The following is a 72,089-nucleotide window of genomic DNA, read 5'->3' on the forward strand; positions in this document are numbered from 1 at the left end:
ATGGGGGTGCTACAGAGTTCAATTCTCGGGCCGACTCTTTTCTCTGTATATATCAATGATGTCGCTCTTGCTTCAGGTGATTATTTGATCCACCTCTACGCAGACGACACTATTCTGTATACATCTGGCGCTTCTTTGGACACTGTGTTAACAAACCTCCAAACAAGCTTCAACGCCATACAACACTCCTTCCTTGGCCTCCAACTGCTCTTAAATGCTAGTAAAACAAAATGCATTTCCTTCAACCGATCGCTGACCGCACCCGCCTCCCCAACTGGCATTACTACTGTGGACGGTTCTGACTTAGAATATGTGGACAACTATAAATACCTAGGTGTCTGGCTAGTGTCACGCCCTGACCTTAGAGAGCCTTTGTATGTCTCTATTTGGTTTGGTCAGGGTGTGATTTGGGTGGACATTCTATGTTCTGTTTTCTATGTTTTTGTATTTCTATTGTTTTGGCTGGGTATGGTTCTCAATCAGGGACAGCTGTCTATCGTTGTCTCTGATTGGGAATCATACTTAGGCAGCCTTTTCCCTTCTGACATTTGGGGAAGTTGTTCGGGGCACTATAGTCTTTGTAAGCGTCAAGGTCGTTTTGGTTTTTCTTGGCGACATTTTAACAAATAAAGAAAATGTACGCTCAGCACGTTGCACCTTGGTCTCATTCTGATGGCCGTGACAGCTAGACTGTAAACTCTCCTTCCAGACTCACATTAAGCATCTCCAATCCAAAGTTAAATCTAGAATTGGCTTCCTATTTCGCAACACCACTGTGACCTGTATGCTCTCGTTGGCTGGTCCTCGCTACATATTCATCGCCAAACCCACTGGCTTCAGGTCATCTATAAGTCTTTGCTAGGTAAAGCTCTGCCTTATCTCAGCTCACTGGTCAACATAGCAACATCCACCCCGTAGCACATGCTCCAGCAGGTATATTTCACTGGTCATCCCCAATGCCAACACCTTCTTTGGCCGCCTTTCCTTCCAGTTCTCTGCTGCCAATGACTGGAACAAATTGCAAAAATCACTGAAGTTAGAAACATATTTCCCTCACTTACTTTAAGGGTCAGCTGTCAGCGCAGCTTACCGATCGCTGCAACTGTACACAGCCCATCTGTAAATAGCCCATTCAACCATTCAACCAACTACCTACCTCATCCACAAATTTGTTTTTGTTTTTCTGCTCTTTTGCGCACCAGTATATCTACTTGCACATCCTCATCTGCACATCTCACTCCAGTGTAAATTGCTAAATTGTAATTAATTCGCCACTATTGGCCTATTTATTGCCTTACCTCCTTACTTCATTTGCACACACTGTATACAGATTTTTCTATTGTGTTATTGACTGTACATTTGTTTATCCCATGTGTAACTCTGTGTTGTTTTTGTCGTACTGCTTTGCTTTATCTTGGCCAGGTCGCAGTTGTAAATGAGAACTTGTTCTCAACTGGCCTACCTGGTTAAATAAAGATGTATATATTTTTTTAAAGACTAGAGCTCACACAACGCCTCAAGAAAGTCCCATGCAGGGTGAGTGGCATGAACAAAAAAAATCCAGTGCCTTAGAGAGAAACTCATTGGAAGGTTAGGGGGAGAGTAGGTTACAGAGTTGGGGGTGATTTGTGAGTGCAGTGTCTGCTTTAGTCAGGGAGCTGTTGTGAGAGCTGCCACAGCCTATTAAGACATGGGCTGGCATTAATGAAGAGAGTCTGTGAGCGCTTTCACAAACCAGTTTTGACAGGATTTACTGTGAGAATCCATCCTGTTGCTTCTGGACCTCCCTCAACCTGTTTAGCACACATACATGCTCTAACACAGGTATGAACAAACACACACACTCACTCACTCAGTAAGTGTGTATGGTGTACGTGTGCCTATGGGGAGTTCAATTGTGTTGATATCTGCCTGGATGACTGTCCATAAACATATTTTCCCTAAGGTGGATGTGCAGAGGGAGGAATTATCTCTACTGCTTTCTGTTTGGGATGTAACCAGTCTAATGCATTAAAATGCAATGAGTTGATGCATTTTTTATGTGTATCTTATATGCTTTGCGCAACTGCCTTTCTCTGTGGGACTGAAAGTAAGCCTTTTGAAATAGCATTTTCTCTGTAACACTGTGGCTTTGACCATTCAGAGCATTTTCCATTAGTGGATGTACATTTTTCATAACCGAGACCAGACCATTGATTGTGTGTCAGCTTTGGTATGGATAAGTGAGGTTAGTTTTCTCTTTACTGAGCAATGTGCATGATGTTGATGTTGAGGCTAATGTATAGCATCTTTAGAGTCTGACTAGGAAAGCTACAGTAAATGTTTTAAAAAATGCTATGAAAAGAAATGGAGTTATATGCATATTCTTAATTTTTTTGGGGAGGGTTAGGGCTAACCTTAGCTCGCTCTTCTCCTTGGTGATGCATCCTCTTATGCCAACATGCCCAACAAGCATTACATGATGAGCAATGGCGACAGGTAGCCTTAGTGGTTAGAGTGTTGGGCCAGTAACTGAAAGGTTGCTGGATTGAATCCCGAGCTGACAAGCTAAAAATATGTCCTTCTGCCCCTGAGCAAGGCAGTTAACCCACTGTTCCCTGGGTGCCGTGGATGTTGATTATGGCAGCCACCTGCACCTCTCTGATTCAGAGGAGTTGGGTTAAATGCTGAAGACACATTTCAGTTGATTACATTCAGGTGTACAACTGACTAGGAATTATTTCCCCAATGAGCAATAAAGAAATTATGTGTCTTATTTAAAGTAAGAGAGTTGATTACTTGGTCACAATGTGATACCACTTTTACTGTGCAAGAGCTGTGGATTCTGTTGCTCAAGGCAGAATCGAGCCAAGCCTCCCAAGATTTTTCCTTTGAAGGGAAAATTTGCGGTTGAAACAATAACAAAGAATTTTCGCTGCCACTGTTTCTGTAAAAACCTGAGGGATGGGGCTGGAGAAATGTAACACTCAAATTCATAGATAGATCTATGGATGCAAATACTGACCATCCATATAGTTTGAAGCATGTTTTGAGGCTATACAGTGTTTGTTTACATTTACGTTGTTTACAAACATTGGAGTAAAACAAGTTTTGCCTATATTTTAGGTTCTGATAGGGTAAGACAGTTGAACTAAGTTTGAGGCATTTATAAGATATATTGTTCAAGAATCAATAATGGGTACTTAAATAATAAGGCACGAGGGGGTGTGGTATATGGCCAATATACCACGGCTAAGGGGTGTTCTTATGCATGACTCAACACAGAGTAGATGGATACAGCCCTTGTCCGTGGTATATTCGCCATATACCACAAACCTCAGAGGTGCCTTAATGCTATAATAAACTGGTTATCAAAGTAATTAGAGCAGTAAAAATACATGTTTTGTCATACCCATGGTATATGGTCTTATATACCACGGCTGTCAGCCAATCAGCATTCAGGGCTCGAACCACCCAGTTTATGAATATCATGAATTTATAAGTAAAAAAAATGGTAGTAGCAAATGCAGATCGATCCTTTAAACTCGAGGGAGGAGTGCCCCCTACTGGCTTATCAAGAACTCTGCATTGCAATTTTCCCAATGAGGTATTGAGCCTTCTTTAGAATAACATTCTGAAAGGTAAATCCATTACCTTCATTTGAAAGAACATCGTTATCTGTGTTTTTCTACAAGTGCTTGCCTAATATACCATAGGTAAAATAATAACCTCACCAATTTTGTTCATACTAATTTTTAATTTCCAGCATTGCACCCCCTTATAACTAAGTGTGCAGCCCCAGTACGCTAGGTGGAGCTAAACATTTTACGTACAAATCAATGTAGAAGAAGACAAACATCATATTCGAAAGATGTCGGCGACCAGGGAAAAAAATGGTCGACCTGGGAAACCGCCAGGAAAGGAATCTCAACCTTTGATTATAGCCAAAACTCCGGCGGAGGAGCAGCGCCTTAAATTGGAGAGATTGATGAGAAACCCTGTAAGTGTCGGGGGGGTTATTTGAGGATATAATCAAATAGATCATGTTTATCTCCACAGCCAGCAAGGCTAGCTAACGTTAGCGCCAAACGCAGTGATTCTGTTTACGCAGATAGTTAGCTACAACATTCCCTGATTCACAGTCTGAGATTGATGGCATTCATTTGTTTGGAAAAATTCATCTCACAAGCCACAATGCTGAATACCATTGTATTTCAATGTAACGTTACTGTGCCATTTGTGTGTGCGGTTTGTCCTTTTTTTGGTAGGAATTTGAGAAAAATATCCGCAAGAAAGTACAGTATCAATAAACCAACTTTTCCAAACGCTGGTAATGGTTTATATCACATGTCACAAAACTTCCAAAATAATGCAAACACGTGTATGTATTTACATGCGCAACCGTTTCAGGTGATAAGGCACTTGAATGCACTACCAGCGCTTTGAAAAGGTTTCGTTAGTAGGGGGCGACAGGGAACTAGTTAGGTGACGAAGATGGCGGAAGTGGATGCTGAGTTCGAATTAAGCAGGAAGTCAGTAGTGACAACAGTAGTATCGAAAACTAAGTAAAATGAATTTGTCTAAGATTGGAGTGCAGTAAATGATAATGAATTGCTTCTTGTTCGGATGCATATGTGGAAACCCCGTTTGTGGTTTCGAAAATGGTGACGTCAGAGTGACATGAGCTGTGTTCGAATATCCATACTAACTTACTGTGTAGTACATACTTAATGAGTATATATTATTTGTTCATTTTATTATACTGTAAACGAACGGTATCCTTTCAGTTGAGCATAGGAGCGCTTCGCCTGTCTACAGGAAGTTGATTATGTTGCTATGCAACCTCTTGCTCTCTTATTAGCATAACAAAGTACTAGCTAAACTTCGAGTGTGTTTGTAAATTCAATCTGGAGTGCCAGAGTGTGCTTTGGGCGTTTGTAAAATCAGGGCGTTGATTGTCCGTTCATAAATTCTGAGAGTTTCGCTCCTGGAGTGTGCTTTGGAGGAGTAGGGTTGATCTGAGCATTCTGACCTCAACTGCACCCAAGCTAACTGGCTAATGTTGGCAAGCTACTTCCAGACACAAATGAGAGAACACCTCACTCTGACCATTTTACTCGCCCAAGCAGAGTTGGTTAGGCAGTTTTCATGTTATCCAGAGCGTTGGTGATTAACTGTGCTGCTGGCAACAATTTAATTACGCTTTTTTGCCGATGTTTACTGACACCGGCCACATTCAACGATCGTTTGTAAATTCATCAGCTATTCTGCGTTCTGCCTCTGGCAGTCAGGCGAGAGTGCTCTGAAATCGGAGTAGATATTCAGAGTGAATTTATGAACAGACCCGAACAGACTATACCACTTAGCTAAGCTATGAATGACGTGAATAATCAAGTCAATAAACGTTGGGTTGTTAGCATAAAGTAGATATACTGGCAAGTTCGATGTACTCGGAGCCAACAAATCTGAAAACGTTGTGAAGCCATGCCCATTTCTGAAGAATTGCATTATGGGCCCTAAAAGCATGGAAATGTTGTCCATTGCTTTTATACTTCGTATTTTGGCGAATGTAGGACCACATCTGGGACATTTTGGCATACTAACTCTTTCCATACTATGACCCATAAGCATACGACATACTCAATTTAAGTCACAAATAGTATGGTTAGTATGAGTTTTCCAACACAGCTCAGGAGTGGTAATATTTTGATTAATTACATTTTTGAAGAGCAGAGGAAGATTGCAGTGGGCCTCAAAAGAATCAGGACAACAAAGGAGTCATCTCAGGGGTGACGATGTATGTTCATGTTGAATACCTGAAGAGAATTCCTGATGTGGTTGGTGCCCGTAGTCTGACCCGCTGGGTGAATGGAGTAAAAGAAAGTCTGTCGGTCCTGTTGTATTCAATAAAGAGCAAATACCCACGCAGGTGAACCTTGGTTATGTAAGATATGCCGTAATGGCTTTCATCCCTAAACCACTGCAGTGTAAGAATTGAAAAGGATTTGGCCATGTTTCAAGTGTGTGCAGATGAACAGAGTATACTGAAGAATGGTGTGTAAAAGGATGACGTTGTTGCAATTGTGGTGGGGATTATGATCCTGAGTTCCTGGAATGCCCTGTAAGAGTGAAGGAAATTGAGGTGGCAAAAGTCAGTGGTCAATTGAATCTCCTATGCAGAGGCGATTTTAAAAGAATTGAGAAAACAAGTGATGCTAGTGAATATATGGTAGTGGATACACCACAGCCTGTAGTAAATGTTTGCTGCCAGACAAGAGACCCTGTGTGTTAAATTGATTTTGTGTTCATTGCCACAGTTAAACTGTACAGCACAAGTCTCAAAGAAGTCGAGGAAACTGGACATTATTGTGGCTGTGGCAGAAATGTTTTTGGGACTCAAGGATTTTACATCTGAAGACTTGCAAGTGGTACTGGTGCTGGAAGACCCACACTCCCAGGTTCCCCATGAGCCTGTATAGAGATGTATTTTTTTATTTTTTTACAAAAGTTGTTTAATTTAAAAATATATATATTTTGTTCCTGGTAGTTCAGTTTTTTGGGGGAATCCTGTTTCCATCCCGCATAGTAGGTGGCAGGATGCACATTAGATTGTGTGATTGCCAATATACTATAAAAGAAGAAGCACTTTGAAAAGTTGATTTAATTAGGCTTTCCTGTGGACATTTTATCACCACTTCCTTCCATCAAAAGGACCAACAGAATGGGCAACCATTAAAGTAAGCTTAAATATAATTTATTCAACATTCTGGCTTGTAGAGACTTTTAGGGTAACTTAATTCATGCTGAATGTCCATGGGGTAACCATGGTAAGTCTGTATTAGGCAAGCTAGAACACTGAGTGACAATACTAGCTAGCTAATTGTCGTAAAAAATGAATACTCATGTATGTTTGTAGGATAAACCTGCTCCTATCCCAGACCGACCAAAAGAATGGAACCCTCGGGCTCCTCCGGAGTTTGTGCGGGATGTTATGGGTAAGTCTGCAAATTTAGCTAAATACCTGTGGCGGATTCATTTGTGAATTGGCAAGGGCAAGTTATTTTTTTGCAGCCAACGAGTGGAGCGAGCTCTGCAAGAATTATGGTTATTTATCTTGCTAGACTCGTTATCTACGCACATACACACTATCACATTATTAGGTAGGCAATGGCATGTTGGCACAGTTCCGGCACTGGAAATCTTACCCCCTACTACCGAGTTGATTTTAATAAAATCACTTTAAGCCCGCTGATGAGATGTGTAATGAATCTCCCCAGGCTCCAGTGCAGGGGCTGGCAGTGGAGAGTTCCATGTGTACAGACACCTTCGCAGGCGAGAGTATCAGAGACAGGACTTCCTGGACAAGATGACTGAGAAGGTGGGCAGCTGACCTTATCGTTTCTCTTGGGAACCAATTTCTTTTAAACGCTGGGGTTCAGCAATAAACTCTTTCCTTGTTCTTGAAGCAAAAGATGGATTTGGACTATCTTGACAAGGTGTCAGATAACCAACAGGCAGCTGATGAAAGAACAGCCAAACGCAGGGAGAAAAGGTTGGTACATTAATCAAGGACCCACTAAAAATAAAATCTATAGAGTTTTTATTCTCTGCTGTAAACTTTATACTTGCTGGTTTGTTACATTACACATTTGTGTATTTCAGGGAAAAGCTGAAGCAGAAGAAGCTTATGGAAAAGAAAGCCAAGCAGGAAGCCAACAACGTTGAAGGTAAATTAAACAAATAATATTTAAGTGATGGATTTCATTGAAACATGTTCCCTTCAGACTTTAAGTGCAAGAGCAAGTCCACTACTTGTGTTGCTATGGCCAGTGCAGGAGCCAAATTGTACTCGCATATTATGCTTCAGCAGGGTTTTTCTGGATCAGAAAGGGGCTTAGGTGGAGGGCATGGCAATGGGCATGGTCGGCCTGTCGGTGTTGCTGAATTTTAGAGATCCCCATCTTGGCTGTGTAGAGACATTTTTGTAATTTTAAACCAAATTTCCTGCAATTCAACAAATGTAAACATGGAGCTGAGAGAAAATGTTTCAGTTTTAAATATGATTTCCTGTGACTACATATTCTGCCATGAAGCTGAGAGAAGATTTAGCTGTTTTTAAAGCTAATTTCCTTAAGTTCTATACCTTTTGCCATGGCTAATGCTTTATTTTGCACAAACATGATAACAAAATCAATATTGCTAAATTCATTGTTTTGGAATTTTAAATTTTCCCATCTAGCTTTTATTTAGGTGATTGTTGTCAAATATGATAAAAAAAATAGGTAAATTGTCTTTTTAAGGAACTTTACAGTGCATTCGGTTAGTATTCAGAACCCTTGACTTTTTCCACATTTTGCTTTGTTATGTCTTAATTCTAAAATTGACCAAATTGTTTTCCCCTCATCAATCTACCTTATAATGACAAAGCAAAAACTGATTTATAACATTTACATAAGTATTCAGACCCTTTATTCAGTACTTTGTTGAAGCACCTTTGGCAGCGACTATAGCCTGTATTTGGGGAGTTTCTCCCATTCTTCTCTGCAGATCTTCTCAAGCTCTGTCAGGTTGGATAGGGAGTGTTGTTGCACAGCTATTTTCAGGTCTCTCCATAGATGTTCGATCGGGTTCAAGTCCGGTCTCTGGGTGGGTCACTCAAGGACATTGAGACTTGTCCTGAAGTCACACCTGCATTGTCTTGGCTGTATGCTTTGGGTCGTTGTCTTGTTGGAATTTGAACCTTCACCCCAGTCTGAGATACTGAGCGCTCTGGAGCAGGTTTACATCAAGGAGCTCTTTGTACTTCGTTCCATTCATCTTTCCCTCGATCCTGACTAGTCTCCCAGTTCCTGCCGCTGAAAACATCCCCACAGCATGATGCTGCCACCACCGTGCTTCACCGCAGGGATGGTGCCAGGTTTCCTCCAGATGTGGCATTCAGGCCAAATAGTTCAATCTTGGTTTTATCAGAACAGAGAACCTTGTTTTTCATGGCCAGTCCTTTAGGGGCTATTTGGCAAGCTCCAAGCGGGCTGTCGTGTGCCTTTTACTGTGGAGTGGCTTCCGTCTGGCCACTCTACCATAAAGGCCTTATTGGTGGAGTGCTTCAGAGATGGGAGAACCTTCCAGAAGGACAACCATTTCCACAGAGGATCTCTGGAGCTCTGTCAGTGACCTTCGGGTTCTCGGTCACCTTCCCGACCAAGGCTCTTCTCACCCTATTGCTCAATTTGGCCGGGCGGCCAGCTCTAGGAAGAGCCTTGGTGGTTCCAAGCTTCCTCCATTTAATAATGTTGGAGGCCACTGTGTTCTTATGGAACTTCAATGCGGCAGACATTTTTTGTTACCCTTCCCCAGATCTGTGCCTCGACACAATCCTGTCTCGGAGCTCTACGGACAATTCCTTTGACCTCATGGCTTGGTTTTGCTCTGAGACACACTGTGAACTGTGAGACCTTGTATAGACAGGTGTTTCTCTTTTCAAATCATGTCAAATCAATTGAATTTACCACAGGTGGACTCCAAGTTGTAGAAACATCTTCAAGGATGATCAATGGAAACAAGATGCACCTGAGCTCAATTTTGATTCTCCTTGCAAAGGGTTTCTGTTCAGCCCCTGAACTGTTCTTGGGCAGTTATTGTAATTAAGAATAAGAACATACTTGCCTAGTTAAATAAAGGTTTAAAAAAAAAATGTATTTCTGTTTTCTATTTGCAAACATTTCTAAAAATCTGTTTTTGTTTTGTCATTATGGGATATTGTGTTTAGATTAATTGAGGACATTTTTGACCGACTTGCTCAAATCAGTTTTGTAGCAAAACTTGAAATAGTTTATTTTTTACATTGGATAAAAGCAGAGACTCAGAGCTACAAAATGTTATATCATACACTGCAGTTGAGGAACAAGGGGAAAGTAATTTTGCTTTTGAGAAAATGGAATTTGAATGTTTTGGTACTACTATTGGAGAGCCCTTTGTGTACCCCGATTCTGCACCGTTCATACCCTCTTTGTTGGCACTCCTATATGTCCCATAAACATCACAATTGGTTCTTTTTTTCGTTTAAATCCGTCCATGTATACACAAAATGTCCATTTATAAAGCCCGTCTGATCCAGAAAAAAAACTGCTTTCCAAAACGCAACGTCGTTACAAAAATTTAAAAAGTTGCCTATAAACTTTGACAAAATACTGCAAACTACTTTTGTAATCCAACCTTAGGTTTTTGTAAACGTTAATAATCGATCAAATTGATCACGGGGCGATCTGTATTCAATAGCAGCAAGTCAATAAAACATGGACGATTTTCTCTCTTTCACAACTTCCCACAGTGGCACCTCTGACAGGAAGTGCCTATTCTTCATTTCACCAAAGATAAACTCCAGCCCAATCCCCAAGACTGGCGACATCGCGTGGAAGCTGTAGGAACTGTAAACAGGGCGCTATCTATTTTCCCTTGGCATAGACAATACATGGAACTGGCGGAGCGATATTTTTGTTCTTTTTTTCTGAGCAGTTTTTCCTCAGGGTTTTGCCTGCGAAACAAGTTCTGTTATAGTCACAGACATTCAGAGTGTTTTCTACACACACATACTAATCATATGCATATACTATATTCCTGGCATGAGTAGCAGGACGCTGAAATTTTGCACGTTTTTTTTCAAAAAGTTGCAAAAATGCACCCTCACCACTAAGAGGTTTAAGCTTTAGCCCCACCCTTCTCTTTAAGGGTTGATCCTAATGTACTAACAGCAGTCAAGCACCCAAGCTATCTTGCTAAGCTGTTTCCAGACATTTGAAGTGCGAGAGAACAGCTCACTGAACATTACTCGACCTAGCAGAGCTGGCTCGGCTGTTACGTTATTCAGTGCGTTGGTGACTGCAACTGTGTTGTCAGATCGCAAATTCAGAGCGTTTCACGTTGAGTGTACACTGGACGAGCTAACTGACTAGCTATAGCTAGCCAAGCAAATAGCTGAGATACAAATAATAATGTCATACACATTTAGCTACATTTAACTAGTTAAACAATGAACAATCGTAACTCATGACTTTATTATTCTGCCTGAATCTGCAGGTGATTAACCAACCAGGTTCAATGTTAGCTAGCCAACATTAAGCTAGCCACGCAAATGGCTCTTTCTGTCAATTTTAAACTTGTAATATCTGAAAAAGTCTAGCTAGCTACCATCTTACCCATATACATCATTCATGGTTGGACGCGTCTCCTGTCGGATGCCATGGTTGCCCTTAGTTTGAAGATGTAATCTGGAGACAGGAGTTTTCTCAATCTCCTTAGCTATCATATTTGAATTACACTGATTTTCAAAAACTCAGTCCTCCAGAAAGTGGAGAGCAACACTTATGTAGTTTTAGTACACAATAATTTAAAAAGCCGCATTAGTCAGGATTTCCTAGACATACTGACCAGCTCAAATAGACAGAAGCATGCTATATGGCAGACCAATCCAAACTCATCTCTCGGCATGTCCAGCCCACTTATTATCTCAGCCAGTCATGGCTAGCGGGAAGGTTGCTGACTTTTTCTGTGGTTAAACCAACTAGGCTCGTAATTTAACAAAGGCCTTCTCGAACATGTGAACATTCATGTGCCTTTACAACAAACTTGTATGCCATCTGTAAATACGAATAAAAGACAGCAACCTTCGTCTTGCACCGAACGGCGCATATGCAGGCCGTCAAATCAAAAGGTACTGCTTTCAATAGTTGTTTTTGACAGGGGGAAAACGTGTCAGTTTGTTACTTTCATGAAGTTGGAGTAATAACATGTTCAAATACTTAAGACATTGGCTTGAATCTAGGTTGTGGCTTTAGATTGAGAAAATGAATAACTAAGGAAGATTTTTTTCACTTCTCTCATTGACTTCTCAAACCCCAAATCCAGTTTATGGCATTTTAACTCTGTGATCTTGAAAAAGGTTGGTGACCACTGTTCTACAGTTTTCCCTGTTAACACTATCAACATTTCCCTTTACTGTGGAAATTGTGATCGAATCAATGCAATATTAGCCATTTTATATGCAACATACCGAAACAACAAAAGGAACTATGCAAGAGATTTTGTTGTCGGCAGAACGCATCGGAGATGGATTCTATTGCATTGGTACACACAACTCAGCCCGTACTCTACACAGACCGGTGGGGCATAACCAATCAGAGCTGCAGTAGGCCTATATGCAAATAGACCATTTTCATATGGATCTGTGCCATTTACTTTTAACTGGACTGTGTTTACAGCATGAGTGGTAGTGAGTAGATACGCTTGTTTTGAGTTTAAAGCGAGTGCGGCATGTAGCCACGTTTGCACATTTTGTTCATGTCCTTTGCTAGTTAGTTGTTAGCACAGTTCTATAATTTGTAGCCAGCAATAGGGGAATGATTGCTTCCTACAAGAGCACAGAACGTGTACATTTCTAGGCACTTTGAAAGGCACTTATAGTGGCAGTGCTTTCAGTCGCCTCCTTGTCTGAAGGACAAGTGGATAAACAGGTTAATGTCAAGGCCTGCATGTTTTTTTTCTCATGGAATGTAGGCTTACAATGAACAGCATTTCTTTGGGGAACATTACTCCCAACCCATAGGAATCCCCACCCAGTTGACATTGAAATGGCAGAAGCCCTCAATGATAATGTCCATGCCAAAATGGATATAACTCCTCAAGCCCTCTTTTTACCTTTATGGTGTAAAGTGACGCGGGAGGGCAAACATATAATCCAAAGACACTTCTATGAGTGGTCTGATGCATTTGTTAGATTACTAGCATTTAAGTGCAACATTGGTAGCAATGGTTTTGGAAAACAGCTTAGATTGAACACTAAACCCGGCCCAGTACAGTTACTTAGTGGAAAATGGTAAAGGTAATAAGTCATGGCAGAAGAGACTGATTTTTAGATTGTACCCTCTGTTCAGATTCTGAGAAGTCCTCCTCCAGCAGTGAAGAGGACGACCAGGAGAGGGAGGATGATGCAGAGGCGCCCAGCTTCGTCATGGGGAAGAGGTGAATGCCTGCCACCAGGACATGAGACACACTTCAGGAAGAAATTGAACAGGGGGGTCAATATCTAATACCTGTTTAGAAATCAACACAGCTGAGCAACACAGCCCAGCTTTTATCAATGTCATGAACTCCATAGACATCTGAGAGAGAACAAAGGAAGATGAGCCTCTGTTAGGGAACTGACATTATTCCAAACTCATGTTTGTAGTTTAGAGCAGTGTTACCTGGCCCTGGTCCTCGGGTACCGCCAACAGTACACATTTTTTGTTGTAGCCCTGGACAAACACACCTCATTCAACTCATTGAGGGCTTGACAATTAGTTGACAAGTTGAAACAGGTGTGCTTGTCAAGGGTTACAATAAAATGTACTGTTGGGGATACTCAAGGAACAGGGTTGGGAAACAATGGTTTTAGAGGACCTTGTTCCAATTCAGTGATTCGAGGTTGACAAAGCTGGGTTTCGCATTTATTAAGCACCAGAGGAAAACTGACTAAAACAGGGAGGAATAGCTGAACTTAATGCTCCTATAAGAAATACATATTTTTGTTTTCTGTTGCAAAACCTTTTGCTACAGTGTGCCATAATGAATGCAATGATACAGGTGTTTCTCATTTGAAACATTTTATTTTGTGTGGTAGTATAATTGCTCACTTGTTTATTTTTTTATACTGGACTTGTATATATTTTTAATAAACATCTGGGAACAATAAGGCCTATATTTGCTGCATTTTCCTCCTGTAGAATCTTCTGGAATAGTTTATTACTAAATGATAGCCCAATTTCATAAGCCATACATTTACTTAAGGACAAGCATTGTCAAGCTATTTTCACAGTGCTGATCAGAACATAACTCCTATAAGGGTCACTCTCCACTCGTGAAATAAATTTGGGGAAGGATAATGGAAATTTTAGTATTTGTTCTAAGAGGAAAGCAGATGCTTGTATTAAGATTTTTATAAAGAAGTGCTTGCAGTAATAACCTGGGTAATACATGGGTCTGCAATTACTTTACCAGGAAGCAATCTTTGCAGGGTATGTTGTCATCTTTATTGCATGTGTCTTGTTCATCCAATGAACAAAACATTTTGGTCACCTAGTAATTCAAGGGTTTAACTATTTTCTACATTGTCAAACTATGAAATTACACATGGAATCATTTAGTATCCAAAAAGTGTTAAACAAATTAAAATGAGATTCTTCAAAGTATTGTCTGGAATGCTTTTCCAACAGTCTTGAAGGAGTTCTCACATATGCTGAGCACTTGTTGGCTGCTTTTCCTTCACTCTGTGGTCCAACTCATCCCAAACCATCTCAATTGGGTTGAGGTCTGGTGATTGTGGAGGCCAGGTCATCTGATGCAGCACTCCATCACTCTCCTTGGTCAAATAGCCCTTACGCAGCCTGGAGGTGTGTTGGGCCATTGTTCTGTTGAAAAACAAATGATAGTCCCAGTAAGTGCAAACCAGATGGGAAGGTGTGTCAATGCTGGTTAAGTGTGCCTTGAATTCTAAATAAAATCACCAACAGTTTCTCCAGCAAAGCACATCACACCTCCATGCTTCATGGTGGGAACCACACATACGGAGATCATCCGTTCACCTACTCTGCATCTCACAAAGACACATCTGGAACCAAAAATCTAAAATTTGGACTCATCAGAGCAAAGGACATATTTCCACCGGTCTAATGTCCATTGTTCATGTTACTTGGCCTAAGAAAGTCTCTTCTTATTGGTGTCATTTAGTAGTGGTTTCTTTGCAGCAATTCAACCACGAAGGCCTGATTTCATGCAGTCATTGTAAGTAAGAATTTGTTGTTACTTGACCTCTGTGAAGCAGTTATTTGGGCTACAATCGGAGGTGCAGTTAACTCTAATGAACTTATCCTCCTCAGCAGAGGTAACTCTGGGTCTTCCTTTCCTGTGGTGGTCCTCATGAGAGCCAGTTTCATCATAGCGCTTGATGGTTTTTGCGACTGCATTTGAAAGTCCTTGAAGTGTTCTAGATTGACTGACCTTCATGTCTTAAATTAATGATGCACTGTCATTTCTCTTTGCTTATTTGAGCTCTTCTTGCCATAATATGGACTTGGTCTTTTACCAAGTAGGGCTATCTTCTGTAAACCACCCCTACCTTGTCACAACACAACTGATTGGCTCAAATGCATTAAGAAGGAAAGAAATTCCACAAATTAACAATGCACACCTGTTAATTGAAATGCATTCCGAGTGACTACCTCATGAAGCTGGTTGACAAAATGCCAAGTGTGCAAAAATGTCAAGCCAAAGGGTGACATTTTTTATTTGTTAACACTTTTTTTGGTTACTACATGATTCCATATGTTATTTCATAGTTTTTATGTCTTCACTATTATTCTACAATGTAGAAAATAGTTTTTTTTTAAATGAGTAGGTGTCCAAACGTTTGAATGGTAAATGAATAGGTGTCAACTTCTCTACTGAACTACGTTTTCAACATAACATTCTATTTAGATTGTTCCTATTCTAAGATTTTTTTAAAGTAAGCTTAATCTTATTTCCACATCTACCAAGTCTAGACTTTTCGCAAACTACCTCCGAAGTGGGTTGTTGCTCTAAAGTTGTAGAACTGGAGATGCAGCAGTGCAGTTGACAATGTAAACAACAGCTGCCTATATTTATGAAGCTGTCTGAATGTCTTGTTTACAGTCTCAACGCATTTTGTTTGTAGTCAAATGTTATGTCACATTTTTAGACTAACAAGTGAAATGCTTATTAACAGGTCCTTTTCCAACAATGCAGAGTTAAATAAAATAAAAATAGTGACACGAGAAATAAATACACAGTGAATAACGAATAACAACTAGTAAAGATAACATGGCTATATACAGGGAGTACCAGCACCACGTTGATGTTCAAGGTTACAAGGTAATTGAGGTAGCTATGTACATATAGGTAGGGGTAAAATGAGTAGGCAACAGGATAGATAATAGACTGAGCTGTAGCAGAAGCGTATACGGTGTGTGTGGCGTCAGTATGCGTGTGGGCTTATGTAGTGTATGTGGGTAGAGACCAGTGTTAGTCGGTGCAAGAGAGTTAGTTAAGTAAATGCAGGTAGTCCGGGTAGCTATTTAGCAGCCTGGATTAGCAGTCTGATTGCTTGGGGGTAGAAGCTGTTCATTGTCCTCTTGGTTCCCGACTTGGTACACTGGTACTGCTTGCCGTGCTTGGGTGGCTGTAGTCTTTGACAATGTTTTGGTGGCCTTCCTCTGTCACCGCTGGGTATAGAGGTCCTGGATGGCAGGGAGCTCGGCCCCAGTGATGTACTAGGCTGTACTCGCCACCATCTATTGCGTCTTGTGTTCGGGTGCCTTGCAGTTTCCGTACCAAGCGGTGATGCAGCCAGTCAAGATGCTCTCAATGGTGCAGCTGTATAACTTTTTTGAGGATCTGATGGGAGCTGTGCTGGACTGGTGAGGCACACAGGGACATAACCTAACAATGGGTAGTTAGTGGGGTTAATTTCAATGAATGTAAAGGCAACAAAAATGACTTATTGTGAATTTCTAAGTTATACAGCCCATTACATATTCTTTACCAACTAATGTCTCATCTTGAGGTGTGTCTGTTTTTGACTTCAGTCTTCCAAAGACCAGATAGATGTCGACTTCTCCTGCACGTAGCCCTGGGATCACAAATTACAGCACACACCACCTTAGTAACTACTACAGCAATGTCCATTAAGGAAAATACACTTTGCTTTACAATGAAGGCATAACATGTATTTTCTTTTATATAAAAAAGTGATCAAATCAGGTTTGTCTCATTTTGAAAAACACCCTAAACTGTTTAATATGTTTCAATTCCTACAAGTGTTTTTTGACTTACATAGGATACCCTTTGAAGGTGTGAACATATGTTTGTAATACAAACTGAAGACTAATAACTTTGAATAGTTCTGCAGGTATATTTACAGATTCTCAAGCTTTGACATAATGATTGTTAACAGACAGGTGTAAGAAACAATGTAATAAACCACATCTCTGGAGAAATGAATTAACAATTGAGTAACTGGTAATACCTGCCAAGAATATGTCAAATGAATATTCACCTGAATGAAATAATAGTCAACATGGGCTATGCCATGTGGTTTTGGTGTATTAAGCAAATAAAACAAAATTTAACAAGAGTATGCATGTCTAGGCGTGCAAAACACCTGTAGCAAACACCACAAATGGTTTCAATCAGGAATAACCACACACACCCATACAGACCAACCTGTGTTTGATTCATTCTCTTTTAAAAAGGGATGGGTTGGGAATCTATTTAGGAACGGTTCACATCAGCTAAGTTCAGTCACTTTCCCAGGCGCAGTGAGCAACATACAGCATACCAAAGTGTTCGAAGAAATGGCATTACTATTTTATGTAGTGTTGTGCCTGTCTGTCTGTACTGGGTTCTGTCAAAGTAAGTGGATTTTTCAGTTGTAATATTCACAATATGTCGAGTGTCTGAATAGGTTTTTTGTGGATTGTTAAAGTTATTAATATCCAGGATTATCTTTCACATATGATCTTAAAGGTATTTACCTCAGTTTCAGTTATGCAAGTTAGTATTTATTTAACCATTATTTTGACTGGGAGTCATGCTGAGACTAAGGTCTCTTTTACAGATGAGCCCTGTATCAAACATATACATTAATATACACTATAAACATCAATACAAGAAAAGCAAATCATTATTAAACAAACAAATCAAATCAATAAAAATGTCCTCAATCAGCCCTAGAGGAACCAACCCTTCCAATTTTAGAGAGCTTTGGAGATAATCCAGAAGTAAGGTGTAAAAAACCCAAACAAATCCGATTTAGCTAACTCATGTTGAGATCAAAGGGATCTCCAGAATTAGCCATTCCTGAGACCTGGTATGGTAGCTCATATATTTTTTTAATGGATGATAATTATTAAAACAAATCACAGCAATTAAAGAAAGTGGGGATTTGAAATGTGTTTTTTTTGGCATTGAATGTAGGCTGCATGTAACTGTTTTGCAAAGTTTAGTGTCATTTGGAGTTCCTGTTGTGTATTCAGTTGGCTACAGGGAAAGCATACGTGTCAGAGTTTTTACTGAAAAACAGGTGGGTTCCATAAAACAAAATGTGTACTATAAGAGAGCAACCTTTCTTCAGATTTAATGTGTGAAACTATCAAGCTGGCTCCACCAGTATTAGTCAGATATGCTGAGTTTCTGTTGAACAACATTGCAGAAATTAGTCACTTAAATACGCGTGGAAAACACACTCACAAGGTATGCTGAATGGAACACCTACAATATTGGGAGGAGACGTAATTACTAGGTATAGTTTTCAGATCCAATTGGCATGACTAAACATGAGTAGTGTGACGTCTCATGTTGCACAATAACCTGACCTCCCTCACTGGTTTGGCCAGTATTGAGAAATTGGGCCAAGATGACAGATGTGTCATTTTAATTAAATATATTGATGCAAAGTTGGATAGAAAGTCCATAACAGTTTTTACAGGGTTTTTATATAACCGTCTAGCAGTTTCACTCGACACACCCAAAATGTGTGTTGAAACATTTCAGGTAGAAGAAGAATCTGTAAAAACAAAGAGGAAACGGTTTAGACTAGAAAACGTTCTCTTTCATTGTAATGATCAAATTATCAATAGTTTTTGGGAATAGTCTAACCAAATGTTTTTTTCTTTGTCCTTTCACAGTATCAGTCAACAACACTCCTGCAATAAACCCTTCCAGCCTGGCTGCGAAACTGACCACTAATTCAGTGATACTGACGTCCCCAAGTTGTTACTTCGACAGTCTGTTCAATTTGCCCTGCAATTCTACTACTACCTGTGAATTATGGCTCGTATCGGCCATAGATACAGGTAATGGAATCCTCTGCATTTGATAGGAAATATAAAACCAAATGGCATACAGGAAGAGCAATTGAACATTCTTCCGTCTTTGATTTATAAAGAAAAAGACATGCAATGTCAACATTTCAGAACGTTTTGGTGCACCAAAGTAGATACAGTATGTTGTACTTCACATACAGAACAAAGACAAAGAAAGCACAGTATTGCAATTTTTGTTCTTTCTTATTCTACAACCTTGTTACATTTCAACAGGAGTCAGCAATTATGATGCCGACAAGAGCAGGTCCTTCATTGACACCCTCTCTCCTTATCCAACCGCCTTCTCTTCCAACACCTCGAAGAAATACTTCCTGACCAAGTTGGGGCTTCAGAAAGACTACCCCTGCCCCATCGTCGCTGGAACAGACTACTTCAGGGTTGGCTCTGACGGTAGCTGTTCCACTCCGAACTGTAATGGAATATTGCCTGTTGGCTCCACTGCCAGGTCAGAACCCCTCCTTCACCACAGTGCATTGACTTTGGATCTAAGTTGAAGTACCATTGTGTGAATTCAACGCAACCAACCTAAATTATGTTCTTCCACTATTTCAGATTTAGGTATGTTCTTATCAACCCAGAGAACAAAACAGTTGTTGCGGAGAGTTTGTGGTCCAACAACATCACTCTTTACCCTTGTAAGGACTTCCCATATATTTTCTGAATCTACAGTATTCAGTAAATCATAAATCTCCATGTACCTCTGCTAAACGTTAAAACAACACCGTTGTCTATTCCTCCAGTGAAAGACCTTGAAAGCATTGATAATGGCTTTGCTGGAAGGTCTGCATCCATGATTGTCATTACATCTATCCTGTGTTCCTTCCTGGCCTTGCTGCTGCTGCTATTGCTCATCATGCTGATCTATGTCCTGTGAGTCATATTACCTACTGCCTTTCCCAGTTAAACTTCATAGACATAGGGTTCATAGACACAATGTTCATTTCCATTTCCATAGTCGGCTACTTAGCATGTATCTAATAGGCTACCTGACATTCATTGATTTCTCCAACCCTCTATGTCCTCTGCAGTTGCTGTCGGAAGGAGAAACAGAAAATCCAAGTTCCAGGATCAGTGCGCATGTATGACACTCACAACTTGAAGGAGCCTTCCCCCTATGTAAACCGTGCTTATGAGGATGAGCCACAGAGACCCACAGTCACTAGCCCCATTAGGCTCAAGAGCTACACTGATTATGATTTGAAAAAACCAGCCACAGAATTGTAGTGTTTATGAGAGGAAAATGTTGCACTTAGTGGTTCATTGACATAACATCAATTTCTTACTGTCATTCATGATCAATATGTTTATGTTATTAAGGCTGGGGGTTTGATAGCTATTTAGAGGTCTAATTTTGTTGCTTCATTTAAAATAGCCGGAGTCGAGTCCTATGTTTAAAGTACAATGTTAAATACACGTTATAGGCTAAATTTATTTGGAGGCAATGACTTGTGTCATAAATATAATCTATTTAGACAAAATAATATGCAATTGAGTGCACCAAGATAATCAAAACTCAATTTTTGAACCATATAGTTATAGTTTTTTCTCTCCCTTTTTACAATAATCAAAATAGAAAGAGAAGTTCATAATACTCAATTTCTCTCATATCTCCTATATGCTGTCATCATTGCTGTGTGGTGTGTAAATGGGTCATTCTATGAAAATGAACACTAAAAAAATTTGTTTACCAAACTTTGTCAGATAATAGCTAACCCCTTAACATTTTAAATCAACATAAATGACAGCTGGGGGGTGATGCCTGTGCTGAAAGGACTAGTAATAAAGGACTGCTAACCTACAAAGCATTACATGGGCTTGCTTCTACCTATCTCTCCGATCTGGTCCTGTCGTACATACCTACACGTACGCTAAGGTCACAAGACGGAGGCCTACCCTGCTGGTCATCTTTGAACGTTTGAACATCATGGCCATGTACTGTTATAATCTCCATCCGGCACAGCCAGTAGAGGACTGGCCACCCCTCAGAGCCTGGTTCCTCTCTCGGTTTCTTCCCAGGTTCCTGCCCTTCGAGGCAGTTTTTCCTAGCCACCATGCTTCTACATCTGCATTGCTTGCTGTTTGGGTTTTTTGGCTGGGTTTCTGTATAGCACTTTGTGACATCTGCTGATGTAAGAAGGGCTTTATAAATACATGTGATTGATTGACTAGTAAAGGTCTAGTGCACTACTTTTGTGATTTAAAAAAAACCTAAATGTATTCAAGCGTTTACCAGCATTGCCATTAATGCATAATTTCCAATATTTCTTTTTCTTTATTATTTTCCCCTAACCCTAGCATCCCTCCCCTAATTAGAGTAAACTAATGGACAACAACACTTAGGCTTCTACTTCCAGCTTATACATACGATATACATTTTACAGACACAGTATATTTTACAATAGTTATCCTTTGTTGGTTTTCATTCCCATCCTTCAGCTCCACTCAACTCCTCCCATCTACCTCTGAACACCATCCAGTTTTTATTTCTATGTGCCATATATTTTTAAACTGTGCTGTGATTTTCCACAAACGTTCTGTACCTTTCTATTCTCATAGATCCTACATCATTGTAAATTAAAAATACACTTTTTTTTGCTAAAGGTATTATTATATTATTGATAGTCAACCTATGATTTATTTTAGGGCTCCCAGGTGGTGCAGCGGTCTAAGGCACTGCATCTCAGTGCAAGGGTCGCTGAGTCCTCCCATTTTTCCCTGGTCCTCCCATGTTTGGGGGCATCTAAAGCACATTTCGACACAATTCTTTATGACACATGGCCCTTCTAGCCATCTCTATTTAGAAAAACAAAAGTAAGCAAAAATGCCCACAGACATCAAGCTAGGTAAGTGATTATTAAATATATTTAAGTGATTGATAAGACTGAACTAGATCCATGATAATTCAATAATCAATATTGTTTTGCAATAATTGAAATGACCAGTTATTCCCAGATCCCAGATGGTAGCTTTAAGCTTAAGTAGCTGTCACGTAGCTACTATAGGTTTAAGCATCAATTCAAGATGGAACTTTGAATCATTCACTGAATATACTGCAAAATTGCACTTGGGACAAGTTCTTGCAGCGGATGGGAGTCAGACAGAAAGCCAGCGGGAGCAGGATGAATAAATCGGTCCCACACAGACCTCTACTGTGCACCATGACAGTGAAGTCTGTAATGTTAGAGCTGTTTATTACTGTGTCAGTGTGAAAAGTAGGGAATTAGCCAGGCAAACTAACAGATCAATAAAATTACATTGCCATACTGACTAATAAAACTCACATTGCAATGAAAAAAATATCAATCTTCAATCGTTTGGCCGATTGTTTCATCGTTTGATTCAGGTCAAGTTTGAGTGAGACAAAAATAATAGCTAATGTAAGCCAACTTTTGACCAGCTCTCTCTCTAACGGTACATCGACTGGTGAACGCTTGCCAAGTTCATTAACTTCTGAAACGGGACAAAACAAAGGCTGCAAAACATTTCCATACAAACAACTGCTGTTAGATAGTAATAATAGCCAACTCAAATCGCTGTCTGACTGATAAATAGAGGCTAGAGCAGACCTGGCTGTGGTTGCTACTCACTAGCGTAGCATATTCATTCACCTCAGTCGAGAGGGGATGAAACATTAGCTAACGTTACATGTCAGTTACAATACTAGCGCAGCACTGCGAATAAACACTAGTTTAGTTTTTCCTGTTAAGTTAAACAACAGTTACCTTGCCAGCCACATTAGTCATCTAAAGAGTAGCCAGCTTCTGTTCTGCTACTTTTACAACTCAGTGAAAGAGCGCAAAAGTTACACACAGAACCATGCTCAACTTTGCCTTCACACAGCCTGTCAGTCCGCTCTGTGGTGTGCACAGTCCATAAATAGAAAATAGTAAAACATAAAGAAAAACACTTGAATGAGTCGGGGTGTCCAAACTTTTGACCTGTACTGTATGTTTTAGAGTTTCTTGAAATGCAACGTATTTCTATGTGGAAACTGAAATGGTCTATTCATTCCTTTTCCCTTTTAGTAGACGCTCTTATCCAGAGCAATTTACAGTAGTGAGTGCATAGCCGTGGGAAGTAGTTTGGAGGTGGGGCTGCGATTTGCTGTTGGAAAATGTGCGCACTGAAGACATCTGTCATCTGCTAATACAGGGCTAGTAAAGGCCCAGTGCACTACTTTTGTGAATAATATATATATATATATATATATATATATATATATATATATATATATATATTATGTAACTTTGTGACATATTCTGCTGTAAAAAGGGTTTTATAAATACATTTGATTGATTGATATGTATAATATAGTAATGTACATTTACATTAAGTGGTTTGTAAGGATGGCAAATTAATTCTGCACAAAGTGGTTGTTTCCATGTTATTTGATGAAGAAAAATTTGATGTGGATGTTTTGTGTCTTTGCCCATAACTTTGCACTTTTTTTATGTAAATGTTGGAGGACAGGTTTTTATTCTTTCTGGATTCCAATAGAATGACAAATCACAGAGAAAGGGACAGGGCAACAACTCTTACAATTCCAACAATTGAATCCTGCAAGATACTGTTCTTAATTATAAGTACCTTTTTTTTGCCAAAGCAGAAAAGCTGAAAATATGTTTTCCCTGTGCTACAGACGTCTACGTCTTGTCACGTTCTGACCATCGTCCGTGTGTGTTTTCCTTGTTTTAGTGTTGGTCAGGATGTGAGCTGGGTGGGCATTCTATGTTGTGTGTCTGGTTTGTCCATTTCTATGTTAGGCCTGATATGGTTCTAAATCAGAGGCAGGTGTTAGTCATTGTCTCTGATTGGGAACCATATTTAGGTAGCCTGTTTTGTGTTGGGTTTTGTGGGTGATTGTTCATGTCTTTGTGTTTGTGGCACCAGATAGGACTGGTTTGGTTTTTGTACGTTTCTTTTTTTGTAGATTGTCATACTTTCATCTTTATTAAAGATGCACAAAACTAACCATGCTGCATTTTGGTCCGCCTCTCTTCCCCCACAAGAAAACCATTACACGTCTAAGGTCCAGTGGACTACTTTTGTGATTCTAAAAAATATACAGTGCCTTCGGAAAGTATTCAGACCCCTTGACTTTTTACACATTTTGTTATGTTACAGCCTTATTCTAAAACTGCTTAAAACCATTTTTTCCCTCATCAATCTACACACAATGCTCCATAATGACAAAGCAAAAACAGAATATATATTTTTAATTTACCCCTTTTTCGTGGTATCCAATGGTATTTACAGTCTTGTCTCATCGCTGCAACTCCCGTACAGACTTGGGAGAGGCGCAGGTCGAGAGCTGTGCGTCCTCCGAAACAACCCAACCAAGTCACATTGCTTCTTGACACAATACCCACTTAACCTGGAAGACAGCCACACCAATGTGTCGGAGGAAACACCGTACACCTGGCGACCGTGTCGGCAAGCACTGCACCCAGCCTGCCACAGAAGTTGCTAGTGCGCGATGGGACAAGGACATCCCTGCCGGCCTAACCCAGACGACACTGGGCAAATTGTGTGCCGCCCCATGGGTCACGCGGTTGCGGCCTGCTGAGACAGAGCCTAGACTCGAACCCAGAATCTCTAGTGGCACAGCTATTGCGCCACTCGGGAGGCCCAAAAACAGGTTTCTATACATTTTTGCAAATGAAAAAAAATAATAATACTGAACTACCACATTTACATTAGTATTCAGACCCTTTACTCAGTACTTTGTTGAAGCACCTTTGGCAGTGATTACAGCCTCGAGTCTTCTTGGGTATGACGCTACAAGCTTGGCACACATGTATATGGGGATTTTCTCCCATTCCTCTCTGCAGATTCTCTCAAGCTCTGTCAGGTTGGATGGGGAGCGAAGCTTCACAGTTATTTTCAGGTCTCTCCAGAGATGTTTGGTTGGGTTCAAGTCTGGGCTTTGGCTGGGCCAACTCAAGAAGATTCAGAGATTTGTCCCGAAGCCACTCCTGTGGAGTCTTGGCTGTGTGCTTAGGGTCATTGTCCTGTTGGAAGGTGAACCTTCACCCCAGTCTTAGGTCCTGAGCGCTCTGGAGCAGGTTTTCATCAAGGTTCTATGTACTTTGCTCTGTTCATCTTTGCCTCAATCGTGACTAGTCTCCCAGTCCCTGTCGCTGAAAAACATCCCGTCAGCGTGATGCTGCCACCACCATGTTTCAACTTAGGAGTTTTGGCAAACTCCAAGCGCACTGTCATGTGCCTTTTACTGAAGAGTGGCTTCCGTCTGGCCACTCTACCATAAATGCCTGATTGTTGGAGTGCTGCAGAGATGGTTGTCCTCCTGGAAGGTTCTCACATCTCCATAGAGGAACTCAAGAGCTCTGTCAAATCAAATCAAATGTTATTGGTCACATACACATGGTTAGCAGATGTTAATGCGAGTGTAGCGAAATGCTTGTGCTTCTAGTTCAGACCGTGCAGTAATATCTAACAAGTAATTTAACAATTTCACAACAACTACCTAATACACACAAGTGTAAAGGAATGATGCAGTAGATGGTATAGAGTACAGTATATACATATGAGATGAGTAATGTAGGGTATGTAAACATTATAAAAAGTGGCATTGTTTAAAGTGACTAGTGATACATTTATTACATCTGATTTTTTATTATTAAAGTGCCTAGATATTGAGTCAGTGTGTTGGCAGCAGCCACTCAATGTTAGTGATGGCTGTTTAACAGTCTGATGGCCTTGGGATAGAAGCTGTTTTTCTGTCTCTCGGTCCCAGCTTTGATGCACCTGTACTGTCCTCGCCTTTTGGATGATGGCGGGGTGAACAGGCAGTGGCTCGGGTGGTTGTTGTCCTTGATGATCTTTTTGGCCTTCCTGTGACATCGGGTGGTGTAGTTGTCCTGTAGGGCAGGTAGTTTTCCTCCGGTGTTGCGTTGTGCAGACCTCACTACCCTCTGGAGAGACTTGCGGTTGTGGGTGGAGCAGTTTCTGTACCAGTCGGTGATACAAGCCCGACAGGATGCTCTCGATTGTGCATCTGTAAAATTTTGTGAATGTTTTTGGTGACTAGCCAAATTTCTTCGGCCTCCTGAGGTTGAAGAGGCGCTGTTGTGCCTTCTTCACCACATTGTCTGTGTGGGTGGACCATTTCAGTTTGTCCATGATGTGTACGCCAAGGAACTTAAAACTTTCCACCTTCTCCACTACTGTCCCATCGATGTGGATAGGGGGGTGCTCTCTCTGCTGTTTCCTGAAGTCCACAATCATCTCCTTTGTTTTGTTGACATTGACTGTGAAGTTGTTTTCCTGACACCACACTCCGAGGGCCCTCACCTCCTCCCTGTAGTCCATCTCGTCGTTGTTGGTAATCAAGCCTACCACTGTTGTGTCGTCTGCAAACTTGATGATTGAGTCATGGGTGTTCAGGGAGTACAGGAGAAGGCTGAGAACGCACCCTTGTGGGACCCCAGTGTTGAGGATCTGCGGGGTGGAGATGTTGTTTCCTACCCTCACCATTCGAGTGACCATCGGGTTCTCGGTCACCTCCCTGACCAAGGCCATTCTCCCGTTTAAGAATGATGGAGGCCACAGTGTACTTGGGGACCTTCAATGCTGCAGACAGTTTTTGGTACCCTTCCCCAGATCTGTGCCTCCACACAATCCTGTCTCGGTGCTTTACGAACAATTCCTTTGACCCCATGGCTTGGTTTTTCTCAGACATTCACTGTCAACAGTGGGACCTTATAATGACAGGCATGTGTCTTTCCAAATCATGTCCAATCAATAGAATTTACCACAGGTGGACTCCAATCAAGTTGTAGGAACATCTCAAGGATGATCAATGGGAACAGGATGCACCTGAGCTCAATGTCGAGTCGCACAGCAAAGGGTCTGAATACTTACGTAAATAAGACATTTCTGTTTTTTATTCTTTATAAATTGGCAAAAAAAAATCAAAAAACTTGTTTTCGCTTTGTCATTATGGGGCATTGTGTGTTGATTAGCGTTTTATTTTTTTTATTTAATCAATTTTAGAATAAGGCTGTAACTTAACAAAATGTGGAAAAAGTACATTCCTGAATACATTCCGAAGACACTGTATATATATTTTAGTTTTTTAAGTTGATTTTTTAAAGGGACCTGCAGCACCCCTACTTCCCGCGGCTATGCACAGGGGACACAAGTGTATTACCTGGATCCTAGATGATAGTCCATTTTAACAGTCTCAATATCAACGCAAAAATATTTGCGATGTCTTGGACATACAGTTGAAGTCGGATGTTTATATACACTTAGGTTGGAGTCATTAAAACTCATTTTTCATCCACTCCACAAATTTCGTGTTAACAAACTATAGTTTTGGCAAGTCGGTTAAGGACATCTACTTTGTGCATGACACAAGTCATTTTTCCAACAATTGTTTACAGACAGATTATTTCATTTATAATTCACCGTATCGCAATTCCAGTGGGTCAGAAGTTTTAGTTACACTAAATTGACTGTGCCTTTAAACATCGTGAATCTAATGTTATATTTCGAAATATAACCCTGGAATGCAGACTCAGAAAGTTAGTGCCAGTGTGTGTGTTCAGATTTCACTTTCACCTGCTCCTCTTTTTGTTGACTTTGCGACAAGATATTGTACCAAGTCATCTCATTTAACATATGGTAAGTTGCTTAAATCATTTAGCGTAACACAAGGATCTTGTTTTATATACTGTTTATTACCATTCTGCGACGACAAACCTTTGACATATAACTTAGCAGTATTTAAACATGAAAAACCACTTACTGATACTACTTTACAATATGCGTACACTTCCCAGTTGCCGAAATTTGAATGGTTCGTCTAATTTCAGTTTGTGACAAAACGAGCAATGTATAGTGTGCAGAATCATTGTGCCATCTAAAGCAGTGAGAAATATATTTTCAATAACCAAAATATCCAATTTTCAGCACTTTGAAACTGGTGTACAAAACCGAAAGTAAAACTACAATTTTAATAAAGGGGAGCAAAGAAATGGTGCACATAGAACAGGTCTACCGCTTCTCAGATTTACACTCACATTTGTAGATTAATGTGGTCGGGTCGCCCAAAAAACTGAGAGGGGTGCAATTGCGGTCCTAATTTCGGGCCGTTCCAGTATGAGGGTATTCCTGTATCTGCCCTTGTGAAAAAATACTGCAGTCAGTGTGCAGTATAGCTGCAAATACTGCATCCAAACACCACAGTCGTTACTGCAGTTTCAAACTTGATATGTTTTTTGTAAGGGTGCAGGAACCCCTCTTCAAACTTCTATCTGTTGGTCAATTTTTATGGGTCTGGAAGGAGAGTTTACAGTCAAGTCAGACACCTAGGTATTTATAGTTGTCCACATTCTAGGTCGGAACCGTCCAGGGTGGTGATGCTAGTCGGGCGGGCGGGTGCGGGCAGCGAACTGTTGAAACCCGTTTGTAATGTTTTGTAGTCTTAACATCTGGCACATAATAACAGCACAATTACCAGAAAATAATGTAACATTCGTTTTTTTAATGTACATCCAAGTGTTTCTTGCTTAAAGATTTCTAGATCCTCTGACCAATTTTCATCACTCAAACTCTCCTGTCGGATTTATCTACAGTTATACACATGCGCAAAAAGGATTTATTTACAATTATAAACCTGGTTCGAGCACTTAATGCTGATTGGATGAACGCCTTGGTATATCAGACCATATACCATGGGTATGACAAAAAAATACTTTTTATTGTTCTAATTACGTTGGTAACCAGTTTATAATAGTAAAGAGGCACCCCAGGATTTGTGGTATATGGTCAATATACCACTGGCTAACGGCTGTATCCAGACACTCCGCGTTGCGTCACGCTTAAGAACAGCCCTTAGCCGTGGTATACCGTGCATTCGGAAAGTATTTCAGGCACCTTGACGTTTTCCCCATTTTGTTACGTTACAGCCTTATTCTAAAATTGATTAAATTGTGACTCCTTGCGGTGGGCTGGGCGCCTGCAGGCTGGACGTTTTTTCCTCAGTTGAACAGTGTTTCCTCCAACACATTGGTGCAGCTGGCTTCCGGGTTAATCGTGCAGGTGTTAATTAAGAAGCGTGGTTTGGCGGGTCTTGTTTTGGAGTATGCCTGACTTGACCTTCGCCTCTTCCGAGCCCATTGGGGAGTTGCGGCAATGAGACAAGATCACAAAATTGTGGAGAAAAAGTGGGTACAAAAATAAATAAACTGAAATATCACATTTACATAAGTACTCAGACCCTTTACCCAGTACTTTGTTGAAGCACCTTTGGGTATGATGTATATCTGTCTAAAAACATAATCTCGAAAAATACCTAATTTTGAGAGCAATTTGATGTCGATGCAACATTCAAAGTTCTATTATGTGCTTCATTTAGTCAAATTTCTCATAAAAACATAATGTCTGTCAGTTTTGTTTTGTTAGGAGTAATACGTCTTCCTGCCAGTGACGGCTAAGGAGGAAGAAGTGTGGAGAACACAAAATGGCAAGTAGGGCTCCTCCCTCCCTCGGTAAGTTCTGTGGCAATGTTCAGGATATACAGTACCCTGTAAAAGAAAAACTCATTCCCATTTGAGGAGTGTCTCAGGAATATACTGAGCTCTTTCTTTGACAGGGGAGACCCACCATCGGTCAGAGATGAAGATTGTGCTAATTGGGGGAAGACAGATGTGGGATATAGAAGCCAGCGGGAAGAGTTCAATAGGAAACACCATCCTGGGCAGAGACATTTTTGAGACAGGAAGAAGAACTGCCCAATGTGTGAGCGGACAACGGTATGTGTATGGGAGGCAGATAACTTTGATTGACACCCCAGGCTGGTGGTGGAGTTATCCTGCAGATGATACTCCCAAATTGGATCAATTGGAAATCATGAGAAGTGTATATCTATGTCATCCTGGACCCCAAGCCTTTCTCTTGGTCATTCCCGTGGACACCGTTTTTCCCAACATATTCAAAAGATCGTTACAAGAACACCTGGAGCTATTCAATGATAGAGTCTGGAGACACACTATTGTGCTGTTTAGTACAATCACTCCCCCCAATGACAGAAGTTTACAGAAACACATAAGCGATTGGCCGGATCTTCAATGGCTTATTAAGAAGTGTGGGAACAGGTATCATGTTTTGAATGTCAATAACAGGGGTGATGACACCCAGGTCACAAAGCTCCTGGAGAAGATAGAAGAAATGGTGGCAGGAAACAATGGCAATCATTATGAGACAAACCAAGCTCTGTCTGAAGAGCTGGAAGAGAAGAGATTAGCAGTGATTGAAGTAGCCAAACGGATGATGGATAAGGTACAGAGACAAAGGACCAGACTCAGAGCGCTGATCAAAGGTGAGCTTAATTGTGTGTGTGAAATACTAAGGACAAGATTGAATGAAACCTGCATATAGATTGAATGAAACCTACATATAGTTTCTTCTTGAGTACCAGAAAAATTGCATAACACAGGAGAAACCACCCCTTCTCTTACCTCAGAGCATGTGATCTGCATCCTCCCTGTAGATTTCTGATTTATTTTCAATTTTAAAGGAGAGGCAACTAGCCCAACATACCTCAGGCTTGTGATTGTTGGGGCACAATGGGCTGCCAGGAGCTCAGCAGGAAACACCATTCTGGGGGAAGGTGTGTTTGATGTTGCTGATAATACAAGAAGAACAGTGCACTGTGTGACAAGACATGGTGAAGTAGCAGGGAGGCAGCTTACGGTGGTTGACACACCAGGCTGGCACTACAATAGTTCTCTACAGAACACCTCCAAGATGGATAGATTTGAGATAGTGCACAGTGTGTTTCAATGTCCTCCAGGACCCAATGCGATCCTTCTGGTGGTTCCCTTAGCAACAGCATTCAACAAATCATATGAGAGAGCTGTTGAGGAGCACATGGGTCTCCTCACAGATGCAGTCTGGAAGCACACGATTGTGCTCTTCACACGAGGAGACTGGCTGGGAGACACAACTGTTGAGCAGCGCATTGCGAGTGAAGGGAAGGGTCTTCAGTGGCTCGTTGAGAAATGTGGTAACAGATACCATGTTTTTGACAACAAGAATCGAAGTGATGCAACACAGGTAATCGAGCTGCTGGAGAAAGTAGAGGAGATGGTGGCAGAAAACAGAGGTTGTCCTTATGAAATTGACACAGATGTTTCAGCAGACTTGGAACAGAAAAAGAGGGCTGGAAAAGAAAGAGCTCAAAAGATCAAAATGAAGGTGCAGAGACAAATGACGACACTCAGAGAACTGTTTAAAGGTGAGTTTATTTGAATTCTAAGCATAAAACTAACAGATTATGTCTACTTTCACCACTTCTACATGGTTGTTTCTGTTTCCTCTGTGGACAAACATTTGTGCATATCTCCTAGGTTTAAAAAAAGGCATTTGTTATTGATTTAGTTTGGAATTAGTCTTTGTATACACCCTTGAGTTGAGGAAATAGAAGAAAAGTTTTTTTTTTTTGTAACAAGAGCATGCAGAAATTGTATATTTTTATTTTTAAGGGGAGGAACAAATATTCTCTGAGGACGAGTTGAGAATTGTACTTGTTGGGAGAAGAGAGGCTGGGAAGAGTGTGGCAGGAAACACAATACTGGTTGGAGAGTTGTTTCCGACAGCTTTGACCAAGGTATGGAAACTTGAATTCACCCTGCTCTATATCCCTTCAGATACTGTATGAGTGCAACATACTTTGAGATTTTGGGTCCTCCTGTCCTGTAACTGTAACTATCGTTTAAAGTGTCTCTATCATTAAAGTGGAAATTAAAACCCAGGAAATGTTTCTTTAATACTAAGGAGTTTGTTGAAATTAAAAACATAAAGTGATGTTTGTTTATGACATTCCCCTGTTGGTAACTCCTAAATACAGGTAAAGTTATTTTCTGCTTAATTATTCTGATTATAAATGTTTTTGTTGTTGATATATTTAGGAATTCAGAATTCAAAACAGAACTATGCAGTGTGTAATGCAACAAAAGAGAGTTGCTGGGATGAAGCTCAAAGTTGTAGATACACCAGGCTGGTGGAAGAGAACCCCACAGGATGCACAAGATTGGATTCAAGATGAAGTGGTGCGCAGTGTCTCTCTCTGTCCACCTGGCCCCCATGCTTTTCTTCTGGTCATTCCCATTTCTGCACCATTTTCAGAGGGAGACCTCAAAGCAGTAGAGCAGCACCTTGGGCTATTAACTGAGAAAGTCTGGAGACACACAATGGTGCTGTTCACCTGGGGAGATTGGCTAGGAGACAGAGCCATTGAGGAATATATTGAGAGAGAAGGAGAGGCACTCCAACAACTTGTTGAAAAATGTGGGAACAGGTATCATGTAATGAACTGCCGTGGCTGGGATGATAGCTCTCAGGTCACAACACTGTTGAGGAAGGTAAAGGAGATGGTTGTACGTAACAAAGGGCACAGTTTCACTATTGAACAGAAGAGTAGGCAGAAGCCAATGCTTCACTGGTTAGCAGGAAAGGGCATGATGACCGAAGAGGAATGGAACAGGAGAGAAGAGGAACTCATAGAGCGGATGTTGAAGGCAGTGGTGGTAGAACCAGAGGAATCCAAACTGCCATTTGTACGGGGGAAGGAAAGCATTGATTTCTTCATCCCCAGCAGTACGTTTGACATTACGTTTTCCAAATCTGTTTTTGATTTTTTTTAATCTTAGAAATGTTTCTTAGAATCCTTAACATTTATTGTTGGGTATTCCAGTCAAAGGGATCTTCTAACAGTGTTTGTTGCCCTGGTTTTCAGTGAGCTGTGAGACTCCCTCTGAAGTTGGGAGTTCCTACATAAATTATGGAGCACATGCCAAGGTGTCTGAATGGAGAGTGAAGTATGCTGGGAGATCTGCGGCATCCTCTGGGCACGGCACTATGAGTTCAGCAGTCAGTTACATGGGCGAATCTCTGGACCGATGGGAGAATCTAGTCAAGGAGAGTCTGGGGGACGGCAAGATAAGGGCAAGGATGTTGGATAGTCCTGCAAAGTCAGAGGCCCACACTTATGGGGTGAAAACCAAACGTAGGAATTCACATTGAGCATAGTTCAAAATGACAATACTAAGAGTAAGAAAGTAATACTTACTTTTGAGAAAATACATAACACATGTACTGTTCTTGGAACAAGCTCTTGCCTTGGCTTGACACATCTGGGGCATAATATCAGGACCTCATCCGAGAATTGCCATAAGCAAATGTTCTTGCAGGATATTTCAGCATTGTCATGGGGGTTTCTTGATATTCTTCTTTTTAGTTGAAGATGGTGGCAGATTACTTGTATCTTTCCATGTATTTGTGTACATATACCCTGAGTGTACAAAACATTAGGAACACCTGCTCTTGGTTTCACCAGGTGAATCCAGGGGAAAGCTGTGATCCCTTACTGATATCACTTGTTTAATCCACTTAAATGAGTGTAGATGATCAGTAGGAGACAGGTAAAGAAGGATTTTTAAGCCATTTGAAGCATGGATTGTATATGTGTGCCATTCAGAATGGGCAAGACAAAAATACTGCAACACTGCTGGGTTTTTCATGCTTATGAGCTTCCCATGTGTATCAAGAATGGTCCACCACCCAAAGAACATCCATCAACTTGACACAACTGTGGGAAGCATAGGAGTCAACATGGAACACTTTCGACACCTTGTAGAGTCCATGCCACAATGAATTGAGGCTGTTCTGAGGGCAAAAGAGGGTGCAACTCAATATTAGGAAGGTGTTCCTAATGTTTGGTATACTCAGTGTACATTATCAAGTCAAACCAATTAACAAATGATATGTTGATCAGATATGTATGTGACTACTATATACTACTATTCTACTATTTAAAAAAAACCATGTATTTTATTTTTTTATTATTTTTTTACCCCTTTTTCTCCCCAATTTCGTGGTATCCAATTGTTGTAGTAGCTACTATCTTGTCTCATCGCTACAACTCCCGTACGGGCTCGGGAGAGACAAAGGTTGAAAGTCATGCGTCCTCCGATAGACAAGCTCTTTGACCACACACACACTAGTGGTGGGTTTGGCATCAAAAAAACGTAAGTAAAATCTTTGTTAAAATACAAATTGTTTGTGGCAGAGCTCATTAGAATAGTTCTCAGTTTGCACATTTACATTTAGGTAATTTAGCAGACACTCTTATGAAGAGCAACTGAGGTTGATAAACAACCACATAAAACAGTCATAACAAGTCAAACGTTTATGCAACCTTTACTGAGAATGTAGTTGTAGTTTGGGGGCTACTTGCAGTGGTAGTTTTGGTGTTTTAGTTAGATACATTACTTGGCAAAAGTATCTTTGCCCATCTCTGTATATTTATTGTTCTTTTTTATGTCCCTTTTGTATGGTTTTGGACCAAATGACTAACTTTTTGGGGATAATAAAGTTAAAGATATGCTTTGGAACTTTGGAGACTACTAAGTATTTTTTAAACCTCTCGCTTTGGGCTGGAGGTGTCAATCTGTAGTTCATACATGCATCATCTATGAGCGGAAGGACTGTCTTACCTCCATTTAAAAGTAGTCAATTCCTTCTACTTCTATGAGTTGGTTAACACACTGAAAGGGTGTACACTACTACCGGGAGTGTGTTGTCTGAACAGACAAAAAGCCAAGGTTGGTGATTTACTGCCATCTGCAGTTATGGAATCCCTTTCTCTCACGTGTAGAGTGGACACCACCAGAGGGAACTGTGGCCTTTCCTCAATTGAATTTTATCAACTCCTCGCATCATCTCCTCCCATCCTTTCCTCTCCTCAGTGAGGAAGCGAGGAAAGGAAACGTGGAAACAAAGGCGCTTGTAAGAAATGAGACTCCTTCTCCACTAGCAAATTATGTTTATCGGGGTGGAATCCAAAAATACATGTGTAAAGTGGTAAAAAGAAGTGCAGCTAGTAGTGCTATACATTTTATAGATAAATGTATAATTAGCGGATCATTTTAAAATGTGTGCAAGCATGCTTTTCTCCTCTGAGAAACATCAGCCGTTTGCAGGAGGTGTGGCTGATTTCAAATGTCTTCCACAGTAGGATACACCTGAGCATCCTCCACCAGAGGAGGCAATTGAAGAGAGTAGGAAAATCCTTCATTCACCTAATAACGAATTGACACTCTCCTACATTTGTCAACCACTTTTCAGTTTCAGGGTCACTGAGGATTTTATCCAATTGAGAAAAGGCCTATGGGTCTATCCTCCCTATCAGTAAGCTTAAGCCCTTCCCCATCCACTATCCTACCTATTCTGATTAAGGACATTGACGGCCGGAACGTCATGTTTTTAGTAGTTGTATAAATAAAATAGCAAGTTTCTAATAGTGAGCAAGCACTGCACCTGTTCGTGTTAAAAGTGATAACCCATTCTGCTTTACTTCTGTATCTAGTCCCATACTGTTTTAATTTAATCTACCAGATGCCTTTTAGGATGATTTTTGATTTACGAATATTGATACATTTGAAGGATTGATTGATTAAGTGTCGAAAGTAAACCAAATATCCCAAAACTGCCTTCATAAATCAATTACAGTCAAGGTAGAAGGAAAATTGTGTTAGTTTGTATTCTGAGTAAACTATCTCTTTAAAGATGATGTAGTGTGAGTTTGAAACAATAACACTTACCCTCAGATTCCAAGTTGTTTTTGCTAAGCAACATTTGCAAATGGTTTTGAATTACTCTGCAGTATTTTCAGGTATCATAAAATTCATTGCAGTGCTCAAACTATTCAATGGTATGTTGAAAGAGTTATACAGTAGATGAGCGTCACATACAATTAACATATCATTGTTTAATTGGTTTGCCTTGATAATGTACTCCTGGGGCAATGGACATTCAGGAGAACATTTACAGAATGTTCACATAGAAATGTATTGTGTAGAACAAATATGACAATATGATTGGAATAGTATAGGAGATTGTGTGTGCTCTATTCATGATAGTTCTATGTTCAACATGCTGTTCCAGATACAGCCCTACCATTAAATTAAGACAGTCAATCCAATAGTTTCTGAAAAGTAGTCACCTCCTGAGATCTGTATTAAAATTAATTGTTTAAGTAGTTGCTTTGTCGATGTCACGACTTCCGCCGAAGTCGGCCTCTATCCTTGTTCGGGCGGCGTTTGGTGGTCGACGTCACCGGCTTTCTAGCCATCGCCGCTCCATTTTTCATTTATCCATTTGTTTTGTCTTGTTCCCTGCACACCTGGTGCACACATCATTCCCCAATCACACTACATGTATTTATTCCTCTGTTCCCCCTCATGTCTTTGCGTGAGATTGTTTTGTGTTACGTGTCTATGTTGTCCCGCTTTACTGGTATGCGTTTATTCCATGTTTTATTTCACGAGGTATGTTATTGTGTTTATACAATATTACTGTGACTGTGGCGTCCGTCTGTTGGTTTCTCCTGCCTAATAAAGTGTGCGCCTGTTCACAACATTCTGCTCTCCTGCACCTGACTCCACTCCCAGTACACACGCCATTTGGCAGTCAGATCTGTTTTCAAATGGGTCAATAAGAATTCAACCCCTTTCTTGTGGTAAGCCTAAATAAGTTCAAGCCGAAGTAGCAAGTCACGTAATACGTTGCATGGAGAAAATTGAGGATGGATCAACAACATTGTAGTTATTCCAATATCCACAATATTAACCTAATTGACATACTGAAAAGAAGGAATCCTGTACAGAATAAAAAATCCTAGAGGAAAACCTGGTTCAGTCTGCTTTCCACCAGACACTGGGAGATGAATTTATCTTTCAGCAGAACAATAACCTAAAACACTTGGCCAAATCCACAGTCATGGCCAAAAGTTTTGAGAATGACACAAATATTAATTTTCAAAATGCCTGCTGCCTCAGTTTGTATGATGGCAATTTGCATATACTCCAGAATGTTATGAAGAGTGATCAGATGAATTGCAATTAATTGCAAAGTCCCTCTTTGCCATGCAAATGAACAAGAAATCCTGAAATCCCCAAAAAACATTTCCACTACATTTCAGCCCTGCCACAAAAGGACCAGCTGACATCATGTCAGTGATTCTCTCGTTACAGGTGTGAGTGTTGACCAGGACAAGGCTGGAGATCACTCTGTCATGCTGATTGAGTTTGAATAACAGACTGGAAGCTTCAAAAGAAGGGTGGTGCTTGGAATCATTGTTCTTCCTCTTCCTGGAAGGAAACACGTGCCGTCCTCATTGCTTTGCACAAAAAGGGCTTCACAGGCAAGGATATTGCCGCCAGTGAGATTGCACCTAAATCAACCATTTATGGGATCATCAAGAACTTCAAGAAGAGTGGTTCAGTTGTTGTGAAGAAGGCTTTCGGGCGCCCAAGAAAGTCCAGCAAGCGCCAGGACCGCCTCCTAAAGTTGATTCAGCTGCGAGATCGGGGCACCACCAGTACAGAGCTTGCTCAGGAATGGCAGCAGGCAGGTGTGAGTGCATCTGCACGCACAGTGAGGCGAAGACGTTTGGAGGATGGCCTGGTGTCAAGAAGGGCAGCAAAGAAGCAACTTCTCTCCAGGAAAAACATCAGGGACAGACTGATATTCAGCAGATTGGACTGCTGAGGACTGGGGTAAAGTCATCTTCTGAATGAATCCCCTTTCCGATTGTTTGGGGCATCCGGAAAAAAAGCTTGTCCGGAGAAGACAAGGTGAGCGCTACCATCAGTCCTGTGTCATGCCAACAGTAAAGCATCCTGAGACCATTCATGTGTGGGGTTGATTCTCAGCCAAGGGAGTGGGCTCAATCACAATTTTGCCTAAGAACACAGCCATGAATAAAGAATGGTACCAACACATCCTCCGAGAGCAACTTCTCCCAACCACCCAGGAACAGTTTGGTGATGAAAAAGTGATAACTAAGTGGCTTGGGGAACAAAACATTGATATTTTGGGTCCATGGCCAGGAAACTCCCCAGATCTTAATCCAATTGAGAACTTGTGGTCAATCCTCAAGAGGCAGGTGGACAAACAAAAACCCACAAATTCTGACAAACTCCAAGCATTGATTATGCAAGAATGGGCTGCCATCAGTCAGGATGTGGCCCAGAAGTTGATTGACAGCATGCCAGGGCGGATTGCAGAGGTCTTGAAAAAGAAGGGTCAACACTGCAAATATTGACTCTTTGCATCAACTTCATGTAATTGTCAATAAAAACATTTGACACTTATGAAATGCTTGTAATTATACTTCAGTATTCCATAGTAACATCTGACAAAAATATCTAAAGACACTGAAGCAACAAACGTAGTGGAAATTAATATTTGTGTCATTCCCAAAACTTTTGGCCACGACTGTACACTGGACTTGCTTACCAAGAAAACAGTGAATGTTGAGTGGCCGAGTTACAGTTTTGACTTACATATACTTGAAAATCTATGACTGGACCTCAAAATGTTTTAGTAATGATAGAATAATAGGAAAATATTGCACAATCCAGGCATGCAAAGCTCTTAGAGACTTACCCAGGAAGACTCACAGCTGTAATCACTGCCAAAGGTACTTCTACAAAGTATTGAGTGAGGGGTGTGAACACTTACGTATAAGAGATATTTCTGTATTTCATTTTCAACACATTTGCAAAAAATTTCTACAAACGTGTTCACTTTGTCATTATGTGGTATTGTTTAGAAATGGGTGTGAAAAAAATATTGGCCAAATTATCCACATTTACATGTCCTTAAAAGCAGCCTATAGCAAATGGCAAAAACACTATTCCTTGTGTTTCGATGTGTATCATTAAAACACTTTATAGTCTATTGTTTCATTGGTTTTTACTTTCCTGAAATAAATTGTCCGCCTCACGGTTCAACTGTCTGGGATTTGAGCACTAAATGCATCAGGGCATTGCATGCTTAGGCTTCCACTGTTTGATATCAATATAAGAATGTAATATAAAGGGAGAGAAGCATAGGCCGAGAGAGAGAGAGAGAGAAAGATATGTCGCCGGCATGCTACAACACCGACATGCATTTCATTATCCGTGTCAGATAGGCTAGCCTGACTGCGTCTGCTATACTGGTATAGGCGTACAGAAGGAGGCTACTTCGTACGTTTCTTTTATATATTATTTTATAAAGATAATAATTATATTGTAAGATTATATGATTCACTCTGGTAGGCCTACGGGATATTATGTTGTGGCAAACACAACATTACAGGTGGAACATAATTTGGCCAAACATTTAGCCAATGAAAATGTCTCAACAGAATGAAACAAAAGTTTTCATATTTAAAGAACTGGTTTAGAGTAATAAATATGACTACATTAATACAAATGATGTACTGTACAGTAATAATAATGATGAAACAAATGATTATGAATACAAAAAAATTAAAACATTTAAAATGACATCCTAAATGAATAGCGAGTTGCACATTAGCCTGTATTTGGCTAAGCCAATGTTCTTCCCATCTTTGTCCATCACAATATTACAACTTGTCTATATGGAGGACCTTCCCCTTATAGGCTTTTCACTTTTATTTCAATGATAAAGGCCTCCATCTTCGCAATCAACAGTAGCCCTAGGCTCCTCTCTCACTTTCTCTCGCTCCTCAATAGCATGCATGTCAGGCAGTGGGCACGGAGTGAGAAAATGACCCTGAAGTGTGAAATCAGGATGTATGATATGCAGGTATACTTACAGTGTCTTGCGAAAGTATTCGGCCCCCTTGAACTTTGCGACCTTTTGCCACTTTTCAGGCTTCAAACATAAAGATATAAAACTATATTTTTTTTGTGAAGAATCAACAACAAGTGGGACACAATCATGAAGTGGAACAACATTTATTGGATATTTCAAACTTTTTTAACAAATCAAAAACTGAAAAATTGGGCGTGCAAAAATATTCAGCCCCCTTAAGTTAATACTTTGTAACGCCACCTTTTGCTGCGATTACAGCTGTAAGTCGCTTGGAGTATGTCTCTATCAGTTTTGCACATCGAGAGACTGACATTTTTTCCCATTCCTCCTTGCAAAACAGCTCGAGCTCAGTGAGGTTGGATGGAGAGCATTTGTGAACAGCAGTTTTCAGTTCTTTCCACAGATTCTCGATTGGATTCAGGTCTGGACTTTGACTTGGCCATTCTAACACCTGGATATGTTTATTTTTGAACCATTCGATTGTAGATTTTGCTTTATGTTTTGGATCATTGTCTTGTTGGAAGACAAATCTCCGTCCCGGTCTCGGGTCTTTTGCAGACTCCATCAGGTTTTCTTCCAGAATGGTCCTGTATTTGGCTCCATCCATCTTCCCATCATTTTTAACCATCTTCCCTGTCCCTGCTGAAGAAAAGCAGGCCCAAACCATGATGCTGCCACCACCATGCTTGACCGTGGGTATGGTGTGTTCAGGGTGATGAGCTGTGTTGCTTTTACGCCAAACATAACGTTTTGCATTGTTGCCAAAAAGTTCAATATTGGTTTCATCTGACCAGAGCACCTTCTTCCACATGTTTGGTGTGTCTCCCAGGTGGCTTGTGGAAAACTTTAAACGACACTTTTTATGGATATCTTTAAGAAATGGCTTTCTTCTTGCCACTCTTCCATAAAGGCCAGATTTGTGCAATATACGACTGATTGTTGTCCTATGGACAGAGTCTCCCACCTCAGCTGTAGATCTCGGCAGTTCATCCAGAGTGATCATGGGCCTCTTGGCTGCATCTCTGATCAGTCTTCTCCTTGTATGAGCTGAAAGTTTAGAGGGACGGCCAGGTCTTGGTAGATTTGCAGTGGTCTGATACTCCTTCCATTTCAATATTATCGCTTGCACAGTGCTCCTTGGGATGTTTAAAGCTTGGGAAATCTTTTTGTATCCAAATCCGGCTTTAAACTTCTTCACAACAGTATCTCGGACTTGCCTGGTGTGTTCCTTGTTCTTCATGATGCTCTCTGCGATTTTAACGGACCTCTGAGACTATCACAGTGCAGGTGCATTTATACGGAGACTTGATTACACACAGGTGGATTGTATTTATCATCATTAGTCATTTAGGTCAATATTGGATCAGTCAGAGATCCTCACTGAACTTCTGGAGAGAGTTTGCTGCACTGAAAGTAAAGGGGCTGAATAATTTTGCACGCCCAATTTTTCAGTTTTTGATTTGTTAAAAAAGTTTGAAATATCCAATAAATGTCGTTCCACTTCATGATTGTGACCCACTTGTTGTTGATTCTTCACAAAAAATACAGTTTTATATCTTTATGTTTGAAGCCTGAAAAGTGGCAAAAGGTCGCAAAGTTCAAGGGGGCCGAATACTTTCGCAAGGCACTGTAATTTCAAAATAGGCCATCATCACTGTCAAAAGTGAATGATAATTCTTCATGTTTTACCAGTGAAATGTCCAAAATGCGTCTGCATGCCAATCATTTGATCTCAATTAGTTTCATGGGAATATGCATTTATATCTTCTCGAATGACTGTTTCATGAGCGAATTAGAACAGATGGTGTTAACAAACTATTAGACTTTCTTGTGTTTTGTTTCAATCAAAGCATATATCCTGCCTTGTGGGGCTCGCTGTTGAGTTTTGGCAGGATGAGAACAGAAATGTGACTATTGAGCTTCAGCTAACCATCCTAAAATCTCACTACAAATGAGGTGTTTTTGGCTGTAACAGTAACCTTACAGGACTACTATGCTATGCTATTATATTCAGTTCTGTTATGTAAAATACTAATTCATCATTATGTGATCTTGCAGTAAATGATTCAACTTCAGAATCTTTTTTTCCAGAAATATTTTTACCAGCTCAGTGTATTTTCAAAATGAAAAAAAAATGAGGCCTTGCACTCTTGCAGCACTACACCCCTGGTAGGCTGCTAATCGTACTTGAAATAAAATCACGTGGGAGAAAAAAATGGCCCCATTAGCTACCGCTGGCAACTCGACCATGATACCCAGTAGGAAGCACTTTGATGTAACATCAGTGCATTGGTCACCAGGTTAAGGCGTCCGCATGCTTCACAGCCGAAATAGTTCGGAGCCGTTTGTGCATATATTATGACGACCTTTTCTAACGTTTTTGTTTGTTTTGGACTTCGGTAATGAGGCAAGCTGAAATCTACACCCTCATTCAACGAAAGACGACTCGTCCTCATGCATATTTTTGGGAGAAATGCTGCACCAAACATCCTGGTCAGATAAAAAAATCTCCCCGGAAAAACGTCAAAATGAATGACCGAATTCTTGAGTTGTTTTAGATTAATTTAGACTATTTTGAGGAAGGGTATACTGGCTACGGCATCTCAAAATGGACAAAGAGTACTATTGCCACTTTTGTCAAGTTTTTCAAGCGAAGGTCATTTAAGGGAGTATGCAAGCACACTCCTTCGGTTCGCCTAGCCGAGAGTGTGCAACACTGTCATCAAGGCAAAGGGAGGCTACTTTGAAGAATCTCAAATATAAAATATATTTTGATTTGTTTAACTCTTTTTTGGTTACTACATGGGGTGGCAGGTAGCCTAGTGGTTAGAGCGTTGGACTAGTAACCGAAAGGTTGCAAGATTGAATCCCCGAGCTGACAAGGTAATAAACGGTCATTCTGTCCCTGAACAATGCAGTTAACCCACTGTTCCTAGGCCGTCATTGAAAATAAGAATTGGTCCTTAACTTACTTACCTAGTTAAATAAAGGTTAAAAGAACATGATTCCATATGTATTATTTCATAGTTTTGATGTCTTCACTATTATTATGTAGAATATAGTAAAAATAAAGAAAAACCCTTGAATGTGTTGGTCTGTCCAAACTTTTGACTGGTACTATATATTGCGATGTCTTTGATTGTGGCCATTTCTCAGAATTTGCACTTTCATTTTCAAGCTTGCAATATTCAATTTGTCCACAAGATATAGCAGGTACTCCATGCAATTTCACCATACTTGTATTTCCCTTCAATAAGCAAGTCAGCCCTCTGTTTGACTAGATTTCTTTAATAGCTTTATATCACCCCATCAATGTATTTCATTATTCTTGTTCATTCTTATTTCATTCCTAATTCATTCATTCTTATTTATAGTTTGGCAATGGTTTTCACTGATAAGGAAAATGCAATAGAGGACTAGTATAGTTTCATCTGGAAAATTAACATACTGTATACAGTATACTGCAATAAAGCATCAATGATACAAGACCTTAAAAGAGGACTTACGTCAATAAATCAGGGTATCTCTAATTTTGTACTTGTTTTTTACGGTTCAATTCCAACATACAGGTTGGTACTTTGTACTTATTATTTTGTTAAAAAATTGACAAAACCAACAAATATAAATATGAAAACAACAACAACAAAAAACAACAATATCATAACATGACAATAGAAAAACAACACAAACAGAAGTAAGGCATTTTACATTGCATCTTGGTGACCAAACCTTGCACAAAGATTATGCCAGATCATGCCATCTGGTATTGAATTAATTCTAATCTTGAGGTCTACAGAATTCAGATCAATGTTTTGCATACATCCTATGATTCGAAAAGGACTGAAATGACATTCACGTTGAATATGATTACATGCCAGATGGCCTAATATGAGCATTCAATTCATTTGGCATACATGGACATTTGTGGAAGTGTGATGGTCCATAGAGGTGTCATGGTAGAAATCAACACTTAGCTGCAATGAATAAAGATTTCTCTAGACTCTAGTAATCACGTCACAAGAAGTTAACAGTTTCTGCTCTTGCTTTAGCCTGGTGCTGGTGCTCATCACTGATTTCCAAAGAACTTTTTGTACTCACACTCCCTCCACCCTTCACTGCCCTTTTGGGCTGCTAATGATCTCTCCCTCCCCCTGACATACTGTATGTGATCATTACTCATCATTGAGCCAACATGGTGTCTTGTTTGCCAGTTGCCAGCCAGTGTCTTTTGGATAAGTGATGTGTTAGTGCTCAAGTCTGTCTCTGGTGACATTCTGCTTTGATTGCCTTTACAAGCTACTCTTGTCCCTGTGGGTGGTTTGTATAGCATGGAACACAGCATCCCAGAGTTATTGCAGGCACTTCAGTTAAAGAAACAAGTTGAGGAAGAAGTAACTAAACAAAACGTGTTTTATTGGGACCTGAAACAATACATTTAACCTGAATGAAAAGGTCATATTTTGCAATCTCCCCAAAATAAATGTTCATTCAGTAGAGCGGCAAGACTCCGTGAAGATGATGTGTGGTGTAATGAAATACGGCACAATGTGTATAGGGCATAAACAGCTATCTTGCACACATTACTGAAATGTAATAGAAGAAAGCTCTCACAAATTTTGTATATCACATAATGTAAAATGAATTGACTTTAAGATCTTGCAGAAAATACACCCTTGTAATAACTTGTCTAAATTCATGGACATAGAGGACAAATACCTTTTTTTGTGAAAACGAAGGGGAAACGTCTTTGAGTGTGTCACGACTTCTTCCGAAGTCGGTTCCTCTCCTTGTTCGACGTCACCCGTCTTCTCACCATCGCCAATCCATTTTTCATTTTCCATTTGTTTTGTCTTGTTATCCCACACACCTGTTTTTCATTCCCTCATTACGTGTTGTGTATTTAACCCTCTGTTCCCCCCATGTCTTTGTGTGGTATTGTTTGTTTGTAAGTGCTGATGCAGCAGAAGAGCTACTGCCCCCTTACCTGGGAAAGCAACGAACAACAGACAGGGACGTTGGTCCATTGAAGAGCCGCAAATATGATGAGAAATACATTGATTTGGGTTTTACTTGTATTGGGAGTAGTGCCTTTCCTCAGCCACAGTGTGCTATATGTGCAAAAGTACTATCACACAACTCAATGAAACCTTCACTCTTGTGCAGACATTTAGAAACAAAACATGCCAATTTGAAAAATAAGCCACAGGAGTTTTTGAGCAAGAATTAAGATGACTTTTGAGTAGTAAGACGTGTATAAAAGCAACAGATACCATTAATAAGTAGGTGCTAGAAGTGTCTTATATGGGGAGCTACCGTGTGGCTGGGACAGTCCAGCCTTGTACTATAGTGGAGGATTTTTCTTGCTGCTGCGGATATGCCTGGGACAATGCTGGGGGAAAAGGCCAAAAAAACGATCAAGGTCAAACAACACTGTTTCTCGACGCATCAGTGACAAGGCAGGAGATGTTTTGAAACAATTACTGCTTCGCATACAAGCCAGTGAATTTTATGCATTACAGCTGGATGAGTCAACAGACGTGGCGAGCCTGGCACAGCTCCTGGTATTTGTCCATTACATTTAAGGGGGGTCAATTAAGGAAGGCATCCTCTTCTGCCAACCACTGGGAACCAGGAAAACATGAGAGGATCTTTTTAAAGTACTGGACAGCTTTGTGACATCAAATGGACTTTGGTGGTCAAGATTGGTTGTACTGATGATGCAAAAGACATGACAGGGAGATATAGTGGAGTGGTAACTCATGTGCAAGCAGTTGCTCCCGATGCCACTTAGGTACACTGCAGCATCCAATCAGTCAATCAATCAAATGTATTTATAAAGCCCGTCTTACATCAGCTGATGTCACAAAGTGCTGTACAGAAACCCAGCCTAAAACCCCAAACAGCAAGCAATGCAGGTGTAGAAGCACGGTGGCTTGGAAAAACTCCCTAGAAAGTCTGGAACCGAGGAAGAAACCAAGAGAGGAACCAGGCTATGAGGGGTGGCCAGTCCTCTTCTGGCTGTGCCGGGTGGAGATTATAACAGAACATAGCCAAAATGTTCAAATGTTCATAGAGGACCAGCAGGGTCAAATAATAATAATCACAGTGGTAGTAGAGGGTGCAACAGGTCAGCGCCTCAGAAGTAAATGTCAGTTGGCTTTTCATAGCCGATCATTCAGAGTATCTCTACTGCTCCTGCTGTCTCTAGAGAGTTGATTGTATTGCATTGATTGCAGTAAGCCACTGATTCCTTCCAAACCACTCATTGTTGAACGTGCAATTTCCAACTTGTTGTGTAATGTTATGTTCAATGGCCGATGAGCATCGATATGTTTTATCTATAATTTCTCTTCATTATTTCTCTTCATATGACAAGGATTGAAAAGGATTTGCCAGTAGATTGTCGACTTGATTCATGATGATGACTGCTAGCTTGCTAGCTAAGATTTTTAAGGTATGATGATGACATGATCAGTCCAATCAAAGCTACTGAAGATGTAACGTGATTTGATATCATTTTATCTGTGGCCGATGACCTTGAGCCTTCTTGGATGGGCACTTCTATTCTGACTCTATGGCAGCACCCAAGGGGACCCAAGGGGCTTGACTTGACTCTACCCGTAGATTTTGTGGTGACGTAGTGTCCCAATGAGTGACAGAACACTGAGCCAATTACGGCGCAATTAGAGAACATTACCAATTACCAATTAGAGAACATTGGCTGCCCAACCACCACAGAATGCACTGAGCTAGGCTGAAACACCTGCATTTTGGTACTGCCTTACTCAAGAAAGCAAAAAAGAGACCATGTTAATATGCAGCTTTAAGTTTGCAAATTGATATGTAACACGTGTTAATGCCAAAATAACATGCACAACAGAAATACATACAACAACAAAAAAATATATCAATTTTTTTTCTTTCTTTTGTTAAACAGGTAGGGCCCTGAATGACGGGTCCCCACTGGTTGAAATACAGCTTTTTTTCTGGTTTGGCTTCCACCTGAGATTTTACCCACGCACAGCTACTGGACCCAGAGGAGAGTGCCACCGCTTGAAACAGCATGCCAAAGTGAACGTGATTGTTAAAAAAATCCCATGCTTCAAGCCTAATACATTTCCTGCTTTCTAGTACTGTACAGTACACTCCGGCAGCTGTTTACTGACAGTTGGTATTAGATTTTGACAGGCAGTGGTACTTGGTATCCTATTTGTTTTTTAAATTGTCAGTTTGGCACAAGAATAAATGTTTTGGACAAATATCGATGCCTCATTGGCCGTTTTCAACCAGAGAAGTTGTTTTTTGCGTTCAGTTGCTATTTAATAATAACAATCTATTCCTGCCTTTCATTCATTCATTCATTCATATTCTCCAACCTAAAATCAGACATTCATTTTGACTCATGCTGTTCAGCTTGTTATTTTTTATTTTTTTTTATTTTATTTAACCTTCATTTAACTAGGCAAGTTGTTTCAGTATGATATGTTGGATAAAGGAATAAAGACAGACACCAATGTCAAGTTCAATAGCCTTGTTCAAGCATTGTGCAAATCCCTACACACGGAGTCCGTGGAGCAGTCCGGCTAGTCGATTACCTATCATCTAGATTCCGTAACACAAGTCAGTTAAAAAAAAAATATATATTTACAGTGACGGCCTACCCCGGCCAAACCCTAACTCCCAATCACTGCCGGTTGTGATACAGCCTGGAATCAAACCAGGCTCTGTAGTGACGCCTCTAGCACTGAGATGCAGTGCCTTAGACCGCTGCGCCACCTGGGAGCTCTTGTTTTATGCTACTCACATTATTGAGTGAATATGTAATAATCATGTTGAGATGGAGTAGGAGTTTTTACAACAGTAAGCATCCATCTGAATGAATATTCTGCTGAAGATGTAACTGAGCTGGACCCTTGCTAGCCTGTAGATATAGGTCATCTTGGTGTGATTATCACAGCCCCCACTAACAGAGTCAACTCAAACACCTGTGTTAACGCAAGCATCCACCATGCGCAGGGCAAATCCCTGGAGTGATACAATACTGGCAACCACATCCACAACCAGCTATATGCACACTCACTCTCACACTCACAGCAGCCTCCCGCCTCATACCAGCCTTACTTGGTAATCACTCTGTGTCTGTTTTGGTGCTGCTTTTCAGATAAAGGAGTGCCGTACTACTATGGCTGACCCTGTAAAACAACACATTTCACTTCACCTGTCTTGTGTATTTGACAATGAAACATGTTTTTCTTTCACAACATGTCAGAGTAAACACAACTGTGATGATTCGATGACATTCATTACAAATTTATTAAACATTTATGACACATGTAAGGAAATGTTAGAGTTCGCTATTACTTGTCTCACAAGGTCTTTCTACTGATCTCTTTACACCAATCCCCAGCATAGTCTGTTGTCAAAAGATTATCTGATTTGATCCCTGAGCGTTTCATATGCCTTTCCTTTCAAGGTTAGGATGTGATGAAGAACGATGACATGGACACCCATAAAAAGCAGTCGATGGTGGCCTGTTTTTGTTTGAAGTCAGTTGATGTTTCAGGCGAGCATCTGTTTTACTGTTCCTCTGGGTCATATACACGCTGATAGACTATCAATGTTAAGTATTCATCAAGCTATGAACAAAAGGTGTGGCGGTGTCTATGTTGACACAGGTAATGAATATAGACTCACTGTGACGCATTAACAAACCTCCACCCCACAGGTCAAACATTGACTGTTGTGTCCTTGCTGAATGAGAATGTGATGATATGGTTTCATTCATATCTACATTACTGTATGGTGTCAATATGTGCGCCTCATTTTGTGTCACGGTTTCACTTAAACTTCCCTGTAAACCACAAAGTACAAATCATTCCGTTCAATGCGCACACTCAGCACAGCTTCTAACACAAAGAAAAAAGGAGAGAGAATGTGTACTTTTTCTCTCATAAGGCATAAGGTCAAAGACAGAGCACTGTTCAAGGGAATCTGGTCTTGTTAGTTCCGCACATTTTTCATTTCAACTGATAAGTCGTACACATCTCCACTTTCTGGCAAGTCAACAGGCCCCAGCAGCACAGTCTTTCATGAATTAATCAAGATCATATTTTAATATCCTGGTCTCTGTATTAGCTACAGAAAACTCATCAGCACACACAGTTATTTCTTAAAGAGACAAGGGCTGACAGATTGTAGGCCTAATACAACAACAAAGCGGTTTATTTTTATTTTGAGCGAGCCAAAACCATTTTTCTCTTTATGGGGAGGTTGTTGAATATAATGTTGTGAGTGAGTGGGAGTCATTGGAATGTGACAATGCCAACAAGAGCAAGTGAGAACATTTTTAAATGGTGAAAAAAATCTGATGACGCGTGCACTCCCCAGGTTTCATGCTGATAGTGGTCGGTGCGCAATTCTCTGTATCATCACTGTTATTACGTTGCACTATATGGAAACCACAGAAAACTTTTGATAAGATGTGTTATTCTTAAACCAGCATTTTACACCTTGTTTTTCTGTGTTTTAAAGATAAATACTATGCAATGGATATCCCATTAATTTTTTGAAGAATTTAATTTATAAATGCCTCATAAGCTTAGCTCAACTGTCATTCCCCATCATAACACCAAATATATACTTGTTTCACTCCATTGTTTGTTAACAATGTTAATCGTAAACAAACATTGTATCGCCTCAAAACATGGTTAAAACTCTCATTTTGATGTCATGGATGGTCAGACCTCGTACCCATAGCTCTATGAATTTGAGAGTGGTTACATTTCTCCAGCCCCATCCCTCAGATTCTTACTAAAACAGTGGTGGGGTGAGGCTTTGGTATTGTTTGAAATGCGGATTGCACCTTTAATCTATTTACACAGATCATTAAGCTCTTTTCATCATCTAATAAGCACATTTTATCCTCCAGTCATGTCTGCTCTTGTATCCTCATCACGTATCGGAGTCCATGATTCATCTTTCCTGGAACTTTCCCACTCCCGGCAAGCAAAGGTTCATGTCGATACAAACATTCCACAGTGTCAAGAGTCAGTACAGATGCCTTAAATTACAGAAAAGGCAAGTTGTTTAAATGTTGGAGTTGACATGTTATGGAATAAACCTGTACCCTCCCTGCTTGAGCCCCCTGAAGAAATTGTTTTTGAGAGCCTGCAGTGTGATTGGAGTGTTGAAGCAGACTCCGCCTCCAGCCTGAAGGGGAAGAGCTCACTTACCGTAAGTGGCACTGGGTGGAACAATTCCCACTTCAAGGGAAAGAGCTGCCTTGGCCTAGAGAAGCCCTTTCACATTTTTTTGCCTTACCCTCTAGTGTCAAAGACAACTGGCAACCTGCCACTTTAAACAAACAGCCTAGCCTAATCTGCTTTTATCAGATATGGGGCGATAAACTTCCCACAAGTTAGCACTGGTGGAGGGGGCGTGCATACTCTGCCCAAGGTTCCAAATACCTGAGAAATGCAGGGCCTCCCTTTCAGCGTTTTCACTCTTTACTTTGACTGAGTATTCATATGGTCTCAACTCACATTCCTTGTATGGTTATTCACGGAGTACCTTTTCATCACTGTAACACACCATGTTTGAAATTGGCACAGATTCAGATAAAAGTAATGATAATCTATTACATTTGTAAAGCGCTTTTCATTATACAAGAATAATCTCAAAGTGAATCAAATCAAATCAAAACATGTTTAAAAAAAACAAAACAACAATATCTAACCATATCACGAAAGCAACAATCAAAGTCTAGGAGTCTAGGAGGAAGGTTAGGCCAGCCAATAAAGATAAGTCATAGTCCTTTCCTGTAGTCAAATGACCTAGTGGCCTCACTGGTGGAATGTTATTCATATTTTTCATAATTAATAAACATAAAAAACGTAACACTGAAAATACGGTATTTCTATGTCAAACAGTTTTGTTATAGTTCAGTCTTGTGATGTACTGTATATAAAGTGAAATATTGGGATGCAAACTCAAAATTGAATACATTTCAACTCTGCAGTATATCTGACATGATACAGGTTACTTCTTTTTTGTAAGTCCATAACCATGTGTATAAGGTGTATACTTTTGTTTCAATGTAGATTTGTTTAATACTACCAAAAAAAAAAACATTCTGTGTGACCTTTATTTAGCCAGCTGAGGTAAAAGGTTAAGGCCTGTTTTAACAACAGTCTGAACAGCCCTGAGATTATCTGGAAGGGAGGTCCATAGGAGTGGTGCATGGGAGAGCCTGGTCCTGAGGGCATGAAGGAGTTTGGCGTGGTTTGAATGTGGGGTGTGTGGAGGTTCGTTGGGGGAGAGTATGTCTGACAGGTAGTCGGGTCCGATGCCATTTAGGGCTTTGAAGTCGAGGAGGAAAATGTAATAGTCAATTATTTGAGGAGATCAGCCAATGGAGATCAGCAACGATAGGGGGGATGGGAGAATACTCTTTTGTTTGTAAGAATCGTTTCGGCACTGTTTTGGATGAGCTATAGCTTATGAATTGAATTTGCAGGCAGATTACCAAGTACTGTGCACCCATAATACATTTGGGTGAAAATGTATGCATGGATTAGCTTTTCTGCTTCAGATGTGGTGAGGCAGGCTGCTTTTAGTGTTTTGAAACAGCACCTGGTGGTCTGTATAGGCCATTAGGTTGACAGTTAGGCCAGTACTTCTCCACAAACTCCCTAAACTTCAGCCATGGGTCTTCATGCTGCGCAGCCCCTTTGTGAACCATGAGGAGGACTGTTGGAAGATACTTGACGTGTTTTTTCAGGGGCAAGGCTGTTTAAGGTGTGCTTAGAATGCTATTATACAGGTCGAACATCTCGTCAGGGGTGGACTGAAGGCACTCAGCTTGTAGGGCAGGGCGAACAGACTCCTGGAAGACGGAATGTTGAAATCTCCTAGGATAACAACATTGGACAGGGTAGGACACAGAGAGGTTATCAGCTCCTGTTTTGGGAGGGCGATAGATGAGTTATCACAGTGAGAGAACTGGGAGACTTAATTTTAAAAGCCATTCACTCAAATGACAAGCCAGTAGTGACAGGCAACATTTTCAGGTCAAAACTGTTTTTGTGGAAAACAGCAAGACCACCATCCCTGCCATGGGCGTGGGCTTTTTCCAGATATGTATAACCAGGTGGAGATGTTTCATTGCGTAAGTAGAATTCACAATTTCTGTGCTACGTCTTGGTCAAGCATATTAATCCCAGGTCATTGTCACTGATGAACTCTTGTACTAGTATAGACTGGTTAAAGAGGTCTGAATGAGAGGTGGTACATTCACTTTTTTAACTGGCTGCAGAGTCAGAACCTGCGCTGCATAGAGGGGTGAGAGAGGGGGACGTATAGTTCTGTGTGGAATCTTTTGGCTTATGAATGGAATTTGTACCACCTTGCCATCCTCAATGTTTAAGCTTTTTCTGTAGGATTCCAAGTTGAAAAGTACATTGTTGAGCTCCTTACTCAGGGTTTATTTAATCCTCTTGAAACTATGAAGGAATCCTCCTGAGTAAAATATATGAGTGTTCCCCATTTCTGTACTTTGTGGTCCTTTGTAGTCCTCCAGGAGATAGCAAGTGAAACACTTCAACTTAGGTATTCAACTTAGGTATTCAACTTAGGTATTCAAAAGAAAACAGTAACAAACATCTAGCTATACTTTGTTGATGGCAGGAAAGTCCAATTCCTTAACCGTTTCCAACATTCAAAATTACTAGATTAAAATGACCAGTACTTGATTAGTTACTCAAAAACAAAAGGTTATTCAATAAAAATGCACATTAAAAAAACAATAAATTGCAAATGAAATAGCATAGCAATCAGCCTCCCCTCTTCAACCTCAGCAGGCTGAAGAAATTTGGCTTGTCACCAAAAGCACACACAAACTTCTACAGATGCACAATCGAGAGCATCCTGGCGGGCTGTATCACCGCCTGATACGGCAACTGCTCCGCCCACAACCGTAAGGCTCTCCAGAGGGTAGTGAGGTCTGCACAACGCATCACCGGGGGCAAACTACCTGCCCTCCAGGACACCTACACCACCCGATGTCACAGGAAGGCCATAAAGATCATCAAGGACAACAACCACCCGAGCCACTCCCTGTTCACCTAGCTATCATCCAGAAGGCGAGGTCAGTACAGGTGCATCAAAGCTGGGACCATGAGACTGAAAAACAGCTTCTATCTCAAGGCCATCAGACTGTTAAACAGCCACCACTAACATTGAGTGGCTGCTGCCAACACACTGACTCAACTCCAGCCACTTTAATAATGGAAATGGATGGAAATTGATGTAAAAATATATCACTAGCCACTTTAAACAATGCCACTTAATATAATGTTTACATACCCCACATTACTCATCTCATATGTATATGTATATACTGTACTCTATATCATCTACTGCATCTTTATGTAATACATGTATCACTAGCCACTTTAAACTATGCCACTTTGTTTACATACCCTACATTACTCATCTCATATGTATATACTGTACTCTATACCATTTACTCCATCTTGCCTATGCCGTTCTGTACCATCACTCATTCATATATCTTTATGTACATATTCTTTATTCCTTTACACTTGTGTGTATAAGGTAGTAGTTTTGGAATTGTTAGGTTAGATTACTCGTTGGTTATTACTGCATTGTCGGAACTAGAAGCACAAGCATTTCGCTACACTCGCATTAACATCTGCTAACCATGTGTATATGACAAATACATTTGATTTGATTTGATTTGAGGCTGCAATAAGGGTGCCATGGCAACGAATTGACGTGGCAACATTGGCACTGTATATTGTTTTCTGAGACACTGAGCAACATGGCTTTGTTGTCTATTGTGCCGTCTGAATATCCATTTAGCTCAAAGTGTGCTGTGTGCTGTCATAACAAGTCCTTTTTACAGTGCCTTCATTGTAAGAGTAACATAAGGCTGGCCCTGACAGATACAATATCCATTATTCTCTAATGACCACATAAATCTGTATTGACATATGAAACTAAAAGCATGGTACGTTTGACAGGCACCATGTCATTATGACATTGTTATAGAGCAGCGAGGCATTTTGTCTTTTCAGGTATGTCACCTAATGCCCTACTATCATACTACTCTACCAATGAGAGATATAATGATGGATATGGTGTTTGATGCATTTATATGAAAGGTATGTTTCCCAGGGTAGGCCTATAGCCCATTTCCTCTAGTTTGTTAGGCCATGCTTCGCCTGTGCAATAAAAACATGTTGTAATGATTCACTTGAGCATTTTAATGAGCCTCTGCCGGGGATGGTTACCATAGAAGCCAGACGTCACAGTCTGGTCTGCTGAGTTTATTGGTTTCTAATAACCTGACTGCTCATAGTGTTTTGGTTAGAGCTACTGTGTAGGCTACTAAGTAGTGTCAAAACGGAGCACCAAATCTTCTTTTTTTTAAATGTTACATTCATATGGAAATCGCAGGAGTTGATGCACTGTGTTACTATGCAACTATATCTTTGGTAATCAATTTGTGCAACTAAAGTGAATGTGTGGTAAAACAATTTATCTTTCAAATGTGTTTTATAGGTGTGAGGACACAGTCTTATAACCAAATGATATTACACAAAGTGCATTTATTGGTTCAATCTCTAGTTATATGGACACCATGATAAAGGAGTCAAAGTTACCAGAGAACCACTGGACTATGGAAATCCTTGCATAAAGCTCGCTGTTATGTGTCACTGTCGGGAACTAATGTTGGAAATATAAATAGGAAAATAAGAAAAATACCAGAGCTAAGTAAGGTTTACTTCTACAGCCAACTAAGGGCTCAGACACACAAATAGCATTTGCGAAACAAATGTGCACCGATTTTACATGTAGAATCATGTGAAAAATGCCTGCACTCAGATGTCTACTGCAGGTGGTCCCTAAAATACAGCGCGCTGAATGATCGGCAGACGAACGCTCAGTGACCTGTATTCCTGTATGCCAAGGGAAGCCAGCCTCCCCAAAAAATTGATCAAGAAAAATTACAAATAATTGATCTTTTATCTCTGTGCTTCATAATTTTCCTTCAATTCGCAAGAGGCTGAATATATCTCACTGGAGAAAGCATCCGAGCAAGCGAAACAGCACCCCTCTGTCTATGTATATATAGGTAATCTATCTGATGCTGTCTGGTCAAAAAGAGTATGACATTGTTACCGCCAATAGCATTGAATCCAAGGGAAATCAGCAAGCATTTGGCCTGCCTTGATAAAAATAGTTGTAAAATAATAGCCAATTAGCGCTGAGTTAAACTGATTGAGCTCAACTGTGAATGTTTCTGGCGCACCAAAAAAGTGGAAGCCAGTTTGGATTTGGATTTGATTTCACTCCAATCACATCGAGAGCAATACGTCATTGACAGGACAGAAACAACTTCAGTTGTCCTTGTTGTCTTGTTGTCCTTCAGTGGCTAGCTAGCTAAAATGGTCAATTTCCTAAATTAGCCATGAATGGAGATAGGGATTTGGATTTGTGGTTTTACTTAATTTGCTGTACTGGCCAATGAGTATAACAGCGATTCTGTTCCAACCATAAATTCATACATTGTGCCCCTGGCCTGAGAGGATGGAACTTCAATATGTAGCTAGATGTACAATAGAAGGCTAATGTTAACTAGCTAACGTTGCCCATGAAGGGAAGTTAGGCTAGTGAGCAAGCAATTTAGCCAGGTATCCGAGGACAACCAAAAATAAAAGCATATACTGTATGACAGTACATTTCATTTCGTCAACATGAATGAGAGGAGGATGGCATTGGCGCTTCTCTACAGGTAGGGTGAGTCAACATGTTTTTTCTACTTGCGCACACACACACGAAACATGGTACAAACATTACTGGGCAGAGACAACAGCACAAAGGGCAAGAAGGTAGAGGCAACGTTTCTTGTTATATGGTTATTGTCAGTTTCTTTAAGAAACCACTTGAACTCAAACAACTCATTTTGCTGAGCAATAAATTGGAAACTGTTGAAATTTTCCCTTCCATGCTGATCGATGGTCTAGACCAGGTATTCCCAAACTGGGGTACACACGCAATGCCGTTGGGGGTATGCCAAATAAAAATGGGATTCACTTAAAAAATATATATTTAAATCATTTTCAAACAGTACATTTATATTTTCCAACGGGGCTATACATTTGATGAGTTTCTTTTCTTGCCTGAGTTGCCTCGTTTCACTGCCAAAAATAACATTAAACCGTCTAGTGTTCAGCAAAATAACAACACAATATCAAACATAGGTAGCTTAGTCAAATAATTAACATCCAATCACATTAACCGTTACTCTCTCGAGGGAAACCTTCACTCTTAAGCAGACATTTAGAAACGAAACATGTCAATTTGAAGAAAAAATCCACAGGAGTTTTTTGAGCGAGAATAAAGATGACTTTTGAGTAAAAGCAACAGATACCATTAATAAGAAGGGGCTAGAAGCGTCTTATATGTTGAGTTACCGAGTGGCTAGGACAAGCAAGCCCCATACTATAGTGGAGGACTTCATTCTTCCTGCTGCCACGTATATGCCTGGGACAATGCTGGGAGAAAAGGCACAAAACACTATACAGACAATGTCTTCATCAAACAACACTGTTTCACGGTGCATCAGTGACATGGCAGGAGATGTTTTGAAACAATTACTGCTTCACATACAAGCCTGTGAATTACATGTGTTACAGCTGGATGAGTCAACAGACATGGCAGGCCTGGCACAGCTCCTGGTATATGTCCATTATGTTTATTTTTATTTTTTATTTGACCTTTATTTAACTAGGCAAGTCAGTAAAGAACAAATTCTTATTTTCAATGACGGCCTAGGAACAGTGGGTTAACTGCCTGTTCAGGGGCAGAATGACAGATTTGTACCTTGTCAGCTCGGGGATTTGAACTTGCAACCTTCCGGTTACTAGTCCAACGCTCTAACCACTAGGCTACGCTGGGGGGTCAATTAAGGAAGACATCCTTTTCTGCAAACCACTAGAAACCAGGACAACATGAAAGTATATGTTTAAAGTACTGCACAGCTTTGTGACATCAAATGGACTTTGGTGGTCAAGATGTGTTGATATCTGTACTGATGGCACAAAAGCCATGAAAGGGAGACATAGTGGAGTAGTAACGTGTGTGCAAGCAGTTGCTCCCGAAGCCACTTGGGTACACTGCAGCATCCACCGAGAGGCTCTTGCCACCGAGAGGCTCTAAGGGAATGCCTGACAGCTTGAAAGACGTTTTGGACACTACAGTGAAAAGCAAGGCCCCTGAACTCTCGTGAATTTCTGCATTATGCAATGATATGGGCAGCGACCATGTAACGGTTTTACAACATACAGAAGTGCGCTTGTTATCAAGGGGGAAATAATTGACATGCTTTTTTAAATTGAGAGATGAGCTTAAAGTTTTCTTTACTGACCATAATTTTCACTTGTCTGACCGCTTGCATGATGACGAGTTTCTCACACGACTTGCATATCTGGGTGATGTTCTTTCTCACCTGAATGATTTGAATCAAGGATTACAGGGACTCTCAGCAATTATATTCAATGTGCGGGACAAAATTAAGGCTATGATTAAGAAGTTGGAGCTCTTTTCTGTCCGCATTAACAAGGACCACACTGGTCTTTCCGTCATTGTATGATTGTGTGCAAATTAACTCAAGCTTACGGACATTGTCAAATGTGATATAGCGAAGCACCTGAGCGAGCTGGGTGTGCAATTACGCAGGTACTTTCCTGAAACGGATGACAAAAACAACTGGATTCGTTATCCCTTTTATACCCTGGCTCCAGTCCACTTACCAACATCTGAACAAGAGAGCTTCATTAAAATTGCAACAAGCGGTTCTGTAAAAATGCAATTTAATTCGAAACCACTGCCAGATTTCTGGATAGGGCTGCGCTGAGAGTTTCTTGCATTGGCAAATCACTGTTAATACACTGATGCCCTTTGCAACCACGTACCCAGAGAATGGAGAGTGGATTCCCGGCCCTCACTAGCATGAAAACTAAATACAGGCACAGACTGTGTGTGGAAAATGATTTAACTTAAGGCTAGGGAAGCCTGTCGACAACATCCGGTGAAATTGGAGGGCGAGCAATTCAAATAAATATCATTCAATCATTTATTCAAACATTTATGAACATACAAGTATCTTATATTTGTTAAAAGCATAAATTCTTGTTAATCTAACTGCATTGTCCGATTTACAATAGGCTTTACAGCAAAAGCATACCATGCAATTGTTTTTAGGACGGCGTCCCACATCAACATATTTTTCAACCAGCACAGGCTTCATAAAATCACAAATAGCGATTAAATAATCACTTACCTTTTGAAAATCTTCCTCTGTTTGCAATCCCAAGGGTCCCAGCTACAATATGAATGGTCGTTTTGTTAGATAAAATCCTTCTTTATATCCCGAAAAGTCAGTTTAGTTGGCGCCATTGATTTCAATAATCCACTCATTCAACTTGTAGACAAAGGAATCCAAAAAGCTACCTCTAAACTTTGTTCAATCAAGACAAACTACCTTTCTATTTAATCCTCAGGTACCCTAAACTGTAAATAAACTATAATATTTCATACGGAAAGAAGTATGTTCAATAGAACACTAAAATTAGCAAGTGCGCGTCCTCTTCCTCGCTCGCCCACAGACTGATTTTCCACTGTGACTCTTCGTACCAAAACTCCAAATTCTTTCTCGTTTTGGAAGAAACAAGCCTGGCACCTTCAACAAAGACGGTTGACATCTATTGGAAGCCATATGTATTGCAATCTGGGAGCTGGAATTACATAGGACCCATAACTTTCCATTGAAAGACCATGGGATCTCAAAAAGCAAAACATTCTGGTTGCTTTTTCTTCTGATTTTCGGCTACCATATTAATTGTGTTATAGTCTCATACATTATTTTTACATTTTTACAAACTTAAAGTGTTTTCTATCCAATGATACCAATTATATGCATATCCTGGCTTCTGGGCCTGAGTACAGGGCAGTATACTTTGGGCATGTCAGTCAGGCGAAAATTCTGAAAAAAGGACCCTAGCCTGAAGAAGCTTTAGATTTCTAATTAGACTGAGACTCTCTCCAATACAACCCAACATTGCAGAGTTATGTGCATCCTTTCAAGCACACCCTTCTCATTAACCTGTGGTGAGATATTTATACATTTTGATGAACAAATAAGGTTTTATATGTAAGGTGGCTAAATAAAGAGCAAAATTATTGATTATTATTATAATATTATTCGTGCCCTGGCCCTATAAGATCTCTTTGTAACTTCCCTTGAGCCGGGTTGTGACAAAAACGCACACTCATTCTTATGTTTAATAAATGTATTGTATAGTATGTGTGTGGCAGGCTTACAATGATGGCAAAAAACAACATTTGGGAATGCGCTGACCCTGGTACTAAAGGGGGTACGCAGCTGGAGGTTGAATGTTTGAAGGGGTACGGGACTATACAACGTTTAAGAACCACTGGTCTAGAGCCTCACTCTGGGAGGCCTTCGGTTGAAATCCATGTAAATAATGAATTCCTTTTCATGTGGGTTAGTGTAAATGTCTGCATGTTATGTTTCCTAGGGGCTAGATGGAGATCATAGAGGGATAGCACTTGTGTAACAGTATCTCTGACTCAAGCTGTAATGTAGTGCCGTTTCCACCAATAATGTGTAGCTCTCTCTAAAGACAGTGCTGACTTATGGTAATGTTCTTCCAGATTGCATGCTATATTCTAAGATAAAGCACACCGACCAACCGACATGCCAGCCCACTCCATAACATACGTAAACAACTGAAAGCAGTGGGTTTTTATTGTGGGAGTTCTCGTCTAAACGTGATAATCTACAACTACAGTATATGGCACTTCCCCCTACCTCTAGCGGCTGTCTGTGCGTATGTGTATATATTTCTCTGTGTTTCTAGTGCGTAAGTGTGGGAGTGGGACTGAGTATCTTGTCTGTATGTCAATATCATTGAGTGTTCTGCATGTGTGTGTGTATGTTGACAGTACAAGTGGACATACTCATTCCAGGGTTTTTCTTTATTTTTACTATTTTCTACATTGTAGAAAAGTAGTGAAGACTTCAAAACAATGAAATAACACATATGGAATCATGTAGTAAGCAAAAAAGTGTTAAACAAATCAAAATAAATGTTCTATTTGAGATTCTTCAAAGTAGCCATCCTTTGCCTTGATGACAGCTTTGCACACTCTTGTCATTCTCTCAACCAGCTTCATGAAGTAGTCACCTGGAATGCATTTCAATTAACAGGTGGACCTTTATGAAAAGTTAATTTCTGGAATTTCTTTCCTTCTTAATGCGTTTGAGCCAATCAGTTGTGACAAGGTAAGGGTGGTATACAGAAGATAGCCCTATTTAACCAGGTAGGCGAGTTGAGAACAAGTTCTCATTTACAATTGCGACCTGGCCAAGATAAAGCAAAGCAGTGCAACAAAAACAACAACACAGAGTTACAGATGGGATAAGCAAAACGTACCGTCAATAACACAACATTAAATTCTGTATACAGTGTGAGCAAATTAAGAAAGGAGGTAAGGCAATAAATAGGCCAATAGTGGTGAATCAATTATAATTTAGCAATTTACACTAGAGTGATATATGTGCAGATGAGGATGTGCAAGTAGAAATACTGGTGTGCAAAATAACATAAAAACAAAAACAAATAAGGAGATGAGGTAGGTAGTTGGATTGGATGGGTTAATTACAGATGGTCTGTGTACATCTGCAGCGATCGGTAAGCTGCTCTGACTGCTGACACTTAAAATGAGTGAGGGAGATTTTTGTAATTTGTTCCAGTCATTGGCAGCAGAGAACTGGAAGGAAAGGCGACCAATTAGGTGTTGGCTTTGGGGATGACCAGTGAAATATACCTGCTAGAGAGCATGCTAAGGGCGGGTGTTGCTTTGTTGACCAGTGAGCTGAGATAAGGCGGAGCTTTACCTAGAAAATACTTACAGATGGCCTGGAGCCAGTCAATCCGGAACATTTCAAGAACTTTGAAAGTTTCTTCAAGCGGAGACGCAAAAACCATAGAGCGCTATGATGAAACTGGCTCTTATGACGACCGCCATAGGAAAGGAAGACCCAGAGTTACCTCTGCTGCAGAGGATAGGTTCATTAGAGTTAACTGCACCTCAGTGGGGGTGTTTTGCTGGTGACACTGTCTGTGATTTATTTAGAATTCAAGGCACACTTAACCAGCATGGCTACCACAGCATTCTGCAACATCCCATCTGGTTTGTGCTTAGTGGGACTATCATTTGTTTTTCAACAGGACAATGACCCAACACACCTCCAGGCTGTGTAAGGGCTCTCCGAGAAGGAGAGTGATGGAGTGTTGCGTCAGATGAGCTGGGCTCCACAATCACCCGACCTTAACCCAATTGAGATGGTTTGGGATGAGTTGGACCGCAGAGTGAAGGAAAAGCTGTCAACAAGTGCTCAGCATATGTCGGAACTCCTTAAAGACTTTTGGAAAAGCATTCCAGGTGAAGCTGGTTGAGAGATTGCCAAGAGTGTGCAAACCTGTCACCAAGGCAAAGGGTGGCTACTTTCAAGAATCTCAAATATATGTTTAACACTTTTTTTGGTTACTACATGATTCCATGTGTTATTTCATAGTTTTGATGTATTCACTATTATTCTACAATGTAGAAAATCGTAAAGAATAAAGAAAAACCCTTGAATAAGTAGGTGTGTCCAAACTTTTGACTAGTACTATATGTGTGTAGTGAGGTGGTGGTGGGTGGGGGTTCTCTGAGTGTACAGTACATGAGTGAACAAGCACGAGAGAGGGGTGCTTGGCTGGGGATCTGCTCCAACCTCAGTTGGCTGAAGACCAGCAGCACATTTCCTTATTCTTATTTAGGGTGTGACGTCAATGGCAGTGCCAGGGGCAGTTTCTCAGGTAACCACTTGCAGATGGAGCTGGATGACTGGCTCACTGGCTGGACCTCCCATAGCACTGTTCCTGGAACTGAGCAGCTACCGGGTAACCTGACAACAAAACAACACACAGTGTAGTACAGTAAACAGAACTGTTTGGTCAGAGAGAGTCTTTACTGTGTGTGTGTCAAGGTTTTTATAGTTTTGTGATTTGCTATTCTTTTTTTCTATTAGATTATTTGAAATTCAGTTTAGTATAAGTCCGTTTTCATACTTGATTTACTAGTTTTTATCCAGTTTCAGTTTTTATATTATTTAGTTTCAGTTTTAGTGTTAGGGAAAGAAAGTTGTTTTATGCATGGGAGGCTAGGAGCCATTTATGTTTTGTAGGCCTATAGCAGGGGTACTCAAGTACTATTTGTGATTGTCCGGTCACACAAATGTCCTAGGTGACAAAGGTCCGAATGGATTTGATCATTTATTGGTATAGTAACAAACCCCTACCTCAAACCCATATGACTCCAAACTGTCTCAAACTGTTCAAACCAGTCTTTTGTTGGCAGAGGGAAAAATTTGCAGTTTTAAAGTAAATATTCTGCAATTCTACATGTTAGGCCATCATGGGAAAAGAACATTGAGAAGTTTTAAACCTAATTTCTCGCAATTCTACACATTTTCTATGTCTTATCTGTATTCTTGTGATACCAGGAGTCGAATTCTGACCGGATTCCAAAAATGTGACCGATTTATATTGCAAAATATGAAATTGTGTTTTTTTACATTGGATAAAAGCAGAGACACAGGGCTATAAAATTGTATATCATACACTGCATTGGAGGAACAATGGGAAAGTAATTCTGCTTTGAAAGTTTATAAACTTGTAACCTCACTTTTGAGAAAATGGCCTTTGAATGTTTTGTTACCTACTGGAGAGCTCTTCTTTGTTTACACCCATTCAGCATCGTTCACATATTTTTAAGCTTTAGCCCCACCCATCTCTTTAAGGGTTGATCCAAGCATTCTGTTCTAACAACAGCAGTCAAGCACCCAAGCTAACTGGCTAACGTTGGCTAGCTTGCTAGCTACTTCCAGACATAAATGAGAGAACTGCTTGCTGACCATTTTATTTACCCTAGCAGCACTGGTTAGGCTGTTTTTATGTTATCCAGAGTGTTGGTGACTGCAACTGTGCTGCTGGCAAAAATGTGCACTTTTTTGCCAAAGTTTACTGACACCGGCCATATTCAACAGGTGTTGAGCTTTTGTAAATTCATCAGTTATTTACCAGCTACGTCTATCAACAGTGTGACATTCTATTGATATGGTTACTTGCATGGTGGAGTCTTTTGTTAAGACATGTAGCTAGCTAGCTAGGTAAACAATGAACCATAATCCCAACTCATGACGTTACTACCCTGCATGAATCTGGAGGTAGCTAACCAACCAGGTTCAATGTTCGCTAGCTAACATTAGGCTATAACAAGCAAATCAAATGGCTCTGAGATATGAATAATAAGATCATACATGTAACGTTAGCTAGCAAGCCAGCCAGCTAACATTAGCTAGCTAACAGTACATGTTAACTTGAAATGAAAATGATTTTCTGTCAAAATTAAAAACGTGTAATGTCTGAAATGTAGCTAGCTAGACTTATTTAACATGGAATGGCCACTTCTCCCCATCACTGATGCCATGGTTGCCCTTAGTTTGAAGATGTAATCCGTCTACCGGTGTTTTCTCCATCTCCTTAGCTATCACACTCTAATTCCAATGATTTCAAAACTCGGTCCTACAGAAAGTGGAGAGCACACTTATGCAGATCTACAATGCAATATATATTTTAAAAAGCATAATTAGACAGGATTACCTACACGTACTGACCAGCTCAAATAGACAGAAGCGTGCTATATGGCAGACCAATCCAAACTCATCTTTGAGCATGTCCAGCCCACTCATTATCTCAGCCAATCATGGCTAGCGGGAAGGTTGGTATCCTTTTCTGTGGCTAAACCAGCTAGGCTTATAATTAAACCATTTTATTCGTATTTACAGATGGCATACAAGTTTGTTATTAAGGCACATGAAAGTTCACATGTTCCTGAAGGCATTTCTGCCAAAAAACACATTTGGATTTAAAAAACAGTTTACGTTCAAATGGCTCTCCTGTGAAGTAGTGACCGGCAACATACGGCTAGTTTCCTGAAAGTAGTCACAAATAAAATAATGGCTGATTCACCATCCTGAAATTCTTTGTGGTTGCTGTTCAGATTGACTTTGAGGTTGGTTGGGTTTTTCCCTTTCATCTCTGTTCCACACAATACAATATATCTGCTTTTGTCCTTTCCAGCAATTGACTTTTGCAACCGACCACTGCTGGTGTTGGGTCTACTGCCTCCACTGCACACACCTACTGTATGGTCTGCGCCCGCCCCCTGATTTCTTCCCTGTCAGCTACTGATAGCTAGTGATAGTGATGCACAAGCTAGGCCTTTATGAAAAATAATCATCTACTGGCAGCATTTACTCCCCAGATTCAGAAGCTCGAACCCCCCCCTCCCAAAAAAAACTACAATAAACATAATTTATGATGGTTTTATTTTATTTTAGTTAGTTTTGCAGTCAAAGATAATAGTTTCAGTATAGTTTTAGTTTTTCAAATGTTTTTCTTAGTTATATGTCAGTTCATTACAGTTCACTTTCCAATTTTTATTTAATTTTAATTTCCGTTTCGAATACCATAATAACCTTGGTGTGTGTGTGTGTGTGTGTGTGTGTGTGTGTGTGTGTGTGTGTGTGTGTGTGTGTGTGTGTGTGTGTGTGTGTGTGTGTGTGTGTGTGTGTGTGTGTGTGTGTGTGTGTGTGTGTGATAGAGAGAGAGAGAGAGAGAGAGAGAGAGAGTGACCCATATCATAACATGTTTTGCATGAGAATTGTAGCTATGTGAAGTGAAAGTGATGAAGTATCCCACTGTACAGTAACACACCTGTCATTGCATGGTATGTGTGTACACATAATTATCTGTATTTTATATCTCCCTGAGGCAATAACATAGTTAGTGAGTAAACCTCTGACAATTCCATATGCTCATTGTAGGTGGGCCTACTTATTGGGTCAATATTTCCTAAAAATCCAGTTTCAAAGATAGCAGATGTTAATCAAGTGTTCATTAAGAGGGTGCTATCTGGGGTGTAATAAGGCCTATTGTCACAGACCTGCATAATCAGTTGTGCTGCCCATTGACGGTAACACTCAAGATATGAACAGGAGTTTCCAGGAAAAGGCCATTAAAGTGTTTTTGGAGTAGGCAGTGGAATCCTTCTGTGACTGGATTTAATTTGCAATGTGGTAGAAGGGGCAGGCTGACTCCTTCATTCATCTTTGTAGTGTATCTGAGACCTTTGTAAAATGTGATCTAACACTGTTATACAATAATACCATTATATTCTACAGAGGTTTATGGTATTGCTATAGCAACGTATAATCATATTTTTTATATAGTATAAGAAAAGGGACAAACATCATCATCATTTTTGTATGTAACACATTAGATAGGCAGCTACTAAGTTCATAATATGATACAGATATATCTAAGTTATATAACTGAGATAAATAACATGCCTCAAGGCACCATCTGATTTACCATTATTTATAAAGAAAGACTCACGGCGGTGGGCTAGATTTTGTTTCGTAAGCGCCATTTTGTCTTTTCAGTTGTGGGGGAGGTGTTTTCTCTCCCACACGGATTGCCAGTGAAGGCAGATGGAGATGTTAACCTTTATTGCTAACATACACTCAGTAATGCTACTGTGCGCTGCCATCCTTACGGTATGGGCCAGTGTGGAGACAGGACTGTAATGTCTGTGTGTCTGTGGAAGTGGGAAGGTCTGTTACTGTGTGAGGTCTGTGAGGTCAATCTGTGAGGTCCAATAACTTTTACGGGGCTCCTCAAGGTTCAGTATTAAAGTCCACTTCAATTCCATTTACATGAGTTGTTTTTGAACAGTGGAACAATGTTTTTTTGTAGAAATGAAACGTCAAATATCCAACTATAAACTCCAGCCCTATTGGTCTGAATGGATGTAATGTCATTTTGAAGCTGCAACATGAAAGTGAGACATTATTATTACATGTGATTGGTTTGGATAAACCACGCTCAGTTCTATTTGCTATCTATCATACCTTGCATCAAAATAGACAAGTGTCTTTGAAGAAAACTCTGTCTGACAACCTGCTCATTTTGACAGGCACTTGGAAGTTGACTCTCATAGACACCCACTTCCAGTTTGTTTACATAACAACAAAAAGAGACAATGATACCTATATTGTGATTCATTTTAAAATGTTCTTAGTGAACTCAGGGATACATGTAAGTGAAGCCAACAAGAGTGTCGATTTTATGGCTGATTTGTGTGACCTCTCCCAAATTCTATGTTATTCGCTTAAAGCCATTTGCAATTTGAATTTGCATATTTACTATGGAAAAAATAAAGTAATTTATGATATTAATCATACGTTACCGAAATAGCCATCTTACTGTTTTTCAACTTTATACATCCACAATTTCACTACAGACCAAGTTAAATGACCATAGCGTTGTCTAACAGGTCCCACGTATTCAGTAAGACTAAGTTATGATCCATAGAAATGAATTTAAATAGAATCTTATTTTTATATCAACAGTATATCTATAGGTTTTCTACTTGAAGATGTATTCATAGCCGCAGGCTTCAGTCACTTGCAGTTGACAGTTCTCTATCTGAGCATGAATCACATAACAGAGGATGAAGCAGCAGTTGTTCAGCAATTGCCTGTAGATGACAGACTTCTACTCCTTCAAACCATATATACTGTTCGTTCTTCCACACACTCACTCATAAGAAACCATGTTCTGTACACTTCAGTGTTGTCCTTCACTGTAGAACAGCATGTTCCTCAAGGGGCCGATTCAGACCCAGGTTAAGCGTGCGTAAATGGAGCTTAATTGCTTTTTCATGGACTTTTCTCTCTACGTGTATTCTGACCCTCAACTTAAGCATGAGAATAGCATGCTATTCACCTGCTATTTGTTTGAGCTGGAGATCTGTGCCGGAGGCGTATCTACAGATATGCCATATTCTGACCTTGACTTAATTCCCCAAAATTCCCCCACCTTTAAAAGTGAGGAAACCATGAATAAGGTCAAGTGAAAAAATATAAAATATTAATAATAGCATTCCCCATACACTGTCATTTATAAATTCATAAGAGCTATTAAAAATAGCTAGGTAAAGAAGTAATCCATTTGAAGAAGTGGATTCACCAAACCCCCTCAGGGTTGCGTGCTTAGTCCCCTCTTGTACGTCCTGTTCACCCACGACTGCATGGCCGCGCATGACTTCAACACAATCATTAAGTTTGCAGACACCATGAAGCTGATAGGCCTGATCACCGAAGACGATGAGACAGCTTATTGGGAGGATATCAGAGACCTGGCAGTGTGGTACCAGGACAATATCCTCTCCCTCAACATCAGCAAGACAAAAGATCGTGGACTACAGGAAAAGGAGGGCCGAGCACACCCCCATTCACTTTGGCGGGGCTGTAGTGGAGCAGGTCGAGAGCTTCAAGTTCCTCGGTGTCCACATCACTAAGGACCTATCATGGTCCAAACACACCAACACAGCCGTGAAGAGGGCACGACAATGCCTCTTCCCCCTCAGGAGACTGAAAAGATTTGGCATGGGCCCTCAGATCCTCCAAAAGTTCTACAGCTGCACCATAATTTGCAACTAAATTCATTAAAAATCCTACAATGTGATTTTCTGGATTTTTTTTTCTAATTTTGTCTGTCATAGTTGAAGTGTACCTATGATGAAAATTACAGGCCTCTCTCATCTTTTTAAGTGGGAGAACTTGCACAATTGGTGGCTGACTAAATACTTTTTTGCCCCAATGTACATTTATAACTGTCACTTTAGTGTTAGTTTTCTTAAATTTGTAGCTTACATTTTGCATCATTCTATTCCATTCTGTGTACTTTTCTTTCCTCTGTCATGTCTGTGTAGTTGTTCTTGAGGGTCTTCTTGGAATACAGACCACATGTAGTAAGTTAAACCTAGAGCCTGGCGCACGGTTCACGACGACTGGACCGTTGTCATAAAGGTTCATGATTAGTGAGGATTAGGGTAGATTTATAACTATTGTTCAACGCTTAGGCCTAATGTACACTTTTTTCCACCTGAGGGTGATAAGCACAATATCATTCTCCATCTGCAGTACCCCTCGAGTTCGAGTTTGTTGAGACTGTGTGTATGTTTTGGCTCTACAAAGCTGTCCATCATTTTACACTTAGTTTACCAGGTAAGTTGACTGAGGACACATTCTCATTTACAGCAACAACCTGGGGAATAGTTACGGGGGAGAGGAGGGGGATGAATGAGCCAATTGTAAATTGGGGATGATTAGAAGGCTATGATGGTGTGAAGGCCAGATTGGGAATTTAGCCAGGACACCAGGGTTAACACCACTACTCTTACAATTAGTGCCATGGGATCTTTAGTGACCACAGAGAGTCAGGACACCAGTTTAACGTCCCATTCGAAAGACGGCACCCGACACCAGGCAATGTCCCATTGATAATAAAAATCAATTAATTGCATTTATTCACGTGATCAATTACCAGTTTTAAACATGTACTTTTCTTCTCTATGCTATTATTGCTGCCTGTGCCTTCAGCATGATCTATTTTACAGTATTTTGTTCAGAGCACTGGGAGCACGTCTCCACAGCCAGAGGACCGCATATTAAATCTGCTGCCATTGAGGCCAGCAAGTCAAATGAACAACAAAATGAGAGTCACTCAGAAAAACGAATCATGAGTCAGTAAAAAGAGTTGTTAAAAAAGAATGAATCCTTTGCGAACTGCACATCACTACAGCACAAGGTAAGTCTGAATACCAACTACTGATAAGTGCGTAGGAAAGGTGTTAGTTTCCTAAGTCGGAATCGGCCCCCAAAAGAGTAGTGCCATTCACTAGCACACAATGCCAGAGAGACAGTCATGTGCTCTCTTCATTCAATAGATCAACACAATAGCTGCACCATGTTTGGTTAAGGTTGGGTTTGGATACACTTGAGTTGGATCTTGTTTGCACCTGTCACATGGGAGCCACCTCCAGACTGGCTATATGCCCGCAGGTTAGGTTACTGCTACCAGTAAACACTGATGTGTTTATTTTTCATCAGCAGTATTAGTCAGCTATCTTCTACCAATATTATTTGTCAGACCATAATAGGAGGGAAAGTTTGTTGGGAAATGTTGAGAAAAATAGTATTGTAATTCTTTTTTTTTTTTTTTTACCTTTATTTAAGCAGGCAAGTCAGTTAAGAACAAATTCTTATTTTCAATGACGGCCTAGGAACAGTGGGTGAACTGCCTGTTCAGGGGCAGAACGACAGATTTGTACCTTGTCAGCTCAACACTCTACACTCTAACCACTAGGCTACCCTGCCTCCCTGTTAATAATGATAATTCAAGCCAATGTACATTTATTTACTGACCTCCACGATTGTTTCCACTGTATGGTTTCTGAAATGGCCTTTAAATGTAACATTATTTCTGAGTTTGTGAATGTATGAGAAGTGAGCCAAGGGAAATCTAAGTGGGCGCAAAACTTAGTGTACAGCCAATTTGCAGTTGGATCAACTATGTATGTATTAGGCAATGGCATTTGCATTTAGGGACATGCCTAAAATGTTCATGAGATCACACCAACTTGTGGTTTGTGTATTCCAAAGTTGAGCAATAGAGGTTATTAAATACACACATAACTCATTGTTCTCATAGCATTGACAGTAAACCATGCCCATATATGTGCACGCACACACACACACACACACACACACACACACACACACACACACACACACACACACACACACACACACACACGCACACACACACACACACACACACACACACACACACACACACACACACACGCACACACACACACGCACACACACACGCACACACACACACACACACACACACACACACACACACACACACACACACACTTTATTGCAGAGGCTGTACTGTGGTCGATGTTGACACACACACACACTCACTCTCACACACATGCACACTTGTGGATGCAGATGTTGACAGTTAGACTTTGAGTTGTGTAGGTGAATACCCATGACTAGGAATAGGCCTTTGTAGGCACAGCTGTAGGAGGCTAGCTGGACTGTGTGTGTAGAGTGTTAAACTGGTTGTGTGCAGAGCCGGGACGTGGGTGCTGTCTAGACATGATATCAGATAGGTGAGAGGTCTCCCTACATGCTCTCACAAGAAAAGAGGCACCACATCTCACATGTATGTTCTCTCACTTATAGGATGGGGGGTAAGTGATGTGTGAAGATGTCAGGGAAGGTGGTAGAGTCTTTTCCAGAGTTTCTGATTGATTAATGAATGTAACTAGAGCTTCACATTATTATTCGTTTCGAATAGTGAACATGGGAACTTCCCCTTCTTCAACCAAGGAGTGTACTAGCTACCTACAATTTGTTTTAATACTTTGAGTAATTGCTTTTTAATCTTTGAATATCGCATTCAGATTAAACTTCTGGACTTGAGCAGTGTTAGTATGCATATGTCTGTGTAACAAACTATCTTAATAAATTAAATTGGAATGCATCCATTTTAAATGGGAGTTTTTGCATAGAGCAATCCGCTCAGATATGATGTAAAACGGGGTAGTGTGCATTGTACTTTGGCAAGTTCACTAAACTTCACTTCATTCTTGGTGACAGATGGTTATCCTATGAGGCTTAATTAAGAAAGTGTTATTTGAATCAACTGAAATACATTTCGGTATTTTTTTTAACCTTTATTTAACTAGGCAAGTCAGTTAAAGAACTGCCTGTTCAGGGGCAGAACGACAGATTTGTACCTTATCAGCCCAGGGATTTGAACTTGCAACCTTCCTGTTACTAAACTTGGCCAATATAATTATCTACTACTCACTATAATTAAATATCAACTGTCAATAAAAGCGTCATAAAAAAATTAAGCTTTTATTAAAATGTCATAAAACCATTTTCCATTTGAAAATCACAGAAAGGCTGACAATGTAATTTAACTAAAGTAATTATGATTAATAAGTTACATGGGTATATGACATGCACAGCTTAAGTTACAGCAAACAGCACAGCATGTCTCACTGCCAATGATATATTCAGAGCTCAGACGTTGTAACAAGGCCGAAATTCGATTAGAACATTTTGTTTTACAATAACCCTGTTGCTTCACATGTCTATTCAAAATGTTAATAATTCAACAACAGAATTCTTAAATTGATCTTAATTTTTCATTGTGTTCTACAATATCAATCAATAGAATAAAAGGTCTAAAATTATTCAGAGAACATACACAACCCTTTTGTTTGAGAAATAACATTGCGCACATGCCAAAATGTACTCCATCTTTGTGTGTCCGTCATCAGTACAAGAACTTGAAAAAGGCTGCCTTATTATCTCCAGTGATTATACAGTGAATATGAATTGTATTACAAGTACAGTAGTCTAATGTTAAATATAAAAAACAAAATACAAATATAGTTTTGAATAAACCATATAGAGTGCCTTCAGAAAGTATTCACACCCCAGTGTGTGGTGAAAGTAGACTAAATCAGTTTTTCCTCTAGGATTTTGCCTGTGCTTAGCTCCATTTCTTTATATTTTAATATTTGTATTCTGTACAGGCTTTCTTCTTTTCACTCTGTCAATTACGTTAGTATTGTGGAGTAACTACACTGTTGTTGATCCATCCTCAGTTTTCTCCGATCACAGTCATTAAACTCTGTAACTGTTCTAAAGTCACCATTGGCCTCATTGTGAAATTCCTAAGCAGTTTCCTTCTACTCTGGCAACTGAGTAAGGAAGGATGCCTGTATCTTTGTAGTGACTGGGTGTATTGATACACCATCCAATATGTAATTAATAACTTCACCATGCTCTGCTTTTTTACCAATCTACAAATAGGTAGAGGTATTCATTAAAAAACTGTGTTAAACATTATTATTGCACACAGAGTTAGTCCATGCAACGTATTATGTGACTCGGTAAGAACATTTTTAATCCTAAACTTATTTAGACTTGTAATAACAAAGGGGTTGAATATTTATTGACTCAAGACATTTCAGATTTTTTTATTCATTTGTAAATGTTTTGAAAAAACATAATTCCACTTTGACAATATGGGCTATTGGGTGTAGGCCAGTGACAAAGAAAACTCAATGTTATCCATTTTAAATTCAGGCTGTAACAACAAAATGTGGAAAAAGTCAAGGGGTGTGAATACTTTGAAGGCAGTGTACATGTCGCTTTGGCCACAGAAAAAGAAATAAACAATGATCGAGGCACAAACAGATCCCTTGATAGACATACAACAAAACATAATTACGATAGCTGCTACACATTCAACCTTATATGCATATTCATAGAATATTTATTTAACCTTTATTTAACTAGGCAAGTCAGTTTAAGAACAAATTCTTATTTACAATGACGGCCTGCCCCGGCCA

At 40.2% G+C, this 72,089-nt stretch overlaps 4 protein-coding genes and 1 long non-coding RNA gene across 7 annotated transcripts in view; 3 read left to right on the forward strand and 2 right to left on the reverse strand.

The window, feature by feature from the left end:
• The first annotated feature begins 3,831 nt into the window (after positions 1 to 3,831).
• LOC135548682 (PRKR-interacting protein 1 homolog) lies at positions 3,832 to 13,714 on the forward strand. The gene is made up of 6 exons (XM_064978514.1): positions 3,832 to 3,979; positions 6,896 to 6,974; positions 7,257 to 7,357; positions 7,446 to 7,531; positions 7,642 to 7,706; positions 12,909 to 13,714. The coding sequence occupies exons 1-6, from the start codon at positions 3,851 to 3,853 to the stop codon at positions 12,998 to 13,000; spliced, it is 552 nt and encodes a 183-aa protein (XP_064834586.1). The 5' UTR covers positions 3,832 to 3,850; the 3' UTR covers positions 13,001 to 13,714.
• A 952-nt stretch (positions 13,715 to 14,666) lies between these two features.
• On the reverse strand, positions 14,667 to 17,230 carry LOC135548685 (uncharacterized). Its single transcript, XR_010456872.1, has 3 exons — positions 17,087 to 17,230; positions 16,574 to 16,660; positions 14,667 to 16,470 (listed from the first exon to the last, which is right to left on the reverse strand). It is a non-coding gene; the product is annotated as an uncharacterized LOC135548685 (long non-coding RNA).
• A 14-nt stretch (positions 17,231 to 17,244) lies between these two features.
• On the forward strand, positions 17,245 to 21,514 carry LOC135548683 (uroplakin-3b-like protein 1). Its single transcript, XM_064978515.1, has 6 exons — positions 17,245 to 17,442; positions 18,717 to 18,884; positions 19,128 to 19,359; positions 19,467 to 19,549; positions 19,655 to 19,784; positions 19,943 to 21,514. Exons 1-6 carry the CDS (start codon positions 17,385 to 17,387, stop codon positions 20,136 to 20,138), a joined length of 867 nt encoding a protein of 288 aa, XP_064834587.1. The 5' UTR covers positions 17,245 to 17,384; the 3' UTR covers positions 20,139 to 21,514.
• Positions 21,515 to 27,364: 5,850 nt separating this feature from the next.
• Positions 27,365 to 34,336, forward strand: LOC135548686 (GTPase IMAP family member 8-like). Of its 2 annotated transcripts, none has more exons than XM_064978516.1 (7): positions 27,365 to 27,563; positions 29,332 to 29,431; positions 29,536 to 30,261; positions 30,460 to 31,179; positions 31,427 to 31,551; positions 31,853 to 32,540; positions 32,680 to 34,336. In XM_064978516.1, exons 2-7 carry the CDS (start codon positions 29,404 to 29,406, stop codon positions 32,964 to 32,966), a joined length of 2,574 nt encoding a protein of 857 aa, XP_064834588.1. In that variant the 5' UTR covers positions 27,365 to 27,563; positions 29,332 to 29,403; the 3' UTR covers positions 32,967 to 34,336. The 2 variants fall into 2 exon arrangements, with proteins under 2 accessions (XP_064834588.1, XP_064834589.1); XM_064978517.1 differs by having other exon boundaries at positions 29,346 to 29,431.
• A 37,362-nt stretch (positions 34,337 to 71,698) lies between these two features.
• LOC135548687 (protein C-ets-2-like) overlaps positions 71,699 to 72,089 on the reverse strand; it is a 7,825-nt gene continuing 7,434 nt past the window's right edge. For both annotated transcript variants that reach the window (XM_064978518.1, XM_064978520.1), the window contains exon 10: positions 71,699 to 72,089. This exon is cut by the window's right edge and continues 1,795 nt beyond it. The gene's annotated coding sequence lies outside the window, so the exon portion shown is untranslated.

This window comes from Oncorhynchus masou, chromosome 11 (genome assembly GCF_036934945.1).
Source record: "Oncorhynchus masou masou isolate Uvic2021 chromosome 11, UVic_Omas_1.1, whole genome shotgun sequence".
NCBI lineage: Eukaryota > Metazoa > Chordata > Actinopteri > Salmoniformes > Salmonidae > Oncorhynchus > Oncorhynchus masou.

Coding starts and splice junctions, on each gene's coding strand:
- LOC135548682 (XM_064978514.1), top strand. CDS start 3,851: ATGTCGGCGACCAGGGAAAAAAATGGTCGACCTGGGAAACCGCCAGGA. Junction 6,975..7,256: donor GTTTGTGCGGGATGTTATGG/GTAAGTCTGCAA, acceptor GAATCTCCCCAG/GCTCCAGTGCAGGGGCTGGC. Junction 7,358..7,445: donor TGGACAAGATGACTGAGAAG/GTGGGCAGCTGA, acceptor TTGTTCTTGAAG/CAAAAGATGGATTTGGACTA.
- LOC135548683 (XM_064978515.1), top strand. CDS start 17,385: ATGGCATTACTATTTTATGTAGTGTTGTGCCTGTCTGTCTGTACTGGG. Junction 18,885..19,127: donor CGTATCGGCCATAGATACAG/GTAATGGAATCC, acceptor ACATTTCAACAG/GAGTCAGCAATTATGATGCC. Junction 19,550..19,654: donor CAACATCACTCTTTACCCTT/GTAAGGACTTCC, acceptor CTATTCCTCCAG/TGAAAGACCTTGAAAGCATT.
- LOC135548686 (XM_064978516.1), top strand. CDS start 29,404: ATGGCAAGTAGGGCTCCTCCCTCCCTCG. Junction 29,432..29,535: donor TAGGGCTCCTCCCTCCCTCG/GTAAGTTCTGTG, acceptor TTTCTTTGACAG/GGGAGACCCACCATCGGTCA. Junction 31,180..31,426: donor ACTCAGAGAACTGTTTAAAG/GTGAGTTTATTT, acceptor TTTATTTTTAAG/GGGAGGAACAAATATTCTCT.